Genomic DNA, 72089 nt, shown 5'->3' with positions numbered 1-72089 from the left:
GTAACATTCACGTGAAGGCTGTGACAATACCAATAGTTTGTTCTTCTCCGAAAAAAGCATGACAATATCGTAACATTTTTCCCTTTGAGAAAATCAACAAACATGCTAAAACTGGTATCGGATCCGCCCCTCCTGTTTTTTTTTTGTTTTACAAATAGAAAAGTACTTTGTTTCACCCACTCACTCCAACTAGGTTTGGCCTTACCGTACCGACCAAGGATAAACTAATCATTTCCAATAGCCATCATTAAAACCAAATCAACAATTAACTTGAAATATTTTGATAGACATTACGCGAAGAAATGAGCGAACAGTACTCAAACAACTATAATTTTATTTCTATATAAACATATGTAACACCTTAATTTGTCTTAATTTTTTGCTTTAAACAATTTTAAAGTACTTACTTTGATAACAACAAGGAACATGCATGCAAAATGGGGAATATCAAATCACAAGCAAAGTAGTTATTTGACTCTTTTGTAAAAATGTAAGCTCTAATTTGACATAATTATGAGAATGTATATATTACGTACAAAACTCTCAGGAAACCGTAATTATTTAGTTTTTTTTATATATATTTTGTGACAGCACAATTAGCTTCCCTCTTTGCACTATTTTTTCTCCAAATTTTTTTTGCAGAAGTTGACACTTGTTACATATGAATCTGACCACTCCCTGAGCTTCATGACATTTCCTCTGAACTTGATCCGTCGCATGAGGCTGCCCTGTGGGTCAAAAATAATAAATACCTTTTTGTGTAAAACCATCCAATAAGTCTAGTGTCGTTAGCAAAGAAAACGTATCTGACATCATTTACCATCATAGAGCCAATAAAACTGACCATAGGTCTTTAATCAAACAGATGCTGCAGATACATTAAAAATTCATAAGAATTCAGTGACCATGACTTATGGCTGGAAAGAATTTGCAAACTAGATGACAAAGACGAATTTACTGTCATAATATTATATCTTGTCTTATTTTTAGTGGGCAGCCATCAAGACCTAGGGTCAAGGAAGGGACAGTGAGGGCCTGTGACGGTGTTTCAACCATTAAATTGAAGAAGTTTAAATCAGCTCTTCACAAGGAGGTACAAAAGGTCTTTAAGTCTAATGACAGCTCTTCAGTGCAGAAGGTCGAAACTGTTGTCCAACATGCTAGTAAAACATGGTTAACTATCTGCTGACCAAGTATATAGTGTTACCCAGCTGAAATGGGAGACCCTTGAAAGGCTATTGGGCTGTGGTCAGTTTCTGGTCAGTATCATGAACACCCCTTGACCTACAAAAGATCCGATACTGGTCCTATGATAACCATCTATAGGTTTGTATTTGTAAATTTGGAAAATATGATTGACCCATGATGGATCATTGAACTCAATAATCTACTGCCACTCTATTATTTTCCTTAATTTTAAATTTAGTAAGGACATTTTTTTCAAAATATCAGCATACAAATAGTTCTCTCAAACCGAAATACACTCGAACACTCTGGTCAGCGGACATTTTAACATTCAGGTCTGCTTAAATATTTCTGAAATGCGATATGTTTAGCCTAAGTTCAAGGGGCTGTTTCCTGTTTGAGGAACCGATTAATGAATACAGCTACATCTCAATTTTATAACTGACAAATTACCATAGAAATATATTGAACAATCAAACTTTCCAAAACCTGATATTTTAATAAAATGTGTCATTTCATTTTTAATAATGACTAAATTAATACCTGTCTTTTAATATAACCTCCCTATTCTATGCAAAAGGACCAGGGTGTTGTCGGTTTTTTATTTTCCAGCCTGACAGGCATCAAATGGCAACGTCTGCAGTGAACACATGACCTCTCACCTGTCTTCATCTCCATGGCAACGCAACGACATTCCTTCTGATCTTCATGATATTTTTTGGAAATTGATTCAAGGGTCCCTGTAAGAAATTTGAACATCTTATTAAATATTTTAGTTGGAACTGAGTGTCGACATCTGTATGCCATGCCAGATTGAGTGTTGAAAAATCAGGAAAGTTCTTTCCTTACATTAAATTATATATTAGAACATGCAGAAACTGCAGGATCTGGTGAATACATATATATTTTAATGACTTGCCTTCACCAGCAAAAAAGTAATTCAAAAGTAAACCATAAAAGAATAGTTGAATGGAATACTGTAGCGATGTTCTAGCTTAATAAAATTGTAGAAATCGATAGAAAGATAAAATGTAGGTAAATTAAACGAATGTTTATTATTTTTTGGTCGTTGTTTTTTGGGTCGGCAGGGGTATTTTTTAATTTAAATGTAGGTATTACCCCCTTGAAACGGTCAGCGAATCGAGGAGAGTTCACCGTCAGTATTTGTTCCAATGCCGAAATAATTTGACATGTATTTTAACAAATTATTAACGCACAGCATTTTTTTGGTATCTTTATGCACGTGTGTGCAACGATGTTAACCAACGTATTTCTTGTAAATTGCATTCAGCTTCGTTCCAGATTGCAGACATTGATTGCAGCAATTTCTCCATTTAATTACATGTTAGATCCAATTGACAAAATTGAATCTCAATAATTTGATCGATGCAAATGACTTCCTGTGACGTGACAATTTCATCACCACGTGATCAACCCTCCACCTTGTGCAGCTCCTAATGACATTGTCATTTTTTGACAGGCCGGTCATTATAATGAAACAGTCATCAAATTTGAGACGGAAAAAATGATCAAATTTCGACTCAACATCCCCTTGATAACAATGGGTTGGTATAATGTCAGTTTCTATGTTTGTAGATTTGATACTATTTCGTTACAATACTTTCACTAATGGTGGGGCTATATGGTACAAATCAATCTATTACATGAAAACTAGGTATAGAATTTTTTGGTATTTAAGTATAACTAAATTCAATTTGTTTATGAAAAACAACATCTAATAACTTTAAATCCTTTAAATATAAAACAACTGCAAAAAATATATAATTTAAATATTGTTATATGAATCGCATATAAAGTAAAATATTTTTTATCATGCATGAATTGAAAACTACATCCAACACCAGGTTTTAATGGAGAAAAATAGCCCAAGTTCTGAATGATTTTATTTCCGTTTCCATGGTACCTTTTCAGAATTACACAGAAAGTAGGATAGATAAAAGAAAAAAAGAAGAACAATTATTCTAACGAATACAATACCCCTACTATATGGTACACTGATTAAAGTAAAAAAACTTCAAAAAACAGAAAGATAAAGATAAGACCAATATCCTGATGGCAAACTAGATTTAAAGTCTCTGATGTTTGTGGAAGAATCGCTTGACAAAGCATACATGTAAACATAACGTAAGATCCCTCCAGACAAATTGTCTATTAGCGGAAAGCATACTTCCTCATTTTGGGGTTGTTTTGTAAACAAACGTCTTTTAAAATCCAATCCCTTTAGACGATCACACAAGTGATGCCTACTGTTCCAGCAAATGTTACATGGTTCCTCTGATACTTGTAAAAAGTTCTTAGAAAATTGCCAGGAATGTAAAACCGCGGAATGTGAAACTTAGTTCAGTTAGTTCAACGTTCAATTATTTCATTAAGGAGCCAAACACATACTACAGCCAAACACATACTAAAGTACTTAATTAAACCCATTGTCCTTTTTGAAAGCTTCATGTTTTTTTTGTTTCTTGTTTAAATTTCTATTTCAACATAGACTGCTTCCCAAATATCTTACAATATTGAACTCACTGTGCGCATCAAAGATCTTCTTGATGCCCTCGAATGGCTCTAACTTATGCATCGCAATGTCTTCTTTAATTTCAGACAGCAATTATTGAATTTCATGGGAGATCTGTGTCCAAATGATAGAAAAAAATATTCGTAATTTTAGGATTTTTTTTAATTTTCAAAACATTTAAAGGAGCACCGTATAGGCTTATGCCAGAATATAGTTTGTTTTAATTTAAATGCATTCATTATCGTATTGAACTCACTTGTCCAAAATGATCAAAATTAAAATGCATATGATTTAGGTATGGTTAAAGATATGGGTGATGGCGCTTTTTACTATAAACATTGTGGACACCTAGCTTTAATTAATTAAGAACAACAACATTTATAAAAGGGAAATATTATTTTTATCTGTACATAAATCATATGCATTTTTTGTTTGTTTTGATATATAAGTTCAATGAGTCAAAACGTGACAATGCATTAAAATTAGAAGAAAAAAACAACTTGTTGCATCAACCTATAATGCGCACACACTAAACCAGAAATCCTTTTTTTATTTCGCATACCTTCATGTGTATGTCTAATTATATATGATGAGTATATTACCCTATAATGGGGCTTTCATATGATAGGACATTTAATCATACATATGGGTCCAAAACTGCATGGCAAAATCTCGACGGTAATCCATCCATGAAATTACAATGTCTCGAAACTGAGACACCACGTGATCAGCGTTATTTCGCTCTTTGTGAAGTCAATATCATAATTATGTATCAAAAACACAGTCAAAAACATGAATAAGAAAAAAAAGTCCTTCATTTTGGGTATTTTGGGGTAATTACAGCTCTTTCAGGTATGTGAGACTAATGACAGTATAATCGAGACCGTTATTTCCCTGGTCTCCTATTTGACGCCGTGTATTTTTTTGTTCTTTCACAAGGTAATAGTTTGATGACATAGTTAATAGAAAATTAAGCGACTTGGATAATCGGAGCAATTTATTACCTTTGAAGGAAATTTGAAGTGTTAAAAGAAAAATGGTTTCAGTATTCGTCGATATTTCAAGTTGTCAAAGTCACAAAGTAATAATACATTTCTTATTGTGATGGAAAAACTTGACTTTAAACCTTAACATGATGTTGTATCGTGTAAAATGAAAAACAACAACAACAACAACAGCAGCAGCAACATCAACATATTTATGTTTTTAGGTTTGCCTTTAAGAGTTTACGGGTCAATATGCTCAAAGAAAAAAACGCTCAAGTTACAGGTTTACAAAACAAACTCATGGCAATGTGTATTAATAAACCAAATAAAGAACCTTTTCGAAAAAATGTGAAAATAGCTTAGTGGCACAAAAATAATCAAAACGTCATATTTTTGCTCCACATAATTTGATGTTCGGGTTTGGAAGTTCAGTGCAAGATTTTCATTGATTGACTATTGCAAGTCATTTTCAAACTTCAATCTCAGATCAGCAATACGCGTTTATCCTAAGTCAGAATCAGTAAATCTTATCTTGAAAAGCCCAAATGAGGATAGTGATATGACACTTGGTGGCCGATTTTAAACACCCATGACATCTATGTGTGTCGGTGGAAAATTTGATCTACTTAGGATATGTTTTCATCGGCTTACCAAGATAGCTATCAACTGCTTTTGGTTTTTCAAAAATATTGCTTTGCCTTTTCTTTATTTACAAAATAGTCACCAAACACAAAGAAAATCATCCTTCAAAGGCTTCATGGGATCTTTTCAGCAATTTTCATTGTTTACCCAAGTTGAATAACGCTATTTTTACAAAACAAAATACCGTCTGCGCGCACCGTCTTATATCAGTGATAGCGCTAGATTTTAAGTACACCTGAGATTATATGGGTCTAAACATTCTGAATAGTTTCAATATCCCTAGTAACACTTTAAAGGGATTTTTAAATTTCAAAAGCCTTTATTACCACCTTAATTTGTCTTAATTTTTTGCTTTAAACAATTTTAAAGTACTTACTTTGATAACAACAAGGAACATGCATGCAAAATGGGGAATATCAAATCACAAGCAAAGTAGTTATTTGACTCTTTTGTAAAAATGTAAGCTCTAATTTGACATAATTATGAGAATGTATATATTACGTACAAAACTCTCAGGAAACCGTAATTATTTAGTTTTTTTTATATATATTTTGTGACAGCACAATTAGCTTCCCTCTTTGCACTATTTTTTCTCCAAATTTTTTTTGCAGAAGTTGACACTTGTTACATATGAATCTGACCACTCCCTGAGCTTCATGACATTTCCTCTGAACTTGATCCGTCGCATGAGGCTGCCCTGTGGGTCAAAAATAATAAATACCTTTTTGTGTAAAACCATCCAATAAGTCTAGTGTCGTTAGCAAAGAAAACGTATCTGACATCATTTACCATCATAGAGCCAATAAAACTGACCATAGGTCTTTAATCAAACAGATGCTGCAGATACATTAAAAATTCATAAGAATTCAGTGACCATGACTTATGGCTGGAAAGAATTTGCAAACTAGATGACAAAGACGAATTTACTGTCATAATATTATATCTTGTCTTATTTTTAGTGGGCAGCCATCAAGACCTAGGGTCAAGGAAGGGACAGTGAGGGCCTGTGACGGTGTTTCAACCATTAAATTGAAGAAGTTTAAATCAGCTCTTCACAAGGAGGTACAAAAGGTCTTTAAGTCTAATGACAGCTCTTCAGTGCAGAAGGTCGAAACTGTTGTCCAACATGCTAGTAAAACATGGTTAACTATCTGCTGACCAAGTATATAGTGTTACCCAGCTGAAATGGGAGACCCTTGAAAGGCTATTGGGCTGTGGTCAGTTTCTGGTCAGTATCATGAACACCCCTTGACCTACAAAAGATCCGATACTGGTCCTATGATAACCATCTATAGGTTTGTATTTGTAAATTTGGAAAATATGATTGACCCATGATGGATCATTGAACTCAATAATCCTTTTTGAAAGCTTCATGTTTTTTTTGTTTCTTGTTTAAATTTCTATTTCAACATAGACTGCTTCCCAAATATCTTACAATATTGAACTCACTGTGCGCATCAAAGATCTTCTTGATGCCCTCGAATGGCTCTAACTTATGCATCGCAATGTCTTCTTTAATTTCAGACAGCAATTATTGAATTTCATGGGAGATCTGTGTCCAAATGATAGAAAAAAATATTCGTAATTTTAGGATTTTTTTTTTAATTTTCAAAACATTTAAAGGAGCACCGTATAGGCTTATGCCAGAATATAGTTTGTTTTAATTTAAATGCATTCATTATCGTATTGAACTCACTTGTCCAAAATGATCAAAATTAAAATGCATATGATTTAGGTATGGTTAAAGATATGGGTGATGGCGCTTTTTACTATAAACATTGTGGACACCTAGCTTTAATTAATTAAGAACAACAACATTTATAAAAGGGAAATATTATTTTTATCTGTACATAAATCATATGCATTTTTTGTTTGTTTTGATAATATAAGTTCAATGAGTCAAAACGTGACAATGCATTAAAATTAGAAGAAAAAAACAACTTGTTGCATCAACCTATAATGCGCACACACTAAACCAGAAATCCTTTTTTATTTCGCATACCTTCATGTGTATGTCTAATTATATATGATGAGTATATTACCCTATAATGGGGCTTTCATATGATAGGACATTTAATCATACATATGGGTCCAAAAACTGCATGGCAAAATCTCGACGGTAATCCATCCATGAAATTACAATGTCTCGAAACTGAGACACCACGTGATCAGCGTTATTTCGCTCTTTGTGAAGTCAATATCATAATTATGTATCAAAAACACAGTCAAAAACATGAATAAGAAAAAAAAGTCCTTCATTTTGGGTATTTTGGGGTAATTACAGCTCTTTCAGGTATGTGAGACTAATGACAGTATAATCGAGACCGTTATTTCCCTGGTCTCCTATTTGACGCCGTGTATTTTTTTGTTCTTTCACAAGGTAATAGTTTGATGACATAGTTAATAGAAAATTAAGCGACTTGGATAATCGGAGCAATTTATTACCTTTGAAGGAAATTTGAAGTGTTAAAAGAAAAATGGTTTCAGTATTCGTCGATATTTCAAGTTGTCAAAGTCACAAAGTAATAATACATTTCTTATTGTGATGGAAAAACTTGACTTTAAACCTTAACATGATGTTGTATCGTGTAAAATGAAAAACAACAACAACAACAACAGCAGCAGCAACATCAACATATTTATGTTTTTAGGTTTGCCTTTAAGAGTTTACGGGTCAATATGCTCAAAGAAAAAAACGCTCAAGTTACAGGTTTACAAAACAAACTCATGGCAATGTGTATTAATAAACTAAATAAAGAACCTTTTCGAAAAAATGTGAAAATAGCTTAGTGGCACAAAAATAATCAAAACGTCATATTTTTGCTCCACATAATTTGATGTTCGGGTTTGGAAGTTCAGTGCAAGATTTTCATTGATTGACTATTGCAAGTCATTTTCAAACTTCAATCTCAGATCAGCAATACGCGTTTATCCTAAGTCAGAATCAGTAAATCTTATCTTGAAAAGCCCAAATGAGGATAGTGATATGACACTTGGTGGCCGATTTTAAACACCCATGACATCTATTGTGTGTCGGTGGAAAATTTGATCTACTTAGGATATGTTTTCATCGGCTTACCAAGATAGCTATCAACTGCTTTTGGTTTTTCAAAAATATTGCTTTGCCTTTTCTTTATTTACAAAATAGTCACCAAACACAAAGAAAATCATCCTTCAAAGGCTTCATGGGATCTTTTCAGCAATTTTCATTGTTTACCCAAGTTGAATAACGCTATTTTTACAAAACAAAATACCGTCTGCGCGCACCGTCTTATATCAGTGATAGCGCTAGATTTTAAGTACACCTGAGATTATATGGGTCTAAACATTCTGAATAGTTTCAATATCCCTAGTAACACTTTAAAGGGATTTTTAAATTTCAAAAGCCTTTATTACCAAGAGTCGTTAACATCATTTTTAACGGGAATAAAGAAGTGAGACGTAGGATCAGGTTACCCTTAAATTGAATGTAATATGTAAATGCATAATTTGCGCTCGTCCTTCCTTTTGTGGGTAATCATGAAGATTATAGCGTACACTTACCCATGTTGAAAGTTACTATTAGTGAACTGGATTTCGTTTCATTTACTCTATTTCCATGATAATTTATTTTCAAACAGAATTTTCGTCAAGTCTGTTATTGCGAACCTTTCTGCATACAAGTGAGAAACAAACACCAGGCACCACTGTCACAAATTCTTCAAGAAGTCAAATCCCAATCTCAACTCATTTTGCAACATTGCATCAAAAGTTATTCAAACACTTGTGTTTTTACCCTTTTTAAAGCGATTTTTTATTAGAATGAGTTGTTTCATTTTTAAAGTTGAAGTAATTCTAGAGTTAAAATCTTACTTCAGTTTTTAATAAAAAAACAATGAGTTTTTCTTAATTACATTGTATGTGGTATAATGTTGAGAGAATGCGCTTTAACAAAGATTTTCAAAAACTGTTGGTGTCATGTGATGAAACAAATTGAGATTCAGATTGCGATTTGTTATATCGGGGGGCCCGTTCGTCTGTTTTGACTTACCTTTAATTGCTGGCTTGCGCTTTATTTCAAACTCATATTCTCTTTTTTTTGTCATACAAAATATATAGTGCACATTATCCCATATAAAACAAGTAAGCTATCTCAAGGGTCATTATTTCGACGACTAGCGGACTCCTTTACGCCAAAAATTAATAATGCTTCACGCAAGACCAATTATATTTGAGTGAAAGCTCCTTCTTTGTAACTAGAGGCCCCATCCTTACATAAACTCTTTTTTGCTACCTGACCAACATCAGGGCTTATTTTCTAGTCCGTTGCCCAAACACCAACACCTACTAAAAGCTTTTCCATAATGGTTCATGAGATTATGTAGAAAAAAGGCTTGTTTTGTGAATCACCATTTAAAACTATTGAAAACACAAAAATTGGCGGCAACTAGGCAAACTCTTAAGAGCTTTACCCATTCACCCCATTCTTCCTACATCAAACTGCAATTATTGTTATTCTCTTCCATGTTATTCAATTTAGCATATTATCTCATATTATTTCAGCTTGTTTGAATTTCAGATTATGTTCAGTCCGGCTCAAATCCCAAACTTTTTAAGGTATTGTGAACTTAAAGGAACTAGAAACTGCAAGAAAAAATAAGGAAATTGTTAAACATTTGCATAAAATTGATATGGTTGTGTACAATGCATTTAATCTTTTTCCCAGGTGTATCACATCGCATGTACGACACATGCATCTTTCGCAGTTTTTTTCGAACTAACTCGGGTTGTATACCAAGTAAAATCCCTCTAAGTTTAAAAAGCTGAAAATGACAGCGAGTTGATAAAAAACGCTTATTGACAGTTAAGTGTAGGAATGATCACATGACTTGCGAGGTGTTCGGACAAAAAACATTCCACTTTTTTAACTGATAAACTATTATGCGCTATTTTTAAACAGTGAACCTTATAGCTGAGATTGGGACCTGATTGTTGCGTTTATTCTTTTAGTTATGTAAAATGATGAATTGTTGACCTCATGCAAACTCCCATTGACAATTCAATGCTTGTTTTTAGGACATACTGTATTTGCCGATTTTTGTATCAGGTGTCTTGTCCCTAACGTTTTTTTCTTAAAAAGCCTGTTTTACTCGGAAGATTTTCTCGCAATTCTTTATCACGTCATTGCATTTGTTCTTCTATACATGTAAACATCATTTGAAGAACTTGAAGGTCTATGTGTTTTGATTAATGTCTTAAATCATTGTGACACAATTTATAAAATTTCTTATCATAACCATCACCGTCTAAATTTCTATCCGTAACCAGGTTACAGTGAATAGTCAACCAAATTATAATCCAAAATAACAAGGAAAGCAGCTGGAGGGTTCGAGCTCTCTACTTAAAAGGTTATCTAAACATTTCATGTGACCATAAATCTGAATAAAAACAAACTCTTGTACTATAAAAACAAAAATATTTCAAAAGATTTACAACATTATACATTATTGCTATGACAAACATTCACTGAACACTTGAGTTAAAACAATGTAGCGTGAAGTGGTGTAGTGGTAAAGACAGGTTGTGGGTTCGATCAACATGAGGGCAACTTTATCTTGGCCTCTCAAAATTGACACCAGGACTGGTTTTAATCCAGGAAACTTACTAGAAAGCGATTCTATATATATATGTTATCAACATTTGCAACAATCGGGCAATATAGAGCAAATATAAGTGTGAAGTAAGGCAATGTAGGAGTGAAAGCACAATACAAAATACATAATGCTTCTTTACTTGTCAGAAAAAAAACTTTATTTCAATTTAATACTTCAAATGTCATCTCTGTCATTTGTGCAGGCTGTTCCATAGTCAGCGTCTAGTTATGTCAATTTCAAATTACATTTACAATAAGGAAAATGTTCCCATCCGAAGATAGACATATAAATCACCACCTATTTATCTGTAAACCAGAAAATACAACGGTTCGTGAGGACAATCATGTAACGACCCATTTATGGCGTTAATGTTTATACGATTTCAATCTTCAGTCAAATTCACCGTCAAGAAAATGTGTACTTAGAAACATTGCCTTCCTATGCAGAAGCACAGCGTTCAAGGGAAGAAAACATAGATGGTTAGTAACAAAGTCTCATGAGATATCAAGGGAGATAAACATAGATGCTTAGTAACGGAGTCTCATGAGATATCAAGGGAGATAAACATAGATGCTTAGTAACGGAGTCTCATGAGATATCAAGGGAGATAAACATAGATGCTTAGTAACGGAGTCTCATGAGATATCAAGGGAGATAAACATAGATGGTTAGTAACGGAATCTCATGAGATATCAAGAGAGGAAAACATAGATGGTTAGTAACAGAGTCTCATGAGATATCAAGGGAGGAAAAAATAGATGGTAAGTAACAGAATCTCATGATACAGCAAGGAAGGAAAACATAGATGGTTAGTAACGGAGTCTCATGATATAGCAAGGAAGGAAAACATAGATGGTTAGTAACAGAGTCTCATTAGATATCAAGGAAGGAAAAATAGATGGTTAGTAACAGAGTCTCATGAGATATCACGGGAGGAAAACATAGATGCTTAGTAAAAGAGTCTCATTAGATATCAAAGAAGGAAAACATAGATGCTTAGTAATGGAGTCTCATTAGATATCAAAGAAGGAAAACATAGATGGTTAGTAACAGAATCTCATGATATATCAAGGAAGGAAAACATAGATGGTTAGTAACAGAATCTCATGATATAGCAAGGAAGGAAAACATAGATGCTTAGTAACGGAGTCTCATTAGATATCAAGGAAGGAAAACATAGATGGTTAGAAACAGAGTCTCATGAGATATCAAGGAAGGAAAACATAGATGGTTAGAAACAGAGTCTCATGAGATATCAAGGAAGGAAAACATAGATGGTTAGTAACAGAGTCTCATGAGATATCAAAGAAGGAAAACATAGATGGTTAGTAACAGAGTCTCATGAGATATCAAGGGAGGAAAACATAGATGGTTAGTAACAGAGTCTCATGAGATATCAAGGGAGGAACACATAGATGGTTAGTAACAGAGTCTCATGAGATATCAAGGGAGGAAAACATAGATGGTTAGTAACAGAGTCTCATGAGATATCAAGGGAGGAAAACATAGATGGTTAGTAACAGAGTCTCATGAGATATCAAGGAAGGAAAACATAGATGGTTAGTAACAGAGTCTCATGAGATATCAAGGAAGGAAAACATAGATGGTTAGTAACAGAGTCTCATGAGATATCAAGGGAGGAAAAAATAGATGGTTAGTAACAGAGTCTCATGAGATATCAAGGGAGGAAAACATAGATGGTTAGTAACAGAGTCTCATGAGATATCAAGGGGGGAAAACATAGATGGTTAGTAACAGAGTCTCATGAGATATCAAGGGAGGAAAAAATAGATGGTTAGTAACAGAGTCTCATGAGATATCAAGGGAGGAAAAAATAGATGGTTAGTAACAGAGTCTCATGAGATATCAAGGGAGGAAAAAATAGATGGTTAGTAACGGAGTCTCATGAGATATCAAGGGAGGAAAACATAGATGGTTAGTAACGGAGTCTCATGAGATATCAAGGGAGGAAAACATAGATGGTTAGTAACGGAGTCTCATGAGATATCAAGGAAGGAAAACATAGATGGTTAGTAACGGAGTTTCATGAGATATCAAGGAAGGAAAAAATAGATGGTTAGTAACGGAGTCTCGTGAGATATCAAGGAAGGAAAAAATAGATGGTTAGTAACAGAGTCTCATGAGATATCAAGGGAGGAAAACATAGATGGTTAGTAACAGAGTCTCATGAGATATCAAGGAAGGAAAACATAGATGGTTAGTAACAGAGTCTCATTAGATATCAAGGAAGCAAAACATAGATATTTAGTAACGGAGTCGTATGAGATATCAAGGGAGATAAACATAGATGGTTAGTAACGGAGTCTCATGAGATATCAAGGAAGGAAAACATAGATGGTTAGTAACAGAGTCTCATTAGATATCAAGGAAGCAAAACATAGATATTTAGTAACGGAATCTCATGAGATATCAAGAGAGGAAAACATAGATGGTTAGTAACGGAGTCTCATGAGATATCAAGGAAGGAAAAAATAGATGGTTAGTAACAGAATCTCATGAGATATCAAGGGAGGAAAACATAGATGGTTAGTAACAGAGTCTCATTAGATATCAAAGAAGGAAAACATAGATGCTTAGTAATGGAGTCTCATGAGATATCAAGGGAGGAAAACATAGATGGTTAGTAACGGAGTCTCATGAGATATCAAGGGAGGAAAACATAGATGCTTAGTAAAAGAGTCTCATGAGTTAGTAACAATTTAAAGAGTCTCAAGAGAGATCAAGGAAAGAAAACAGATGGTAAGTAAGAGAGTAGTTAAATGAAAGAAAAACAGATGGCACCTTGGAGAGTAGTTCAATGAAAGAATAACAGATGGTTAGTTAGAGAGTAGTTAAATGAAAGAAAACAGATGATAGGTGAGAGAGTAGTTCAATGAAAGAAAATAAATGGTAAGTTAGAGAGTAGTTCAATGAAAGAAAATAAATGGTAAGTTAGAGAGTAGTTCAATGAAAGAAAACATAGATTTTAAGTAAGAGAGTAGTTCAATGAAAGAAAACAGATGGTAAGTTAGAGAGTAGTTCAAAGAAAGAAACTATAGATGGTCAGTAACCGAGCTCACAAATGGCTAGCGACAGAGATTTCAAGGTAAGAAACTCTAGATGGTCAGTAACTGAGCTCACAACTGGCTAGCAACGGAGAGTTCAAGGTAAGGAACTATAGATGGTCAGTAACTGACCTCACAAATGGCTAGCAACGGAGAGTTCAAGGTAAGAAACTATAGATGGTCAGTAACTGACCTCACAAATGGCTAGCAACGGAGAGTTCAAGGTAAGAAACTATAGATGGTCAGTATCTGAGCTCACACATGGCTAGCAACGGACAGTCATAGTAAAAGAAAGAAAAAATCATCTTCTCACTGAAAAAAATGTCTGCTTCAACAAGAATGAAATTTACAATGTCATTTAGAAACCTGTATAAAACCACTTGTTTCTGATATAAGCGACACAAAGCAATTCACGATTCATCGTATGACTAAATAAGCCACTTAAAAAAGATGAACGATAGTAATGAATTCATTCATAAAACGTTAACAAGTCATGCATAAACAATTTTAGAAGAATAAAATGTCCTGCGGTTAGAACTACTGAACTAAGAAAAATCATTGCGTTTACTATTTTCAAATACTTGTGGTTTTATATTTCTTTCAGTAGATGACATGAAAAATAGGGACACATACTGTTGGACATGCGGATAGATGCCCATTCCGTTTTGTCCACTATGCTACAAATCACCCATTTTAAATTCTTGTGGTCAGTTAAAGGTCAGTTTGACGGTGTTGCCAATGTCCAGATAATACAGGGGGCAGGCATTAACGCGATACTAAGTCATGATTGGATAATTTAAATGTTACCCACCGAGCAGTAAATGAAAACAGCATGTACGTGGGTGGAAGTGGACGACGGTTACTGGCCACATGAATGGGGCATACAACTGATAGAAACTTGAGTCTGAAACCCTCGTTTTTAGTTGCGGATTTCAGGGCGGCATTGCATCGAACGCAGACTAGCAACATAGTGAAACATTCTTAATGTTTTCGCGTAGGGTTCGGGAAGAAAAGGAGTGTTCAGTATTTGAGGGTGAGAGGGTTTACTCTCAAACATTGCTAAACTGATATTTTAAAGTTTTAGCATATTACTGAGTATATGGTATCAGGTTATATGTGTGAGTCTTGCTTTTAAGTACGCGGTATTTAACGGGGGTTTAAAGGAATACATGAGAATGTCACATCGTAAGCAGAAACTAAAACAATGGCACTATTCGGTACACAAACTCGGTATGCAGGGTGGTTTTGGGTTACACCCTCGGTACGCAAGGTGTTTTGGGCTACACCCTCGGTACGCAGGGTGGTATTGGTTTACACCCTCGGTACGTATGGCGGTTTTGGGTTACACCCTCGGTACGCAGGGTGGTTTGGGGTGACATCCTCGGTACGCATGGTGGTATTGGGTTACACCCTCGGTGCGCAGGATGGTATTGGGTTACACCCTCGGTGCGCAGGATGGAATTGGGTTACACCCTCGGTACGCAGAGTGGTATTTGGTTACACCCTCGGTGCGCAGGATGGAATTGGGTTACACCCTCGGTACGCAGCAGGATGGAATTGGGCTACGCCCTCGGTGTGCAGGATGGAATTGGGTTACACCCTCGGTATGCAGAATGGAATTGGGTTACACCCTCGGTACGCAGGGTGGTTTTCAATAGTAGCAATATAAAAAAAACATCATTTGAGAGATCCTCGAATACTTACTACGTAGCAATAAAAACAGAATTATTTCTTTTTTGGTACTGACAGTGCAAGTACATATAGAGTAATTGCTGAATACAATAGGAGTCAAGACGATTGATAGCCATCATATTTATGCCTTCATTTGGACAATACATAACCACAGTTAAAATTTTATTTATTTGGTCAAACTGGACATATTAGATATAAAATATAATAACATTTTGTCTCCAACAAGAGGGGACAAAACATCAGGGTAATATATTTCCACCATATATCAGCCGTTTACTGTAGGTACCCGGGTCTGTCATGCATAAATCAGTACAATCTTAGCAGACAGCACATTAAGAATTGGGGGTATTTAATGATACCATCTAGGGGAACATGGTTGGTGTCAGATAGGGCAGCACATTAAATCAAACATTGAAAACATGTCCAGCATAAAAGCAAAAGGAGACTTTATAATAACATACAGCCCCTCACATGGATCCCAACGATTATCTGGGTTTTGTGTTTGGAACTGATCAAATGTCGGGTTCTATAAACTTAGATTTCTTCCACGTTTCGCGACGGTACAAGTTTTACAGTCATACTATACGTATTAAAATATATTTTGCAAGACGACAACATGTTACCGATAGTTTTCTTGTGGTAACAGTAACACACAAGGCCGAATAAGTGGGTTGGTAGGAATATTACAACAATGGTAAAATGATAAGAGCCGTACCAAGTTAGCGTATCATTTAGACAAATATTTTTTGAGTGAGAATATTTCTATGGGACTGGCAGCGAATATTGCAACTAGAGTCCATGATAATGACAAAACAATTGCCACTTTTTTATAGCAAGACTGTCATGAAGAAACGAAGCATTCACCTTGAATATATCCGTTAAAGTTGGTACAGGTGTATTGTCAACGGAGAAGCCAGATGGTTTTATAACATAATACTATGAAATAAAAATTCAATTTATTTGCATTTAAAAATCTCGAGTAACCACATAATATTTGCATAATAACATACCACTTAAAACTTCAAGCGACGCACATGATTTTTTATGCATTAACTGTACAAAGAAAGGAGCTCCTTTTTCTGTTAAGTTTCGATTTTATACCTTACAAATGTCTAGGCCTAAGTAAAAAATACATTTGGTTCGGGTAATCCCGACCCGGCTACTTACGAAATAGGCGCCGACCCTACAGTTTTTATGGTCAGTTGGTAAAAAGAACTAAATTTATAACAAAAACAATTGTTATAAGTGTGTGTTTTAATATGTAGTCTAACGCCGTTAAAATATTGAACAGAAGATTGCCATAACACCATTCTCCAATGATGACAATAACATTCTCAAATAAAGCTCAACAAAAACAAACAAACAAAAAAGCCTTCATTCCCTACCTGTTTTTGAAAAGTATGTAACCCTAACCAAAACATTTTTTGGTCCTATCTAAAAATAACCGGGTATCTGTGACAGCAATGATTTGGTAATAAATGCGAGCAGTGATCCCTCTGACGTGAAGGTTATCAGTTGCATTGCCCTCCAAAGATTATGAAGGGTTACATGGTAGCCCTTTAAAATTTAAATCCAGGACATACTGATAAGGGGCCCGTGATGTGAATGCAATAAATCTTGTATTGTTTGCAGCATTTTGGGTGACACCTTATCACATGGGTTTGTTTCAATCAATAAAACCATCTTGCGTTCCTTCTACATTGTTCTACATGTCAATCTGGCAAGCGTTTGGTCTAGATAACTTAGTTTTCGTACATGATTAACTTTTATTATGGCATGTTCAAAAATGTAAACATAATCATCAATTTTAATATAACTGAATTTTAAATATAAATAGCTGATTAACATTTATGGCATTTTCAGAAATGTAGACATAATCATCAATTTTGATATAACTGAATTTTAAATATAAATAGCTGATTAACTTTTGTGGCAGTTTAAAAAATGTAGACATAATCATCAATTTTGATATAACTGAATTTTAAATATAAATAGCTAAAACTGAGATTCACATTTACCTTGTTTGTTGAGCTCTTTGCAGCATAGTGTTTGTTTGAAATTTAATATACGAAAAACCATACATCCTTTCTGTTAATTAATGATGAAGTGAAAGGATGTCAACCATTGTGTTATTTTACTTATCATTTAGCTCGTTTATCAGATGGGAACAGAATATGGAAATCTGTCAGTTTTTTTATAGAAATAGGTTGATATTTTAATATCTAAAGATGCAACACTATACCCCAGTATTCAAAATGAAAGATTGAATAACATTAAAAGTGATAAATATAACTTCTGTCAAAGATTTTTACAAAAGATTATTTCTATAGCAACGACATTGCTTATTCCAAATTTAAATTAACTGACAACCAGATAGACTTAGTTCAGTCAAGGACAACATCGGAATTAAGAAGTTCATGTAATAACATTGATAACATTGCCTTATTTTATGGCGGTGCACAAATCTTAATTTTGTTGAATAAAATACAGACAAGCTGCTGTACAAAAAAAACCTGAATCAAAGATGTTATTAAAGCATAATACACGAACATCGATGTCTTTAGAAACTCCATAGTAAAAAAAAACCTTTTCCATTACAAAAATGCTCGAATTACATCAATTAATATATTCTATAAACACTACACAATACATAAAGACTGTCCAAAAAAAGAATAAGCAAAAAAGAAGGAAATACATTTATGATCGTGGGAACTCAATTACGTTTTTAAAAATATAAAACAAATATAATTATATAATGATTACTTTTTTCGAAGTGCATCATTTATTCTTATTTCAAACTGAGTAAAAAGTACGACCACAGAAGCGGAAACTTTGCCTGATAAATCGATTATCCAACTTAATTACCGAAGTTGAAAGTAATAAGTTCCAAGTGAAAAGAACCGTAACGTATTTTGTTGACTGTTTTCGCAATTTTCTGGAAAGTTTACCCAACTAAGCAAACATCTGACGTCTATATTATTGAAGTCATAGCAGCATATATAACTTAATTAAGAAGAGCATTAATAGACAGCTGACGGATAATCTGTTTAGCAGTCTAAGGAATATAGTAAATTTTCCATATAAAAATGTGTTTTACAGATCACACAAGGTGGCCATGGTTCTATAAAATGAAATTAAGTTATGTAGTTGTTTTATATACCTTTTCCAGAACATTGAGAACGGTCAAGATTTAGTCTACATAGTGATAGAAGTGTTTTCCATCGACAAAAGTTTGCGTTTGATCTCCTTCGGAGCTCTGTTCAAAATAAGGTCAACAAAACTTTCCATTATATCCGAGTAATTTGACCTCGTTTAGAACCCCATCATTAATACTTTAAAATTTTATGTCGATATGGTAGATAAATCATGCATACTCAAAAGATGCACCGTTAAAGACTTAAGTTATTCTTTGGGTGGGGGGGGGGGAAGCACCCAAACTCTAGTTCACATGTTTAGAGCCTACTTTTATGATTCATATGGTGGGACACGATGTGTACCCCTTAAGTGCACCCCTCTTACATCAACTCCTGGAAGCGCCCCTTATACATGTTATACGTTTACAGCCAAATAGGCGTCTGTATTAAACACAACTAACATTGTTACATTCAAAAAACAATATGTGCAAAGATTAAAAACAAACCATTTTTTACAGTCTTATATATACCAAGTACTAGTATAATTATAGTACTATGGACCTATAAACCATGGCTTTTAGGTTCTCGGTGGTATGTACATATCAAAATCCAACATGCACAATCTCAAAAGGATACATTTCATAACTTTTCATGAAAAAACAGCCTGTCGAAAAGGACCGTCCCCAAGGGTGCGTAACGCACACGATCAATGGATAAAACCCAAACACTTGAGAATCGTTCTTGCTGTCTCCTGTGAAGTGGGGGATTTGTCACAAAATAAAACACTCTCTGTGACAAACAGCTCCTCAAATAGCCTCAATTTCGCCGGAATTCACTTTCTTTAAAATTACAGCGTGTTGAAATTATAAATCTTGACGTCTGCATGACAACGTAGGCAGGCCATAGTGGCTGGAGTTTGTTTCAGAACAGATAACAGAAAAGTATAAACAATTAATACTTAAACGTCGTCAAACCTTCATAACTTCGTGCAGAAAGTACTACCGTTTGTCGTGAGCCTGCCAAATAGATCCATCTTGTGCTGTTGGACCATGCTTCTGATGTTGTTTGTTTTATCCCTTTCTGTGGTCATACTCACTTCTAGAATCATGGTCATAGTGCCATAACACAATCTCTAGAGGTATAATAAAGAACAGTATGTACCACTCCACTATTAGATGGTGCTATTGTTCCGTAGAAGAGTTGATGTGTTTGTGTTCCTTCTTTGTGGTCACATGGTCTTAGTCATTGTATGGGATGGGCAAGGTAAAAAAACAACAACACTACACGAGTTTGTCTCTGTACCGACTTTATTTGATTTACAAATTGTTTCAATGCACTTGCAAATATCGTTCAATATATATCGTTCAATGTCTGGCAGGTGGTCGAGAACGAAACCTTACCAACTGGTAGCACCTCTTGCCAAAAATGTTTATCTCTGATGCAAGTGTCTGACGTAATGATATAAAGGTGCAATATATCTTATTTGTGACATTTTTTCCTGGATTCCTCGTAAATATCGCCCCCCTGACATTGATTCACACCTTTCCACCCCTCGATAACCCTCATTACCATCAGAAAGGTACGTATCACTTATAGGTAACACTATTTCTGATAGTTTTGATTTGACAGCACAATTGTTTAGCACATCAAGCCGCAATCCTCTGACAATACGAATCAAGCACACCCTTCTAGTCGTATTGCGCAATACATGTTTAGACCCACTACTTGATTCACCACCCTGGGACAGTGCCAGATATCGAAAGGTTTGAACTTGATCAGTGGGGGAATGCCAGATGCCTGCAAAAACGGATGTTTAGGCTGTTGTTGCTGGACATTTTACAAGTAGATTTTTTTTATTAACATTGGTCGGAAACACATTGCCAGTGACGAAAAGCGTACAACGAAAAACAAACCTCCATCGGCAACCCAGACCAAAGTAATTTCAAACTAATATTTTACACCCCAACTAATGTGTACCTGGACAACCTTAGAGCGGAAATCATCAAAACATTGTCTGATCAATTAACTTGGATTAACACCAATTACCTCAACACGTTTATAATTAATCATCTAATTCCGTTTTCCTGGATATTTCCTTGGATACAGGAAATTATTGAATATGTGAAGTACTTCCTGAAGAGTCTTTGAGCTTGTCGAGTTTAATTAGTGTGGTCATTTGATTTCAATTGGATAACAAGTGAAACTTTACAGATCTCTAACCAATCTTACTTTTTGTAATTTTATGCATGAACATATAAAGAAACTGCTTTTGTCAATATTTTTTTTCCAAATATTGTACCTATTTAAAACTATATGCATTTATTTCCAGGTCACCAGCTCCTTGTCATGTTTTGATGTGTATTTTTGTTATTCATGTCTGAAAATAGCTCATTCAGCTTATGTTTCTTGTTAGAATACCCGACTTCAGTATAAAGATTCTATTATCTTATATCTTGAAACTCAATACCCGTATTTTCATTCTGTTATCATGAATCTTTAGCATACGCAACATAAAAGGCAAAACAGGCAATTAACTGTTCATTAACACATCTTGACTGGTAAAAGCTGGTGCATGTCTCAAGTCCATTTTAGTTGACATTACGTAGTATATATATATATATATATATATATATATATATATATATATATATATATATATATATATATATATATATATATATATATATATACATGTGTGTGTGCACTGTGCTGTTTATGGAGTTTTGTGCTGTTGTTCCATGTTTCTTGTTTGTGATTTTTTTTTGTGTGTGTTCTATGTCTTTGGCGTTTTTCCTGTGCCATTAAACGGGGTTTATGCTTACATTTTTGGCTACTGATCTTAACTGTTTCTATAGTTTTTATCACACAAGTATTAGTGCAAAGAACTTTCAGTGAGAAATATAGGTTTATCAAATGAGGCTCCATGGAAAACACAGACTTGAGATAACTGATGCGGGTTCAGGTCTGGTCTATTTTAGTTGACAAAAGTGTGAAGAATTCAAAAAAAAAATCATGGCTAAATCAAACGATGCATCATGAAAAATGCAGACTTTAGAGACTGACATGTCTCACCCTTTGATGGTTTCTTAATACTGTTTACAATCTATCTGTTAGCATTCGCAAATTATATTTACGGTTGGTAAAGTAAAATTAATTTCCAGGCCTTGTGTTTAATTTCCAGACAAACATATTCTATAACATTAGTCACCCAGTCTTAATCCTCGTTTGAATTGAGAATTAAGGATGAACCTGGTAGACAAGAAGCCTCTCTCATTCATGGCGCGAATGATGGATTATCGTGTTCAAAACTGGAGATCGCAAAATTCTAAATAATACATGAGCGCGTCAAATTGTCACTTTTAGTTGAACGTGTGCCGTCAGAAAACATGGTACAATCTTTCTATTGTTTGCTAGTAGCATACATAGCATACTACAGACCGAGGATGTGGGCTGTCTACAGGTACGCCGGTGTAAGGAAGTATTTTGGCCGCCATAGAATTTACGAACCCTGGTCATTATTCTTTACAACAAGAGCTGACGTATTTAATATGCGCTTTGTCTTAGAAAGGAATGAAATAGTGCTGTACTATGTCCCTGGAATACAATAATTCTGTTCTATGTCCCTGTCAAAAGCAATAAAAAACCCAAGAATAAACAAAGTAAACAAGGAACGCCGCAATGCAACGAAACCAGGTTTTCAATGATTGACAGAAGAACTTTCATTGTGAGATTCAGTTTCAACTGTTTATTTTCTCTATTTTTAGTTACAGTGACCTCGACCGTAGGAACCCCGGACGCAATCCAAAGAAGTCTCAATAAACTCTTCCTATATACCAAGTATGGTTCCAATATGTCAACCCCAATTAAACTATTTCAGTACTAACCATTTTAGTAAGTGACCTTGACCATGACTCTCGGGGTTCCAACTCGGGGCCATTAACTCTTTGTACAAATTAAGTTCGATCATTATATGTAGAACCTTACTAAAATTATTCGACACAACAGATGAGTGCGACGCCGCCCGCCCACTCGCTCGCTCGCCGGAACAACGACGTACGTCAGTCATTCTAATAACCAGGTTTCTCTTTCTTCGTGAACATATAAAAGAAATAAAAAAGGTCAATCAAGGGCCATAATTGGATTTAAGGGTAATATGGATTAATTTATCCTTAGCTTGTGATAGATACTGTGTAAAGTATGAAAGCCATTGAATGTACAGTATTTGAGATCTAAGTTGAAACACAAAGTTACCCAAACATTTAACGAAACTGTTAAAGTCGATCAAGGGCCATATTTTGTGTTTAGGATAATATGGAGTTACGTAACCCAACTTAGTGATGGCCGTTATATTAATCATGTGAAGTATGAAGTCAATTTAATGAAGGGTAAAGAAGTAATTCGTAAAAATCAGATCAAAGAGAAAGCAGTGTTTGAAATAAGTATTTATTCAGCAATGTTTTTCTTTCTTTTCCATTAAAGGAAAGTGGTAAAGTCTGAAAAGAAAGAATTTCTTGAATAACACTTCAATATGATCGATCAATACAGTAAAAGCATAACATTTTAATAGATGACATCACATTTAAATATACACACAACAACAGTCAATTGGGCGTCTTTGGGCGCTTGTTTTCAGGATAGAATCGAGTCGATTCGGAACGTGTAACTCGCGTATAACGCCCTAACACCGGGAACCGGTAGTAGAGTTGTTCGCTGTAAATCATGCACGCATCGTTCTTAACTTTACTTTCCGCCATTTTGTTCTCGTGTAGTTCTCGGTCCTCCCGGTTTGTAGGTAGTGCGGAATTTGGACCCGAGAACAATGTTCTTGGGCCTTGTTCGTGTCGTTAGGGCGATTGTATCTAGGATCGGACACAGAAGAACAAGAAGAACGAAGCGCCCAAAGACGCCCAATATTGTGTTAGACCATCTCGTGTTAAAGTCATATACTAGTATCATGCCAAGAAATACCAGCCAATTTTTCCACTTTTCATTTCTACACGAGAGTCAATTTCAGCTACACATTAACCCCTAATTGACCGAGAATCTGACCATGTGTTTAATCATGTTATCATATCTAGGGAGTTGCTGTAGTTCGGGTCAAGATTTGGAAGAATGTATTTAATTTTGCCCAGAAAAACGTAAAGAAGTATCAAGTGCTAGACATAATTACTGAGTACTTAATTTAGTAAAACTTATTATTTACTTACTCTTAAACAAAAATATGTTGTTTTTTAATGAGTAACAATATTTGTTTAGACATATGACAGATGTTAATGAAAATGGTATGCTTAACCAACCGTTTTATTTGGAATGAAAATGTAACCTATATTACAGCATATATGAATCTGGCCGTCTCATATGTCAAATTATATTTAAGGGTATGCTTTACTAAGCGTATGGATATTGATTTTAAAATGTCAGATTTATTGGGTTCGCATTTTTTAACAAAAACACACACTCTTATTATTCATTTTTAAAGCTTTTTTTTTCTTTTTTCACTGTAAAAATTATTGAGTTCGTAAGTATACGTATACACCATGGAAAATACAAACGAAACTTGAAAAAATACATCACATTGGCGAAACTGAATCTCCTAATGCTAAATTTACTTCAATTTTGTTCATATCATCATGAACACATTCTGAGGCGTTTAAAATGCATTTTCGTATAACTGATTTGTTTTTGCAATGTTTCAATCTAGAAAATTGCTTAGTTGTGTGTTCATCTGGCATTGGCTTTATACCGTGACCGGTGAAAGAACATATTTTGACCCATATAAAATCACGACAATGGTCGCTGTCCTTGCGTGACTCCTTTTCTGTAAAATATTGACACACCCCCACACCCCAAAAAATAACATGACTCTCAACGGTCGTTACTGTAAATAGGTATTTAACCCCACCGAACAGAACCGTCTATGTTGGTCATTTAATTCGTGTGCTCTTAAGTCTTCGTAATACAGGTGGTAATGCTGCAGCTATTGCTGTTGATACTACCACTACTGCTTCTGCTATTGCCACTGTCAACACCACCGCAACAACACCACCGTCACCACCACAACAACCACCCCCACCACCGATGATGATGATGATGATGATAATGATGATATCCCTAAAACTACTGCCGCTCCTGCTGAATTGTTGTTGTTGCCACTTCTACATCAACAGCTACTACTATTCCTTCTACTAACTATCATATTACCACTACTGAGGCTACAAATCTCGCGTTAATCAACTATATGTTGCTGTGAATGAAAGAACTAAGCTTTTTGTATCAATGCGAAGACCCTTCATTTATCTATTTATAATGAGCGCAAAGTGCAATGAATCCTTGAAGGGACTGTACACCGGATTCGCACAAAAAAAAGTTTTTTCTGTAACGAATCTCAGGACAATTATCTAATGGAATGTGTTACGCTTTGATATCATAATTGTAAAAGAAGTACCAAAATGTAAAAAAAAATTGTGTCGGAGACCGGGTTCGAACCCGTGTCACCAAAATTGCAGTCCAGCGTCGTATCCAATGAGCTACGACGGCTTACTCTATCAATTACATAATTAAGCTATACACGTACTTCGGTAATATCACGTGATAACAGCGACTAGCCAATCACGCATAAGGAATTAATTCTACCTGGTAGACATACCCAGTAATCTTTTTAATGGAAAAATACGAAATAACTGCTAAACTTAAATAAATTGTAAACTATGTGGTACTTCAGTTAGTAAGTAATAATAATAATAACAATAATAATAATAATAACAACTTTATTTAACGAAGTTTCAATGCATTGTACACATCGATGCCAAGTTTATGTAAGTTTTCGACAATTTTCTTTTCCCCCCGCTATTTTATCATACGGAGTACAGCCCCTTTAAGCAGATTTTCGACATCCACAGATAAACGACTCCCCGGTATCATTTTATTAAATATACACGAGTCATAACATTTTGAGCCGGTAGTCGATAAGTTTGACTGGGGTTCATGATTCTATTTGGGTCAAAATACATCCTCACGCTGGCCAAATCCTTTATAGAACAATACCGTAATCAAGTTGTTAAATTAAACGACTTGATTACTGATCTATAAGAGGCTATTAGGATTTGGCCTGCGTGAGGAAAATACTTAGCTGTTGGAGAACTAAGAAATATAGTTATAGTACATTTGATTTGTTTTCAATCTTTAAACATAATTCAAGAGTGTGGTTTAGATAGTTAAATATTGTTATCAAGGAGATTGTTCATAAACAATATCAAAGATGTAATGCTTAGCTTAGTTAATTAATAATTATACTTTTTATGGTTAAGAAAATCATGTCAATACTTAATAATAAACTATGATTGAAATTTTTGTTTTATTTTTGACAAGTGTCGTAATAAACAAAATGAGATGAAGCGTTAAACCTAAGAAACATGAACATTAGAAATATTTTTCCGAAAAATGACCAAAATCATTGCTCCCCTGAATTTCATGCTGGTCGTAATGGCCATTAAATGAAATGAATTAGCTGTACAGCAGATAACTGATAAAAATTACATGGAGAACCAAGTCAGCCCTTTAACCCTTTGCACAAAACCACTGAATGGAACATAATGCATATGCTACTAAACTCCAGGTATATGCTGGCATACAGGGGTTTCCTTCTTAATCGAAAATTGGATAGGATTTCTTGGCATGTCAACATTTAGAAAATTCATAAAAGATAAAAGGAATGAGTAAAACAGTTTAGAAGCTGGTAGCCGTACTATTGGTTATTCAGACGGACGAAGTATAACTTCGTTCTTCCAGACGCAAGTCAATGTTCTCTTGCAATACATGTATGCAGATTGTACATGATTTACCTTGTTTATTTCCCGCAAAAGGCCTGAACACCAAAGACATATAGAAAACATTGTTTCAAAGCAGAGAAGTGTGAACAATGCCCTCACATCTGGGTTGTGTCTTGTTCTAGTATTTCTTACAGAAAAAGTGCTTATATCCTGTGCTCCATCAACAGCATGACAAGAGTTACATATAAACTGTCATCTCCAGAATCCTGAAAATAAATAGAAGCTCTTCAGGTGTAGATGGTTATGTCACATGTCAGAGTTAGGTAGGATCTACCATTTTTATAGGGCAAATTTGACAGGTGTGCATGTCAACAAATGGAGAAACAACAGCACCAGGTTCACTGAAAATGTATCAAATACCATTTATTTGCACCATTTTTTTTCCAAACTGATAAAATGCATTTACTTTTAAACATACCTTAATTAACAAACACCAGATATTCAATTAAAAACAGTTTTTTTATTCTATTCAAAGATCATGTTTTTTTGTTTTGTTTTTTAAAAAGCGCTGGTCTCCCCCATTTTGTGGTCGTAGGTCATGACTAACCTGCAGAGCAAGTATGAAGTTCTTGGGTCCAAGTGTTCTTTAGTTCTTCAGTTGAAAGAAGTGTGAGGTACTGACTTGTGACAAATTGTTTTTCACCAGAAGGTCACTGTGACCCTGACCTACTGACCTCAAAGGGGTCATCTACTAATCAAGACCAACTAAAAAAGCAGGTATGCAGTTCTGAGCCCAAACATTCTATAATAATTCAGCAGCAGCTGTTATTTTACCTCAATGTTACATTGATCTTTGACCTTCTGGTCTTTGAATCAGTAGAGGTCACCAACTGGCATACGAAGTATGAAGTTCCCGGGCGCAAGCGTTCTTTATTTTTTATGCTGAAACCTTTTTTTAACCTAGAGGTCACTGCGACCTATACCTTGACCTTTGACCTACTGATCACCAAATCAATAGGCATCATCAACTTGTCATGACCAATAAATTATTGGCATATCAAGTATGAAGCTCATATATGTGCAAGCATTCTTATTAAGTTATTTAGCAGAAAATGTTTTTGACCTCAAGGTCACCGTGATTTTTACCTGCTGATGTCAATAGGGGTCATACTAGTAATAACCAATAGACATATCACGTATGAAGTTCCTGGGTGCAAGCGTTCTTTAGTTCTTCAGCGAGAAACCATTTTTTTCACCTCAAAGTCACCTTGACCTTTTGACCTCCTTATCTCACAAGCATTAGGGGTCATCAACTACTCATGACTGACTGGCATGCCAAATATGAATTAATATCTTGGGTTTAAGTGTTCTAAAGTTATGAAGCAGAAACTGTTTTTTTCACCTAAAGGTCACTGCGACTTTGACCAATGACCTACTGACCTCAAAATCAATGTGGTCATCTACTAGACATGATCAACTGGCACACCAAGTATAAAGTTCCTGGATGGAAGCGTTCTTTACCATTTAGCGGAAACCATTTTCAGGGCTTTAGGTCACCGCCAACATATCTTTTCCACCTGAAGGTCACTCCAACCTTGACCTTCATCTACTGATCTCAAAATCATTCAGGGTTATCTACTGGTCATAACCAACTTGTATACTAAGTTTGAAGTTTCTGGGTCTTAATTAGCGTTCTCTAGTTCTTGAGCAGAAACAATGTGTGACGTACAAACTGAATGACTGACAGACAGGGCAAAAACAATATGTCTGCTAAAAAGGGAAGAGACATTGTTAAAATACACTGACATACAGAATGATTGACTTTATAATTATATATACAAAGAAAGGGACATATTTATGTAAGGTATAATATACAACAATATTACCCTGAAAACTATACAAAAAAATTACCCTGATATGAATATTACCCCGGGAATTATACAGCAAAATTACCCGGGAAAAATATGATCTTAAATAAGAATAATATATTCTTGTTCGAATTAAAAAACATAAGGATGGCTTTGAGTTGACTTTGGCTGAAATACAAATAAATGAAAAGATACATCAACTAAATCGTGATAATAACTGAACACTTTCATCTTTATTAATAAAGTTGTAGCCTACTCAAATAGTCATATCAGACACGACTATTTACAACAATTGACAATGAAATTAAATACACACCCAGAAATGGAATTTCCCTGAGGACAAATAATTGAAGCTTCATTGAATATTCTAAGATTTCCTGTACTAATTAAAAGTTTTACCAGTAACTTAATAAATAACCATTAAAATGAGCACAAAGTAGTGTTCAGAGAAAATTAAAAAAAAGTTCCAAGTCAGCAAACACTTAATAAAAACAAGATGAAGGGATGAGCCAGATTAATTAAAGTTTTAATCAAAGTTGATTCTAAACAAATTTAAACCAAACTGTCCAACACGAAATGTAAATTGAAAAAAAAATCAGTCTTCAACATACTGCAGCTGAATTTACAGGGACAATCTCAATCTTTCCAATTAAATACTGCAGTGGAAATTACAGGAACAACCCCAGTCTTTATCATTAAATTATCCAGTGGAAATTACAGGGACAACCCCAGTCTTTATCATTAAATTATCCAGTGGAAATTACAGGAACAACCCCAGTCTTTATCATTAAATTATCCACTGGAAAGTACAGGGACAACCCCAGTCTTTATCATTAAATTATCCAGTGGAAAGTACAGGGACAACCCCAGTCTTTATCATTAAATTATCCAGTGGAAAGTACAGGAACAAACCCAGTCTTTATCATTAAATTATCCAGTGGAAATTACAGGGACAACCCCAGTCTTAATCATTAAATTATCCAGTGGAAATTACAGGGACAACCCCAGTCTTTCCCATTCAACAATGCAGTGGGAATTTTAGGGACAATCCCAGTCTTTACCATTCAATACTGCAGTGGAAACTACAAGGATAGTTCCAGTCTTTCCCATTCAATAATGTAGTGGAAACTTCAGGGACAATCCCAGGAGCCCAAAAGTTCCTGTGGTCCTGTCAAAAGCTCAAGGATCAAAGACCAAAATTACTTTTAAGAACACAGTTTCAGCGTCCAGGTATCAGGACATTCATTATTCTGCATAAACAAACAAGAGGCCCAAGAGGGCCTATGCTCTACTAGCATGGCTCTTGTGGTCATTTTCAATCCAGAGCATGTACGTTTGAGTAATAGGAACCGAGCTCTTATGGATATCTAGATACTGTACAAGTTTCATGAGATACAATCAAAACTGAAGACTGTATCGTGTTCACAAGCTAGTGTTTACACAATAGCATTTTTTTTATACTATCAAGGGCCATAATCTAGGCATGCATGGGCAGATCTAGCTGGTTTTCAAAAGGAACCGAGCTCTAATGGATATCTAGATACTGTACAAGTTTCATCGTGATACAATCAAAACTGAAGACTGTATCGTGTCCACAAGCAATTGTTTACAGACACACGGACGCACAGACGCACATACTACGTACACATTACCATCGCATAAGCTCTTCTGGCCTTTGGTCAGTAGAGCTAAAAATGTTAAAATGCCCTTGCACACAGACCATTTGTGCAGGATGTTGCCCTTGCACACAGACCATTTGTGCAAGATCCTGCCCTTGCACACAGACCATTTGTGCAGGATGCTGCCCTTGCACACAGTCCATTTGTGCAGGATGCTGCCCTTGCACACGGACCATTTGTGCAGGATGTTGCCCTTGCACACAGACCATTTGTGCAGGATGCTGCCCTTATACACAATTCATTTGTGCAGGATGCTGCCCTTACACACAGACCATTTGTGCAAAAAGATGCCCTTAAACATTTGTGCAATATTTTTGATGGCGTTGTTTTTCTCACCTTTTTGTGATTGTGGACAGGGGCCTTGGAATTGTGAATATGAATAACTGGTATGGCGACACTGAAATGTGAAAGAAAGCCATCATTTTAAAATATACATTTATGAATGAAATATTGCTATAAATTGGGATTATATAACACTGCTTACTACCACTTCAATGCTAAAATAATTTATTTTCATTAACATTATACTGAAAAACAGAATAATTTTGAGAAATTGAGAATTTTTCTACCACTCCGGTAAAAAAGAAGATCTAATTGTTTTAAAATGTTGTATGTAGGCCCAACATCTGCCCATTTTAAGGCAGAGAAAATCCTTGTTTTTTGCATTGAATACTATTAACCAGTTTTAAGAGCCCCTCCTGAACATGAGAATTGCTTTTCCCATTAATATAATTATACCAAAAAAGATAACTGCATAGACTTAATAACAAATTTTGACTAATGTTATTTCTTCCTAGCTCAGTCAAACATAGTGTTATTAGTATTTTCCAGCCCCTATAGTAGTTTCAACTATGCCAATAGGTTTACAACCTTCAATAACAATAATGATTTACAACATAAAGTAAAGGGTCAAGGGTTCTGATTTGATCTTAAAGCCATATTTGCATTTCATGCCAGTACAAATTGAAAACGGACACTCCAGTCTTTTAGACAATTTTCAAATTTGATTTTATGACAGGGCTGAGGGGTCTCTGTTAGCTTTTGTAACTTTCAGAAAAGTTTAAATATTGACTGACCAATTGCCAGCTATATGTTAAGAAGGGGTCAGGTATAAATCGCCCATAAAGGATTAGGGGTTGTTTAATCAAGGGTAGCTGTAAATGCAAATTCAGACAAATAGGATGATATAGTGAAAATGAAGGGGTATTATCAAAGGGAACAAATCTTAACCATCATTTGACATTGGCAGTGATTCCTTTTTGCTGGGCATCCGGAGTGGTGGATAGGTCATACAGGATTTTTTTTTTAATACTTAAATGATGGAAGGGATTAAAAACTAACCTTAAACCTAAACCTCACCCTTTACGTTTTTAATCCAAAATCCCTTTAATACTTTATTTTGTTTTCCATATATATTACACTTTTTCGAGGGGACCAATCATTCCTAATCCTAAATATATGCGCTTTTTTGGACAAGGGACATGTACTATTTTTTTAGTACAAAATGTATGCACAACACTAGCTCGGGACTCTCAGATGATTGCTCTGGACCTATGAAAGTGAAATATTTGGAGTTCCAAGGAATGCACTCAAGCAGCTTTGAAAATTAATCACTGCATAGGCACTGGCCAATATTATTCTGAAACGTCTTGGGCGATATCCCTTCTACAGTTTACTTCAGTCAATATTATCATAAATTAAATATTGATGACATTTTATACTTATTCATTCACATATAATCTTCTTAAGGGTACATTGTACCGCTTATTAGTGTAAGTAAAACCATTCAGAGGGAAACATACGCTCTTTTGTTTTAATCTGTTTCAGGATATCATGTATACTAGCATAACATACAATGTAGCAATCTGCAGCCAATTGCATAAAACCTTAAAAAGGTGATGATGTGTAAGCTTATTCATACTCACACCCGAATTCAAGGCCCATTCTGCAAGTGCTCTGATAAGATTGCCAGTAACAATTCGGCGAGTGCTCCGATAAGACTGTCAGTCATTTTATGTTTTTGGAGCATTGAGTGCAAAGACAGAATGTAACCCTGGTTAGAGCTACCCTGGTTCTTTAACATACATCAGTGTATAGCTGTGTCACACGGGACCCCTATTTAATGTCTCTCCTGGAAGAGGATTAGTATTTCTTTAGTGGTGCGGCGGGGAATCAAACCTTTGACCCCTGTATTATCAGTAAAGTGTGTTACCACTATACCACGGATCCGCCTTAAAAAGTTAACCCATAAAAGGTTATTTGTTGGGCAGTTCACATAGTAAAACACTTTGATTTGTTAACTGAAAAAAAAATGGGATAAATAATGACCAATCAATAAATAATTTGGGTAACTTTATCCTAACCAAAGAATTAACAATTTTATACAATTGGCTGCTGATGTTGGATACCTAATAAATATTATATGTTAAATGAAAAATGTTTAAACTTGAATTATCATACTTGTTCAACATCAAAATAATGCATCCAATTCCTAACACCTTGGCCATTTCCCATTAAAAAACAACTTTGGATGTATATGGATGGTTTACAATGTCAGAAATCTTAAGATTTAACTAAGTTGCAAGAAGATAGTGTAGTTATTTCAATTTAGCAGTTAAACTTAATGACAATACTCTTGGGAGCCTTAATTATGTATACAATTATACACTTCACTGGCAATCAATTTAAACTTAGTTATACAAAATACACTTTAAAACACTGCAATTAATTAACTATTACTTTATATCTTACCAATTACTTCAACTGATGTACCAGCATCCAAGGTTGGTTTTCAACAAAAAAATGGCCGAGGTGTTGTGAACGATTGCATGCAAATCTTTACCGTAATGCAAAAGTTCAGTGATGTTGAAGATATGCATGGTGGGGTTTTTCTACAATTGATGTATATATTTATTAACTAAAGAAAGATGTATAAAAATATGTTTTTCACCATCTCTGGTGGAAACAGTCACCCATGTTTCCACAATGCTAGATTTATCTATGGGTCTATAGAAACAAATCATATCTTTGAGACCTTTCTATTTACTGCAGTAAATAATGTAATTGGTATCATGTTTTATTCAGTTATGAACGTGAGCCAACATGCTCAATTAATTTAAGTTCTGAGTTCTGCACTTTGTATGTACATGAGATTCTGCAAGTCGTCTCGATGAGGTGAACATTTGAAACGAGTTACATGAAAATCCTTGAAAGGGTTTAGAAGATACAGAGTAGACACAAAATCTTTTGTTCTAACACTGAACTTGACCTTGAGCCATCGTGCATGGAATGTGGGATCTTTCATTGTCTTGTTCTTGTGAACATTTGACTCAAGTTTCATGAAAATCCTTTAAGGGTTTTAGAAGATAAAGAGTGGACACAAAAATCTATGGCTCGAACATTTGACCTAGACATGGAGCCATCGTGCATGTAATGTTGGTTCTTTATGTTGTCTCGATGTGGTTAACATTTGACCCAAGTTTCATGAAAATCCTAGGTAGGGTTTAGGAGATACAGAGCGGGCAAGGAAGTGTAATAGACAGATGGACCATTTCTAGTCTAGCAGATCATTTCAAGCCAAATTAAAACTTGCCAATTTAAAATGTTTTAACATGAATTACCTGAAATAAAATAATATAGCTTTGAGGCTCTTCCATCTGATGAAAGAATGAAGTCTAAACATTTAACACCATTACCTCGAAAAGAAACAGAAAATACAAACAAACTAGAATAAAAACAGAAGTAAACTAAACAATTTAACATTGAAAAATATTGAATTAATGCTGGAAGTCTTCACAGTGAACTAAAGCTATGTCTGCAAATCGCCAACAATGTTAAGCCCGCCAATGTTGAAAGCAAAATCATGAGACTACCTTAAAATACAAATTTGTGAAACAGTTCCAAGAAAGTTTTGTTGAATTAAATATCAAAAAGTTTTCATTAATATAATAATCATATGAAAATATCGGCATTGTTTAATGACTGGGATACTGTCTTCTCATGTAGAACATTAGCGCAAAGTTATTTAACATTATCCCCCAATGCATGGCCATGTTAAAGCCAAGACAAGCCATATAAAATATAAATACAAGGAATTTTGACAAATGACAGTCGACCTACAGACTAAGTCAAACGTCTTCCACACATGCTAGAACTTACGTTCTTCTTCTATTAAATGGTTAACATTTGTGAAAAATTATTTCCTAATCCGCAAAAGCATGGCCACATTAAAACCCAGACACTGAAGTATGTATGTATTTCTTTAGACCTTGCGATCAAGGATAACCCGTGAAAGTGCAAGCACTTATTTCCAACGGGGTCCTTTGTTTTTGCTGAAGGGACAGCACGCTGAAGAGACAGTGGTGGGATACAAGGAAGTCCGGGTGCGAGACCCTAGCTCTTTTTCGAAGAGACCCCTTGGTTCTTTTACGTGCTCGGTGTAAAGCACCGATACACGGGGTACAACTTTCCTGGGTTAAACCAGTACTGAGTACACCACTTTTCCAAGCACTACCCTTTAAATGCCAAGCGCCAGGCAAGGGAGCTACTTGTACCAACTTTTAACGTCTTTTGGTATGACGCGGCCAGGGATCGAACCCACGACCTCCCGCTCCGTAGGCGGATGCTTATCCACTAGGCCACGGAGACGGTTAATAAGAACTAAAGCTAAATTACAAGAAATTTTTCATAAATGACCATTGACTTAAGCCTAAGTTATTGGTTTTGCACACATGCCAGAACTCTTTTTATGGATAACATTTGTGCCAGGTTATTTTAAATTTCCCAAAATGCTTGGACAAGTTACAGCCCCAACAACATTGGCCTGCTGAAACAGCAAGCATAAACCACCATTGCGACAACTATGTAGAGCGCCCTGCAAGCAAGCTAAACAATACCCTTTTGAAAGACAACACTAGAACATAGAACAATGGATCTTTATATAAATTAAAATACAATTGAGACAACTTTAACCAAGAGCTATAGTAGGTTTAGTTATGAAGTCTATTATACATGTTAAACCTGTCCTAGGTCGGATCCTAAGTTTCATGTACACTGATTTGTCCGAGCATAAAGCATCTTAATTAGCATACTGGTATATTAATACTTTCAATTCATTAAAAACTTAAATTTTACAAAACAATTTCTACCAAGTTAAATAACAATAATTTTTAGAGTTGTCAGTCAAGTTGGAAATCTAAACAATGGCAATGATTACCATCTATTATGAAAGATTGAAGACCAAACAATTAGCAATCAATACAAAATTATTTCCATTCATGTTTAGACCCTTTCTATTCTGCATCTTTAATAGTTTCATTATTTTATTGCTATATATATATATTTCTTTATTGTTTAGACAAATATGTATGAGGGAGGCAGGAGTACAAATGTAATTATGCTGAGAAGTTGGCAATAAGATTTTGTTTAAAAAGAGGAAAATGGCGCCAAAAAACGTCTAAAATCATGAAAAGAAAGCTAAAGAAATTCAAAACACATTGAAAATCATTATACAAAAATTCACTCTCAAAATTGCCATTCAATGTTGAACTATTCAATCATCATAACATCACTAGCTGTCAGGCATGCTGATGTCAATAAAAGAAAGACAACTGTATACATCTACTCACAGATTCTCCACACAATACATCATGGATCAGCAGTCTGCAGAAATATTTCCATATCAGGAGATGGGAGAGAAATTGGTTTTATGTCAGCCAGCTTCAACGCCATAGCTGCGCCTCTTTTCATTGGATTCTTAGAACAAGCCTGAAATGAAAATGTTTTTTGGGGCAGGATAAGTTCCAATTTCTTTCAACATCAGATCTGATGATATTTTAAGGGACTCGCTCATGTTTTGGGACCAAAAATGAATAAACCGGTAAATGCGTCTGAAAACTTATTTTATAATTATTTTACTCTTTGAAATCGTAATTGCAGAAAAAAAATTCATTTATAGTATAAACAATTTTGTTTTGATTTTTTTGTGGGGTGCAAACCCACACCAGTATAGTAAAAAATATATTAGAAAACCAACGCCTTAACTACTAGGCCCCCCAGAATTGTATCAGATTGATATTTTGACCTTTTGACAATACAAATTGATAACATCATGTGAAAGTGTCAATCGACCAATCATGCATCAAAAAACCTGTTGTTTACGTTAATGAAAATATTGGTCCTTAAAAACAATAATTAAGTAAATATCAATATTTGCTGAAAGGTTCCAGCTTTTGATATTTTAGTTTTAATACTCCTGATGACTAGCCACTCTTTTATTTCGTAATTAAAATAAAGAAAGTACATTTAAAAAAACATGAGGGAGTCCCTTAAACATAATACTGAACACCAAAACAAGGGTTTTGGACTTTAGTGACACACAGTTTTTTTATGTGTAACGTTCGAGACCAAACAAACACCAACAGATCCCTTCGGAGAAAAGCATGCTCAACCCTAAAGGGTTTCACTGGTCTTTATATACACTAAATTGTACATACATTTCATACATACTATGAACGTACTTCTGTCCATAACGAAATGTTATACATTGACCGCACATATGCCACCTACAGAGGACCATTACACTATGAAAGCACATCCGCCAAAAACAGCGGATCGTTACATTACTTTCCCCTCAGAGAAAGCTCGTCCCAAGTCTTGGACTGGGAAACACATGGGTAAGGCAACTCCGGTCCGGCAGTTGTCATTATCCCCCCGCGGCCACCATTTGTAACTTGCGAGACCAAACAAACACAACAGATCCCTTCAGAGAAAAGCATGCTCGACTCTGAAAGGGTCCACTGATCCACATATACACTAAATTCTCTATTCACACAGAGCCCGGGCTTTGCTAATTTGCATATTACCAACCAAGTTAACATACATACTATGAACGTTCTTCCGTCTATAACGGAATGCTACACTATGAACGCACATCTGCCGCCTACAGCAGAGCATTACATATGCACGGAACCTGAGAGTAGGATTTTGTTATTGGTCCCAGATGGAACATTCTCTACCACAGGGATTTTGACCACTCACTCAAATGTATCTAAATCTTGAGGACTGAATGCTCCTGCTATTTTGATAGCAAATGAGCAAGACAATTAATTTCAGTTACCAGTACTGGTTTTCGACTTAATAATCCAAATACATGTGCATAAGAAGTTAAAAGCATTTTAAAGTGTTCACTACTTCAGTTATGTAATATCTTAAATATTAAAGTTTAAACAAATGTAATATTGATTGTCACCATGATGACTTGCCAAGTATTCTAGACTGTAAGTATGTGCACTTGCAGAGCCTCATATTATACTATTGAAATGTTTCCTGGCCCCAATAAAGCAGAGTTGTGATCATTTACAGATAATTCATACAAGTGTAAGACATCTACTGTACTTTGCATGTTGCAAACTTAGATCTACTTGGACGTCACTCAGAAAAATCACTTTCTTATGAAACATGTGGTGCAACCTTGATAACAGCTTCTAGGTTTGTGTACGCTTTCCTATCATCTGTCTGCATCCAGCATTGTTTACACCTTAACATGTAATAAATAACTTTACATGTATCAATATAGCTCTCTTTTTGACAAAACATCAATTATAAGACTGTAGTTAGCCAGGCGCGTGGCTGACTGTACCCAAAAAGTTAATATGCAGTTGCGTTATGAAATTTTGACAGGTCCAAGTATTTGTCATTCCAAAACCTCTAAATTTTAAATAAAAAACTGAAGGGGGTTAGAGTGAGATGAGGTTAATATACACCCAAGCAGGCACTTAGCTGCATAATGCGAGTACATGACTGAATCCACATCATTTCGACCAAAATATCAGCCTAAGTTGCAGTACGCATACTTGACTACATGCATTTTCAGTACTTTAGTACCTCAGAACGGACTGTTTTCCAGTACTAAAGTAGCTCAGAACGCCCAGAATGGGAAAGATTGCACCATTTTTTTCAAACTTTTCCGAGGGGCATGCCCCCGTACCCCCCTACATAATTATGAATCCACATGAATAGGGCTTGCTACGCCCCTGCCCCGAAGGCATCGATCTGCGTAATCCCAAATTGACCCTAGCTACGCGCCTGTTAACCCTAAAAATATTCTACTGTTATCATGTTCAAGTATAGTTTTAGTTCAATCATTTACAATATTAAAATAGTTAACATTTTTTATTAACTGGCCTTACTTTTGAGTCAAATCACGTACACGTGCAAACATCAAATGTGGGACGTAAACTTCCTTGGCTGATCTCAATGAAAGCAATTTATTAATTGATCGGCAACAAAAAATGCATACAAGTGTTAGGCATGTGGTCTGATTTTCCAACTTAATCAGTCCCCAAACAATAAATTCACAAACGTGTGAGATATGCGATGCTGCTTTCCCGCCATCTGTCACTGTGCAGAATCTTCTGCGCATGCGCGTTGAAAGCAATAACAGCTCTTCAGTGGATATTGATCTTTGAAGATCGTTTTGAAAGGACTTATCGTAAAGAGTCCAAAGAGAACGATATAAACATGCCAAGTTTATAATATTACAGTATTATTTACAAACAGAGGCCAGGGTTTGAACAATTTAAATTTAAAAACCTATGAAGTATTCTCAATTTTAAACCGGAAGAAGAATTGGAAACAAGGAAAGTCAAACTGAAAGTTGTAGAAAAACCATCTTTGTTTGTCAGTATTACGTTTGTGATATTTAAAGGTAGATTCTCTGCAGTTAAGGTTTGTTCATTGGCATTTATGTATGTCCCTTTCTACAGAAATTAATTTATAGTGCAGAATTACGAAAAAACTTCTGTATATTTGTAAAATGTTTACAGGTTTAGAAATTTGAGGTGGGTGGAGAATGTAAACAAAGCCCAAATTCGGTGTTATTTTGGCCCTTTACTCCCGAAAAAAAATGCAGCTAATCATGAAATGTTTATGATTGAAGTATTATAAATTATTAAAGTGAAAAATATTAATGATAATCTGTATAAACAGGCTAAGAAAATAGGAATGTGGTAAACATACACCAGACCAAATAAACAAATCCAGTTCAAACCAGTTCATAAATTAACTGTGTTTGAATAGTTATTTCTACTGTATTTTTATGCCTCCGAAGGTGGGCATATTAAAATCGCACCGTCCGTCTGTCCATCCGTCCGGCTCTGTAACTTAACCTTGTATGGACAGATTTTAAAATAACTTGCCACATGTGTTCCACATACCAAGACGACGTGTCGCGTGCAAGACTCGTGTCCCTACCTCAAAGGTCAAGGTCACACTTAGTGTTTATTCACAATGGAGTGCTGCATATAAGGACATAGAGTATAGGTTGTCGTGTCCGGGCTGTAACTTTCTCTTGTATGGACAGATTTTAAAATAACTTGCCACATGTGTACCACATACCAAGACGATGTGTCGCGTGCAAGACTCGTGTCCCTACCTCAAAGGTCAGGGTCACACTTAGTGGTTATTCACAATGGAGTGCTGCATATAAGGACATAGAGTATAGGTTGTCGTGTCCGGGCTGTAACTTTCTCATGTATGGACAGATTTTAAAATAACTTGCCACATGTGTTCCACATACCAAGACGACGTGTCGTGTGCAAGACCCTGGTCCCTGCCTCAAAGGTCAAGGTCACACATAGTGTTTATTCACAATGGAGTGCTGCATATAATGACATAGAGTATAGGTTGTCGTGTCCGGGCTGTAACTTTCCCTTGTATGGACAGATTTTAAAATAACTTGCCACATGTGTTCCACATACCAAGACGACGTGTCGCGTGCAAGACTCGTGTCCCTACCTCAAAGGTCAAGGTCACACTTAGTGTTTATTCACAATGGAGTGCTGCATATAAGGACATAGAGTATAGGTTGTCGTGTCCGGGCTGTAACTTTCTCTTGTATGGACAGATTTTAAAATAACTTGCCACATGTGTACCACATACCAAGACGATGTGTCGCGTGCAAGACTCGTGTCCCTACCTCAAAGGTCAGGGTCACACTTAGTGGTTATTCACAATGGAGTGCTGCATATAAGGACATAGAGTATAGGTTGTCGTGTCCGGGCTGTAACTTTCTCATGTATGGACAGATTTTAAAATAACTTGCCACATGTGTTCCACATACCAAGACGACGTGTCGTGTGCAAGACCCTGGTCCCTGCCTCAAAGGTCAAGGTCACACATAGTGTTTATTCACAATGGAGTGCTGCATATAATGACATAGAGTATAGGTTGTCGTGTCCGGGCTGTAACTTTCCCTTGTATGGACAGATTTTAAAATAACTTGCCACACGTGTTCCACATACCAAGACAACGTTTCGCGTGCAAGACTCGTGTCCCTACCTCAAAGGTCAAGGTCACACTTAGTGTTTATTCACAATGGAGTGCTGCATATAAGGACATAGAGTATAGGTTGTCGTGTCCGGGCTGTTACTTTCCCTTGTATGGACAGATTTTAAAATCACTTTCTACATGTGTTCCACATACGAAGATGACGTATCGTGCGCAAGACCCATGTCCCTACCTCTAAGGTGAAAGATACACTAAGTGTTTATTCACAAGGGAATTCTGAATATAAGGACATAACAGTGTAGGTTGTCAAGTATGGGTGGTATTTTTTATGTTCAGAGGCAATTTAAAATAACTTGCCATATGTATTTGACACGTAAAGGCAAGATCAACTTTTCATGTACTGACCTTGTTCGTAGGTCAATGTCACATTCGGGGGCATTCGTCACATACTGTGACAGCTCTTGTTTTATTAAGATATTCATTTTCAAATGTTAAACTTATCAAATATACAAAATTAATTGTGTATCTGTTGATAGTTACTATAATTAAATCCCGGACTGCACTACAATGTAATTGCTATGTGCATCTGTCTGGGATTGAACCCTCGACCCATTGCTCTGCTGGTGGACACTCTACCATGTCACTATAAAAGCTAGCTCTCACCATCCTCGTTAGTATAGTGGTTAGTATCTCTGTCTGTAAAGTGGGAGACTGGGGTTTGGATTTCCCTTTGCCAGCCAAATATATATTAACAGGTGGTTCCTTTTTCTTTTAATAGTTTTATTAGTCTTTACAAAGATGCCTGCAAATACATTATATTCAAGAATTTGTATTTTTGTGAGAATATACATCATTATTAAATTAGTACAATAATGCTCCGGAATGTATTTTTACTCCCTTTATCTGTGATATATATAATATACCACAAATAAACAGGATAAATCAATACATGTCATGTCCAAATAATTGTACGATGATGGATTTATTTTACAATTTTTGATATGGCAAATCCTTCACGTACAAATTGTTTTGTACCAAAAGTGGGAAGTTATTCTGATTGGGATTCCGGGTTAAAGCATATAGCGTCTATTCAATATCACAAAAACAAGAAATATTACCAGATATGTTATTTTATATTGTTTTGTATACAAAAAAAACCTATCCCACAAATTATAATGAGTTTGATGTGTTTGTCTTCATTCCATACTGTCAAAACATAACAATATGATATATATGAAGGGCACCTGCAAGGCTGCAGTTCACTGTTTTACACCAATCAGAACACTTCGGCCATGGCCGAGATGTTATGATTGTATTTACGAGGTCTATCTCGAAGCTTGCCGGAGATGGCCCAGTTATTATGCTTAGCATAATTGTTGTCTGTGTCAGTCAAGTTTTGTTTGATTGGAAAGGTAAATCCTGTGCTGTAATGCATGTAATGCTTATTTTGTGAAAAATATCTTTGCACTTACATGGTATAATATGAATATAAACCTTTATTATCTATTTTAAACATAAAATACTTCTCCAAATACAATTTCAATTTTTAACAAAACCCCCCTGTTTTTGCACAAACCCGTTTAGAGGTTAGGGATTAGAAGAATCCCGTATAACATGTCTATTATTTTAGACTGATGTCATGATGTGCTAACATAATTATAACATAAGATTATCTGCTGCAGTAAATAATAAAAATCTTCAAGATTGACTGAATAAGTAAGCAATCAGGTCTTCTAAAACAGTTATGTGTTTTGTACATTTAGCAGGAACATGTATGTATACACAAAATTGCATCTCTTCGAAGCTTTGTGGGTAATCAGTGATACCAAATTTCCTCGATTCAGCTTTTTTCCCCTTTTCTGTCACAAAACTTTAAAAATTAAACTTAAAAATTTAAATTGTGGCCTTTTGTCTGATCTAGACAAAAACAAATTGTATATATATAGTGTGATGGGGGGTACTCCTAGTTCATACTAGTTTTTTCTTTCTTTACAAATTTCTGTTGGTATAGTATGTGATGAACTGTCTTAAGATGTCAAAAGCTTAAAGTTATTTTTTTTTTTCAGGAAGCATTCTCAGTCCTAGTAGAGCAAGAGAAAATTGATCAGCAATGGATGTCAAAATGAGACCAAAGCTAGATTTTGCTGATTTAAGACTAAGTAGGGGTATGTCGACCAGCTACAGAATGTTCAAGAGGGAACCGGATAAGAGGTAACTTACCTTTATTATTGAATAAACCAATCCGATAAGATGAAGAATCAAATCATGAAGAATCAAATCATGAACGAAAATTTAGTGATGGTTCATTATTAGTTTTCTGCAAGCCTGTACACGTACCAGTATCCAAATATATATGGGTAACTATAGTCATGCAAAGTATTTTGGGTCCATTTATTAATGTTTGAATTCATGTAAGAAGTTTGTTAAACTTATTTAATTGACAACAATTATTTAATAAGTAGGGCCACAGAAATAAAAGGGTAGTTCGGGCAGTATTTTGAGAGAGAAAAAATGGTCTGAATATGATAAAACCTAGATGGCTTTATTAAAACAAAACCTTCAGGCATTATTACCAATTCAGTTCAAACATTATATATTTTATAACGATTGTGAAGAAAGTTCTGATAACTTATACAAAGTCACTCTCATTGGTATGATGTTGTGTGAGAGTGTGGTCTTGTGTTGTGGGGGAAATCAGAGTACCCAGAGAAAACCCACTCATCTGACTTGATGACCACTTACTGAACTCACATGCAACCAGGCTGGGAATCGGACTGCTAAACAGACAACAAATATGAATCTAGAAACTTTCGCTGTACACAACCCAAAAGGAGAAAAAATATGGAAATGAAACAGACATTTTTTTGTTTTGTCACATTACAAACCCAATCATGCTCCCTGGTGGAATATTGTGGAGGAAACCATATAAACCTAGAGAAACTCATTATCTGTCTGGATGATCTCCAGTCATCTTGCATACGCTGAAGCTGAGGCTGAGGATCAAACTATAAAAGGCTTAAAGGAAAAGCAAGTTTGCTGATGACTGCTCAACTGGGCCTGACAACATTTTGTTAGAAATTATCACAATGAGTGTTGAGAATATTGCACAGAGCCCTCACATTATTGTTAATGACCAGCAGTTGCGAATGTTTTTGGTTCTAACAATAGAAGTAATAACTTCAAAAGAATCAGTCTTTAAGCTAAAAGTTATAAATATATTTTAGTAACAACCCTGATTGAAAAGCAACATGAAATATCATTCAACATAAATTTTACAATCATGTAACCTTGAGTTTTTGTCCAATTTCATTTTCAAGGTCAGTTCTCAAGGTCGTGTCAAGGTAGTCCAAGAATTTGACCAAATTTTTAAGTATAACATTGATATACCAAGACCAGGAATTCCAAATTGTAGGAATTCAAGAAAGATCGTGTGATATTATATTCCCCATATTAGTGTCATTGTAAATAATTAAAGAACTAATTTTCACCCATGTTTCCAAGTGCAATGTTGTAAATCAGGTTCTCTCTAGTGGAAACAGTATTGATTGGGAAAGCAGGAAAGTACATGATGTTTAAATGAAATTACATGCCATTCTGTTTTGAAAGGAGTGGACTTTTTTGTTCAGTTAAAATTTCCTTGAAAATAGAGGCATTATTAATTGCTTTGTTAAACTGTAACTGAGTTATATATGCCACACTTTTATACTGATTGTATTTAAATAAACACATTTCCTAGAAACTCTAAATACATTATCATAAGTTTCAAATCTTAAAAGATCATGTTATTGCATTTCATTTTCCAATGGTTGCTGCTTTCCTGAAGCTATAAGCCCTATTAGCGCTTTTATTATTATAACTGCTTTTCCCAACCAGCTGTTCCCACCTAGGCTAAAAAGACAAAAAAAGTTTCCTATCAAGTTTAATTTCAACATGACTTTTTATGGCCTAAATGCATATATGAGAATGTGGCCTTTCTCTTAATTTTGTAATAATGGTTTATTGATTGGACGTCACTGCCTGGTGACTTCATGGTCCTGCAGGAGCAATCAGCCCTTTAATATCCATATAGGCAATAATGAATAATGAGCAGAGATTTTTCTCTATTTTCGATTTGAGATATAACCCATGTGTTGCTGCTGTAGTCAATGAAGTTGACAATGACTCTCAATAAGTACATTGGTACTTGACCTTAATCATGAAGAATTTCACTTATTTGACATGGTGTCTTAATATTTAACTTGGCTTTCTGAAAACATGTTATATTCTACATCAGTCCTACGCTTATTGACTCTGCCCTTCTTAATCATGAAGGTTTTACATCATTGTATGTTAAAGTAATAGTTAGATGACATGAATTAAAATCTTACCTTATTCTTATTTCACCATTTCAATATTTTTCACTGTTTTGAAATTTCAGCCTGCTCTCACTTCCAAATAAAAAGTCAGCATACACAGGCCTGGGTCTCAATTTTAACAACATCATTTCTGAAATGATGTTATGTCTACATACAGCCCTCTTTTTTGAAAATCTGCAATTTAATGTCATTTAATATCCTTTTTAGGCATAATATTATAATTAAAAGAAGAATTGTTGGTTTCAGTGTAAGATTGCAATATATTTCAACTCATGAACACTAAATGTAAATACTTCACTTTTGGCCTACAGTAATGCCACTCGTGATATATATATTTATATATTGACCAAGGTTAGGTAGAACGAAACCAGTCTAAGGCAAACTTGTATGGACAAAGGGAAAACCAAGATTTGTATTTTACAATTTTCTGAGATGGGCGCCGCCATCTTGCATCTCTTTAAATAACAAAGGAATCGCGAGAGCGCTGCTGTGTGGGAGAATGTGTTATACAATGTCCACTTTGCACCCGAAATAACACCTGTCTAAAGGTCGCCGCCCTGTTATCGTTAGTCCATATAACAAATAAAAAACAGGGGTAATAAAGTCACAAAGGAATAACCTTGAATTCCTGAAATCACTGTACAAATAATAAAAAATCCATTTAAGTTTGGCGAGACAATCGCCCACGCCGAAAAATATCCGAGAATGGCCAAGAACAATGTCATCAAATGATTGGTTAAAAATAATAAATAATGCTAAGAAAATACCCTAATGGTTAAAAATGTTAAAAATGTTTTTCCATACAATTTCATATATATATACGGTCGAAACTGGTTGGCTCGAACTCGCTTGGCTCGAATTTCTTGTTGGCTCGAATTGGATGTAAAGGTCCCATATGTTTAACCTCAATGTAGGCATATCCGCTTAGCTGGAATTTTTCGAGACTCGAGGTATTCTGGCTGGTCCCTGGGAGTTCGAGTCAACGAGGTTCAACTGTATATAGGTTTTGGTGCTTACTCAGTGAAATATATAACAATCTTACACAAACAGAACGAACAAATATTGCCTATGCTTTAATGATAAATTTAACTTATGTTTTGGTGAAAAAAAATCAAATGTTATCTTAGTGGAAGTTGGAAATACGTCTTGGTGAAAGTTGGAATTCTCCAAGGGCTTAGAGACATGTCAACTGATGCTGAAATTTTGTTGCACTGTAATTCTTTTTTCAAGAAAATCACAAGGGTAGTATCAATCTTCTGGTAAAAATGTCATAGAGGCATTTTAATTGTTACTTTATTCTGTTATTTCCTCCGAATTATGTGAAAGATGGTGGCAAATTTGTTTTCTATTGTGGTATTAAATAGGTCAGTGTTACAATTAAGGTTTTAATAAAGTCAAGACAAGATTAATAATATACTTCTAAAAATCTCATTGCACCCACAAAACATTGAAAATAAATTGAAATGCACATGCTTGTAAACTAATACAGACAAACTGATGGTATATTTTCCAGACATGGTAATCATGTACCGTTAGAGCCGGATATTGATCTTCGTTATATAAGGCTCTGACTGTAATCTTGCTGAGAAGGGATCACCAGACTCACTCAATAAACCTATTTTGGAAGTTTTCTTTAAACTTTGGACTTTTTTTTTAAAATCCAGAAGGAAAGAAGGGAGGGTGCAATCCCCCTCAGCAGCCCCCCCCCCCCACACGCCCCCTTTGGTATGCAGTATTCAGGGTGTTTAAAGGCACTGGAGTAATTGAAACTCTAGGGGCTGTATGCAGAAAATAAAACTCAAGCATTATTTGTTACACAGACTCTCAAACGTGATTAATGTTTTGTGTATGCAGGTTTTGGGTGGCAAATGATGCAATGTTTAGTCTTAAGGGGTGGGGTGGGGGGTGCACGCTCATGTCCCTCAGCTGATGCAAATACAATTTTTGGCTATGTTTGCCATAACATATTGCTAAATTATTAAAAGGAATAAATTAAGAATATTGTCTGAATCACCAAGTGTTGGACTCAAGCCTGGTACCCCTAAGACGTCTGGGACAGCAGATGTTTCTATATCTTGATGACTGTCAGCTAAATACATTTTTGTTTCATTGCAAAACAATTGTATTAAGCCAAAAGCTCTTATGAATTAATATGAAACACTTTAAGACAATATAACACTTTTTAATTAATCAAAACTCTGGTATTTAATGTACAACTGTTTTCAATAATGTGTCCTTTTACCCATGTAGTACAGATATAAAATTGTCGCCAATTTGAAGAGGCGAAAAGTATTGATCGGAATTACACCGTCAGAATTTTACAGTAGAAAAGGAAGGAAGGAAATCTTATATGATGTTCAAGTGCCTTTAGTTTTCTGAATGAAAAGCTCAAATGTTAATACATTAAGCTGATAGATATATTTTTATAACTTGACTTAAATCTGTGTGGTATGCCGACCATATTTGATTATGCCGACCATATTTGAAATGTGTATGATGCACAATGTTGAAGAACATTATTTGATTCCAAACCATTCTATATTCATTGTTGCGAAAAAGCACTCTAACGGTAATATTGGACCATTGGCAGTTATGGCTCTATACGTTTAGTCTGTGATATATTGTGAACTGTCGTGCATCAGCTTGGGAAGAAATATATAGGATTTATTTGTTATTGGCGTGAGATGTAATAAAGAAAATATTGCCATATTTGTGCAAGGGAATTCAATTAACGCACGTCTCAGATTCCATTATTGTCTTTCAAAGGGAAGGTGTCTTATTATGGAAGTATTTATTAGCCATGACAGTAACATCTTACCATCATTTTATGTGACCTTGACATTGGACACCTTAAAGATTATCTTCTAGCATAATTATATACAATTGTAATGTTTAACATTATTTATCCTTGTCTGGAAAAATATTGGATTTCAAGTGACATTTTGGGACAATGAGAATTGCAGACTGACTTAAACAATACTCCGGGAATATGGACTGGCAATGTTGAAGGAGAAATTGGTGGTTATTGCAGTGTGGTATTTGTATAAAAAAAATCACAATCTAAATATTCATGTGTAGGTGTCATCATAAAGTGTGTTATATAACCGAGAAAATTAACAGAACTATTTTAAGAATTACAAGCCACAGACAGTAAATGAGGAGAACCAAAACACGTTGGCGAAGTTTGAGTTGAGGCCCATAAAAAACGGTGGAAATACGTGTGACCTAATTTCATGATTTCGGAAGCTACAAAGACATATTTTTTGAAAAACAAAACATGTCATTTGGGCGTAGGTTTAGTTGCAGTTCCACTAAAAATGAAATTTCTCCAATTTCCAGAGTGTTCGTCAACCGCAGCCTCATGCTGGAGAAGGTCAAGTTCTTTGGATTCGACATGGACTACACCCTAGCAGGTCAGTTTGATTTTTTTCTTATAGTTTATTTTTTCCTTGTTCATTCGGCATGGCCTTGGTGTTGTTTTCAACTGATTAGCAAAAACCATCACACTGACACATGTTACAAATCAAAAAGCAAAAAAATGTTTAGCCTCTTGCTTAACTTTAAAAAAATAATAGCAGTTGGCATGTGAGCAGTTGTTGAGAATGTTTGAGTTAGTCACGAGGCCTGCATGTGACAGTTCAGGTCACATACCACTATTAAATTGAGAAAGACTAAATTCAACCTAAGGAGAGTTGCCATCTATAGCTCATATTAAAAATCAAGTAGCTTCAATTAGCACAACTATATTACAACCCTAATGTTCACTATATCATACTAATTACTTTCTCTTATGTAATGAACATCACTTGTAATCGGTATTTCCTTCAGGACCATCATTGGTGTTGATGCTGACATCCCTTCAAAAAACGAGCTAGCATTCTAACATGCTATATTGCTTAATCCCAGCACATATCATGTTATAAAACCTGTCACCTGCGGCCTGTGTGCCTGTGTTCCAGCGGATTTATGACATGATGCGTGCAGGTATTAGCCTAATTAGGAATGTTGCAGCAGTTATTAATGGTATTGAGATACATATAAGTAATCGCAAGCCAATTAGTGAGAAGTTGATGAGAGAAGTTGTCATTTTACCTATATTAAAATGATTGATTTGTGCGATTAAATTCAATATTAAAATCATAACTATATGTGTTTGTTCCAAGCATTTTGATTTAAAATTTGGATAAATTAATTCTACTGTTCTTAAAGACGAGTTCATAAAATCTTTGTGCAAATCTTTGCAGCTTCATATTTTGCATCAATTTACCTATAAAAACTTAATGAGTTTTTGATGGACTTGGCTGAAGCATATTCAATTATCTAGCAAGTTTTTTTCCCTCGTTTTATTCCTTGTAAATGCAAATTAAAATTCCAAACAATTCAATAAAAATAAACAGCCCATCAGAATCCTCAATAAAAGTAATTGAAACATGATAAATTGCTCAGGGTCATGGTTAAGTTAATACATCTTCATTCGCATATTTCTATTCATCAACAATACCAGTTCCCCACCCCTTCGATTTAAACTACATCCTAAATTAAAACACCCGCGAACGGACACAAATAAGGGAATGGACGGAAGCCAACGAGGGGTGATGGATTAGGGGGTCAGCGATCCGAGATCTAAGGGAAGCCCCTAGGGTTTTGTACATGTATAGAGACGTATGGGACACCTCCGGCTTGTGAAATGACCAATGTCACCTTGATGTCTGTCCATAGGCCATTACCGTGTTACGCTCAATTTCATACGATGTTTTTCTTGCTCATTTCTAATTATTTTGATACATTTGTGTGAGTGAATTAAAGCCTTTTTCCTGCTCATACCATGATATGTGGGAATCGCCCCTTACAGGCAGACGTCATTATAAATGGTGGGAAATTCTTGTGTCCATGTCCTGAAGCTGAGTTATTGTGCTAAGGTGGACGGTTTACTGTAAATTATGATTGCTTGATGAGTTTATTGCTCCTCTTTCAGCTGTATCCTCACTTCACATCCTTTGTCGTCATTCTTTAGTTCATTTAAAGGTTTCTTTGCTTACACTCAACTTAGATTTAGTGCCTGTCTTTTTTTGAAGAAACAGTTAAGGTTTTTTTGTAGCCTTGATGTGATATCATCATGCAAAAACTTTTGTTGGCCAGGATTGAAAATTGTTAAGATATTAACTTTGAACTGGTATACAAAACTGTAAAGATGTAAACTTTGAACTTGGTATTTAAAACTGCAGTGCTCCAGCTACTGGTCTTAATAGTAGGGGGAGTGCTCTGCTGCCTAATATGTAATATGCACCCTGTGTACTTTTGTTTCCCAGAGCTGCCTTTGATGATTATGAGTTTTTTTATATTTATTTTGGACATATTGTCAAGTCAATTTTCGGAAATATTTAAGTATGAGAACAATAAATATACATAATAAGTAAAGATAACAGCTTTGGTATTTATAACAAACTTTTATAATTGAAAGTAGTTACAACACATACACAATAAGAATCAAACATTGACCCATGCAAGTGCCCCATTAAGGCTCATTCAGTGCGCATCAAAAGTGACTTTTGGCCTAGCACCCTGAAATTTTCAAACCCTGGCTGCAGCACTGAAAACTGTTGAGGTTTTAGCTTTGAACTTGGTATATATGTTCATGATAGCGCTGCACATTCTATTAGCATGTAACCTTAGCTTAATACTTGGTGAGTTATGTCCCTTGATAAAGTGAGAAAATGGAAAGGCATGGTGGTTCTCTCGTTATTCATCATACTTGAGTCAATGACAAGAGATGCAGAATTGATGTTTGTGTGCAGATTGGATTTGTCTGGAAACCTGATCGATTTCCAATTGCATACCCTATATAACCTAGCTGCCCAAAATCAATATTGTTTTAAAATGTTCATTTATATCCAGTGATCTCTGTCGGCCGACAGTTACCATATTGGCATCACTGTTCTCAAGCATTTTATTCGAGGACACATACATCTACCAATTTAGAACTGTACTATAGATGTCTAGCTTCTCTTTTGCAAATTAGAAATCAATGTAACTGACACAGAGACTTGAAAATTTGATGCAGATCCCAACAGCTGCCCCTGGCTTACTTTAAATAGTTGCCTGTGGCCTCAGCTGGGTAAAATCAGTCTTGACCATTAAAATATAAACAATACAACTTTTTATGTGCTGCTTTTCACGTCATGGGACATAAAACAACTATTAATCACAAATTATCCACGATATCTCCACATCTCAACACGTCATCAAAGCTAAAAATCCACAAGGGTTACAATTTTAATTGAGGAATAATGCTGTTTGGATCTGCATCATGCGATGGAACAACGTACATTGTACTAGCACTGTACATATTTTCAATTCTGTTAGGATTTTAACTTGATTAGTAATATACCAAAAACCTACTGACTACTTATTTTTTTGTTAAATGGAAAGGATTAATAAAGTCATTATTGTCGGCGATGCTGCATCTTGCTCGTATGAGAATTGTAATGTGTCTAGCACCGCAGATCTTTAAATTGAAATACCACTCACTGAAACATACCAACAGCATTGTTTGGTACAAAACATTTTATTTATCATCTTTATGAAAATTATCAGACACAAATCAATAAAAGTGATATGTATGGAAATCCAGCTCCTCCCGGCCCCAGTTCAAAACATCTTAAGTCCCAAGATCGGATTATAACAGGATCAAGCTGAGCAATCTATTTTGGGGTTGGTATAAATTGTATAATATTCTCTTGTTAAAGAGTTTTTGTGGCTTTTAAAGGAAATAATATTTGAGATATAAAATAAGATAAACTACTTGTTTTTTCATAAAATCATACTTTTTAATATGTAACAGTAAGTAATATTGCTAAACTTAAAGTGAGATACGCTTGAGGAATTGTGACCTGGTCTTTGTCAGAGGTGGTCAAAGTAATCCATTGAGTTATACAACCAGTTATGTGCTATTAGGGTATTTATTGGTGAAATATAATGCCTTTATTGGTCAATTGAATGGTGAAGTGACAACCAGCTTCATGGACTGGGATTTTCTATCCACCTGGTCACTCCAAGTAGTTTGTCAGAGGTGGTCAAAGTAGTCCATTGAGTTATATAACCATCAGGGATGTGCTATTATTGACTGATGAAATAATCTCTATATTGATCAATTGAACTGTTAAATGACACTTTGAAGGAGCGTTACACTTCCTATAGGCCATATAGGCCAATTGGCCTTCACTTTTTTTCTGAAAAGTCATAAAAGCAAAAATCACTTATACTGGTATATTTAAGATTGTTATTTAAAATGTAAGGAAATTGGTGTATTTGAACCTATATTTCAGGTAGGAAATATACACAAAGATGCACCTCCAAAAATCCACCTAAAAATATCAGCCTACTCATCATTGTAAGCTGGTCTACGCCCCTGCCTTAGATCTCATTTCTAAAGTGTTTTATTCCAACTCTATATATGTCAGCATGATTTAAGGACATTTATGCACCGACATGACACCAGATTGAGTAACGCTACCCTTTCTTGCTATCAATGGATTAACATTGTTAACAGATGACATCACAGCGTTTAATGAAATTGTCACTACGTGATAAAAAACCTGTGCTATTTCCTATTAACATTACCATAAAGACCCGAAGGGCAGATTATATCATATCTATTCATTATTTTTTAGATAATTTTAAAACCGTTTCAGTGTCTGCATGAATATGTTAAGACTGTTAGACTGATTTCGCACACATATTAAGGCTATTTACATTGCTTTAAGTTACGCGCTAATGAACGATGACAGCCATTTAAACTATTTACTTAAGTTCAATTTAAAAGCTTCCCAAGCCATAAAGTCTGATTAAAAAAATTCACATTTTTTTTTCATCTGATAATCTAATAAAAATCTTAAAAACAGGATGTGAGGAAAGGCTTATTCAAATTTGCCCTGTTATTTTATTTGTTGACAGTTATGGCTTACGAACAAGATTTTTCTAGCTTTTGCGGGTATTGGGTAATATTGAAATTTGCATCTTTACACAAAAGATTTAAACGCCATGATACATTATTTGAAAGATGAAATAAATTGTGGCTATCGCTATAGAAGATTTTAGTCTTAAATCCTACATAATTTCGTTGCCAAGGAAAGATTATGGGATTTGAAAGGATTCTTTTTTTTTGTACTCGACAACCATACGCAAACTGCCACCAAACTTCATATCTATGACATAACTAAGGATTTTCCATGACAGACCATGGTAACAATATCTGTTTGGAATTTGTGCAAAACATTTTTGCGTTCCATTGCATTAAAAATTGAATTGATAAAGAAAGACTTAAAAAAAAGAGTGTTTTTATTCATGGCCGCCTCAAAACAGACAATATGACTGTGTTTCCGTAATAGATTCATGTCCCAAAATTGGAGAAAAAATATGTCAAAAATTAAAACAGACAATGACTGAGTATAATGCTAAAAAAACACAACGCAACAATAATACTTTGTCTGGCAATGTTTATACTGTCAAATATGCTTTTAATTCTGATATTGATTAAAGAAGAAATAAAAACAAATGTCAAAAATAAGTCAAGGCGATTTATTTTTAGTTTTAATGCGTTTTGGCCTTGTAAAGAATGACTCCCCCCCCCCATTATAATAAAGAAACCATTACAAATATGCAGAATTGTAAGCTGTATTACAAAATATTGGAAGAAAAAAAAAATACTAGCAATATTTTGACACTATTTTTAACTGGGAATTTGTTGCCACATTGTCATTAAAGCTGCACTCTCACAGATTGATCCTTTTGACCCCTTTTTGTCTTGGAATGATCCAATTTTTGAGTAAATGTCTGTAAACCTGAGTGACATAAGACTGGTGACAGAAGAGTAGATCACCGTTTTCCTATTTACTTTTGAAAAATTATGTTTTATGGCTAAAATCAATACTTTCTCTTTAAAAAAAATGAATTTTTCGGCAGTTTTCCATACAATTGAGATCTGTTCTTCAGTGAGGCCTTCAGATGCCAAAATCAGCTGATTCTGTGACAAAAACATTGAAAATGGCAAAACTGTCAGTCTGTGAGAGTGCAGTTTTAATTGAAAACCCCCATTTATAAAGGCTATTTTTTTTATCTGTACACAAATAGTATATGCTATTTTTGTTTTGCTCATTAGGTAAGTTGGCCAAACTCGTATACATGCTCTAAATGGTAAAGTCAAATAAGTTAAACATAATAATTCATTAAAATTAAAACTTCTTTTTAGACTTGGTACGTTCAGGATTTCCATTTTTCTCTGAGCTTGATTTCAGAAGTGTTAAATGACTTGGATAATAATGTCCTTTACTCCCTGCTTGAATTCCATCCTGATGGATTCCTCAGGCCTCAGGGGGCTCGACATTCTCATGTTGAACTATTTTTTTCTCCTTTATAATGAGGATAGAATAGTCTGAATGTTGGATGGGCTAGAATATTGCATTGTTAGCAAATTCTATTATGGGAAAGCTACATTCAAATACAAAACATTTTATTGCTGACATTTTACAGAACTTGTTTGAGCTCTTAGTGATCAAAGCCTAAGAATTTATTTGTTATTTTTATGAAAAATGTCTATTTATAAGCCATAGATGACACAAATTCATCACAAGATACTTGTTCATAGCGAGTAGGTCAAAGGAAAAATATGGAAAGTTAAAGATATTGATGGCACCGAATGAAAAACCAGTAGATGCCAAAATGGTTACCTTTAAAGAAGGGACAGAAAATACAATGTTAAAATGCCGAACCTGCACTTTTTTTGCATAATGTTGAGGGTTCGTACAAAACTGATATTGCTCAAGCAATTTTACACAGAATTGAAACTGTCTTGCACTAAGTCTGAAAATACAGGGATTTCATTCATCCAATGCTTTTACAGCCTTGTATCATTTTGATTTTTTTGCTTTCTGATAGGCTACAGAGAAGTGGTTGTTTTCTCAAAAGAAGCACGGAAATGAGCATATTCAAGACAATTAAAAAAGATTTTGTGACAAAATGTATATTCTGGTTTTTCATTTAGTGCCTCGATATTATGTCAAAAGCATGCTATGTAGACGTATTCGCTATTTATATTAAGATTACATATCAGATTTAGGAGGCAGTATTTTTTGTACTTCTTCAGTAGATTTTAAAGAACATTGCCAGTCTTGAATTCCTGCTACAACTCTCTCCTCAAAGAAATAACATCTTGTTCTGTATATATTAGTACCTGAGGAAGATTTGAAGAGCCCACAATTAAAAAAATGTTATTAGTGATTGATGTTAACAAATTTAGAACAAAAAACATACATCAGTTTGAGGAAGCTATAACAGACAGGAAATGTAGGAAATGTTTTCAAAACAAAAAAGGTCTTTGAAGTCCTTTTGGCTGCAGGAAATGGAATTGGCAGTGGTTGATCTCTTAAATCCCAGTGTTGTGTCCACTCAATTTCACCAACTCACATCAAAGTGAATTATGATAAATTGGTCAGTTTTATCATTTAAACTTGTTCACACCCATAAAGCTTTTGAAAATAGTATTTGCACATCAATTCAAATGAGTTGTAACAGCCTGGGTCTAAGTAGGGGCACTTCCTCCCTTGTTTTCCGGTGGTCAAGCAAAATGGACCTGTGGCCATAACTTTCATGATAATTTTAATACCTTGTAGGGGTCAGTTTTGAAAAAGGAGTGGCCCTTGACCTTAGATTGTAGTTTGAAAGTGGTCGGGCAATTTTCACTCCAGTTGAGCCAGTAAATTGTTTCCTGTTTTGACAGTAATGTTCAAGGTTTGTTTTAAGTTGACCAAGGTTTGTTATAGTTGGCTCTCATGCAGAAACATGGGAACCTCTAAAGTGGATGGACCCATGATGGCCTTTTGGGTGTAAGAAAATATTGAAATGCTGGGGGAGCATTTGAAGAATAAAGAGAAAACCATTTAGTTCAACCAGAACTTGAGCCATCTGTACTTTTGAGGTAGTCAAAAAATCATAAGAAAATTGTGTTATTTTTCAGTTTCTCAGTTAATACATGTAACAACAGATAATTCTAATGATTTCCTCTCAAAATCCCCAATTTGCATGCATGCAGATCCGATTGTACAATACTGGAAACACCGAAAAAAAAATCTATTCCCTAGAAAATTGACAGAAGAAAGATTGATTGCTGTGGTGTCTTATTTTCTTCACAGCCATTATTTCACACATTTTCCTGATTTTCCCTTCATTATGTGTCACATTGTCAGAGAAAATAAGATCTATGGCAGTTTCATATTTGTTTTTATGATATTCTGTTGCTCATTAGCAGGTTATGGTAACCTAACCATTATAAATTGTATATTCTTTATACACATCAATCCGTTTTTCTAATAAATTCACATAATTATATATAGAATATTTCTGTTTTTATTCAATAGCTTGGAGACCGGGGCTAATTCTTTTTGATGATGTTTCACTTGTCACATGTCTGTGCCAACTTTCATAAAGAAACACTGAGGAGCTGTAAGTGATCTAATCCTGAGAATCAACTTGTCATTTTTTGAAGGATTGAGGCCTATTAAGCCACAGATGACACAATTTCATTACCAAATTTAAGGCAATTACCAGCCTAACACAGCTACTAAAAGAGCAATTCACCAACCATTATCACCAACCAACACAGCAAGGTAATAGGCCAACTGGGATGGCAAAAAGGGCTAATACAGAGCTAATGGTTGACCATAAATTACAATCATTTTTCACACAGACAAATTGCTGTATAAAATACATCCTGCCAAGCCTGAGAGTATTGTTTATATCCTTAGCCTTTCTCTTGTGGGAGACCGGAAATGGACATCAGTTTTATACACATTTCATTTCTCATGACATTGAGGGGACATTGGATGTCCACAACTGTCACCTGGTCATTAGCTGGTGGCACATTTCAACCCAGCCTGCATTAGGTAATAGAGATATTTTGTGAGGTTTGTTGCAATAATGACCCACCATGCAATGAGAGTTGAAGGCACATGAGTTAGTTTTGCCTTTCTTCTCAGTATTAAGGCTTGCTTCAATAATGTTTTATCTTAAAGTATAAATTCAGAAGGTTAAAACAGTCTTTCATGGAGAAACAGTCTTTCATGGAGTAAACACATTATGTTTTGTGTTTTATTGTGGTCAGTGTTTAGTGGCCCAATTTCCTTAAAAACAGACAAGGGGCTGAATCTGACCCCTGCCAGACTCCATGCTTCCTGTGGCTGAAGGAAAAGGGGTCAAAAGGGGATTGAGAGAGGATACTGTTACTTGGGTTACTTGGATTTTTTTACTTTCAGCTGTCTAAAAAATTAGCTTGTCAGATTTATGTATCATATTAAATGGCTGAAAAAAAAACAGTCAAAATTATGAAGTGTTTCAGAAAAATGTCAACACCTGTCAATGTTTCTTTAACTACATGCATGGCATATTTTAGACATGTTCAAACATGTTTAAGTATATTGATGAACTGAGCGTTCGACTTTGGCTTTATTTGCAGTACAAACTTCGTTACTGATTTGATTAATTTCCTATGTTACTTATATATTGTGATTTACAAGCGATTTATTATTTCAATTTCATCCCAAGATTGAATATAAACTTTATCTTTATATCTTCTATCTTTATATCTTATCTTTTATATAGATACTGATATTATGTTTTCTTTGTATAACAGACATGATGCATGGTAGTGTGAATTCAATATATACCACACCAGCTAGGCTTCTGTACATGCAATTTTCTATGGAGAAATTTTTGTCAATTATCTGGTTGATAGTCTTTTTGGTGTATATTCAAACACTCACATAAGGCTGCTATCCAATAAACTGCCTTCCAGACAGTTTTTCTAAGATAATCATTTTTCTGCAAACATATATGTTCAGTGGAAAAGCAGACTGTCTATTCGAAAAAAATATCCTTTAAGGAGTAAGCAAAAGTTATTTTAAGTTGATTTCCCTTGATTCAATATTATTCTCATTTCAGTGTACAAATCTCCCGACTATGAGGCCCTGGGTTTTAAACTTATCAAGGAACAGTTGGTGCAGATTGGCTACCCTGAGGCCCTTCTGGAGTTTGAATATGATCCTACATTTCCAATCAGGTGAGACCCTGCAAGGTTTATCCTTCTTCCATGTATGCTTTATGGTGAGGCCCTGCAATGGTTGTCCTTCACCCCAAGGTGAGACCATGAAAGGCTTGTCCTTCATCCAATGTAAGGCCCTGTAAGGGTTATCCTTCATCCATGTCTGCTTTATGGTGAAGCCCTGCAATGGTTGTCCTTCACCCCAAGGTGAGGCCATGAAAGGCTTGTCTTTATCCAATGTGAGGCCCTGTAAGGGTTATCCTTCATCCATGTCTGCGATTAGGTGAGGCTCTGCAGGTTTTCGCTATTAGGTGAGGCCCTGCAGGGTTTGCTCTTCACCATGTGTCCGCTATTAGGTGAGGCCCTGCTAGGTTTTTCTTCACCCAATTCCGCTATTAGGTGAGGCCCTGCAGGGATTGCTCATCACCCATGTCCTCTATTAGGTGAGGCCCCGCAGGGATTGCTCATCACCCATGTCCTCTATTAGGTGAGGCCCCGCAGGGATTGCTCATCACCCATGTCCTCCATTAGGTGAGGCCCCGCAGGGATTGCTCATCACCCATGTCCTCTATTAGGTGAGGCCCCGCAGGGATTGTTCATCACCCATGTCCTCTATAAGGTGAGGCTCTGCAGGGATTGTTCATCACCCATGTCCTCTATTAGGTGAGGCCCTGCAGGATTGGTTCTTCACCCATGTCCTCTATAAGGATTAACTGAGACTCTGCAGGGCTTGTTCATCACCCATGTCCGCTATTAGGTGAGGCCCTGCAGGGTTTGCTCTTCACCATGTGTCCGCTATTAGGTGAGGCGCTGCAGGTTTTCGCTATTAGGTGAGGCCCTGCAGGGTTTGCTCTTCACCATGTGTCCGCTATTAGGTGAGGCTCTGCAGGTTTTAGCTATTAGGTGAGGCCCTGCAGGGTTTGCTCTTCACCATGTGTCCGCTATTAGGTGAGGCCCTGCTGGGTTTGTTCTTCACCCATGTCCTTTGTTAGGTGAGGCCCTGCAGGGCTTGTTCATCACTCATGACCACTATTAGGTCGGGCCCTGCTGGGTTTGTTCTTCACCAATGTCTGTATTAGGTGAGGCTCTGCATTGTTTGTTCTTCACCCAAGTCTTCTTTAAGGTGAGGCCCTGCAGGGTTTGTTCTTCACCCATGTCAGCTATTAGGTGAGGCCCTGCTGGGTTTATTCATCACCCATGTCCGCTATTAGGTGAGGCCCTGCAGGATTTGTTCTTCACCCATGTCCTCTATAAGGTGAGACTCTGCAGGGCTTGTTCATCACCCATGTCCGCTATTAGGTGAGGCCCTGCAGGGTTTGCTCTTCACCATGTGTCCGCTATTAGGTGAGGCGCTGCAGGTTTTCGCTATTAGGTGAGGCCCTGCAGGGTTTGCTCTTCACCATGTGTTCGCTATTAGGTGAGGCTCTGCAGGTTTTCGCTATTAGGTGAGGCCCTGCAGGGTTTGCTCTTCACCATGTGTCCGCTATTAGGTGAGGCCCTGCTGGGTTTGTTCTTCACCCATGTCCTTTATTAGGTGAGGCCCTGCAGGGCTTGTTCATCACCCATGACCACTATTAGGTCGGGCCCTGCTGGGTTTGTTCTTCACCAATGTCTGTATTAGGTGAGGCTCTGCATTGTTTGTTCTTCACCCAAGTCTTCTTTAAGGTGAGGCCCTGCAGGGTTTGTTCTTCACCCATGTCAGCTATTAGGTGAGGCCCTGCAATGTTTACCCTTCATCCATGTTCGCTATTAGGTGAGACCCTGCAGGGTTTGCCTATCCTCCAAGGTGACGCATTTGAAGGCTTGCCCTTCATCCAAATGTGGGGCTCTGCAAAGCTTGTCCGTCATCCAATGTGAGGCCCTGCTAGGCTTGTCCTTCATCCAATGTGTGCTGTTAGGTGAGGCCCTGGAAGGCTTGTCCTCCATCCAATGTGAGGCCCTGGAAGGCTTGTCCTCCATCCAATGTCAGGCCCTGCAAGGCCTGTCTTCTACCTGAAGGTGAGGCCCTGGAAGGCTTGTCCTTCATCAAATGTGACGCCCTGGAACGCTTGTCCTTTATTCATGTCTTTTGTTAGGTGAGGCTCTGCAAGTCTTTCCTTTCACCCTGAGGTGAGGCCCTTCATATCATCATTGAGGGGGAAGAGTTTTATCATTGAAAAGTATACAAAACTTGATGCCTTGCAATAACTTCTGATGAGGACAGGAGAGAAACCCTTCATTTTGGCATCACGTAAATTATATCTAAAAAAACTCTACAAGTTTTACACATTATACCACCAACCTGAAAACCAAACTTGCAGTAACCAGCAATTAAGAAACTTCCTTTTTCATCTTCAAACTTTGATAAAACATCTAGCCTTCTCACATTCATTTGTTGGCTATTTTTAGCTCTACTGGCCAAAGGCCAGAAGAGCTTATGCGATGGTAATGTGTAGGTAGTATGTTCCTCCGTGTGTTCGTGCGTCCGTGCGTCTGTAAACCAGCCAGTTCCGCCCATGCATGCCTAGATTATGGCCCTTGATAGTATAAAAAAAAGCTATTGTGTAAACACTAGCTTGTGAACACGATACAGTCTTCAGTTTTGATTGTATCTCGATGAAACTTGTACAGTATCTAGATATCCATTAGAGCTCGGTTCTTTTCGAAAACCAGCCAGATCCGCCCTTGCATGCCTAGATTATGGCCCTTGATAGTATAAAAAAAGCTATTGTGTAAACATTAGCTTGTGAACACGATACAGTCTTCAGTTTTGATTGTATCTCGATGAAACTTGTACAGTATCTAGATATCCATTAGAGCTCGATCCCTTTCGAAAACCAGCCAATCCGACCATGCATGCCTAGATTATGGCCCTTGATAATATATAAAAATGCTATTGTGTAAACACTAGCTTGTGGACATGATACAGTCTTCAGTTTTGATTGTATCTCGATGAAACTTGTACAGTATCTAGATATCCATTAAAGCTCGGTTCCTTTTGAAAACCAGCCAGATCCGACCATGCATGCCTAGATTATGGCCCTTGATAGTATATAAAAATGCTATTGTGTAAACACTAGCTTGTGAACACAATACAGTCTTCAGTTTTGATTGTATCTCGATGAAACTTGTACAGTATCTAGATATCTATTAGAGCTCGGTTCCTTTCGAAAACCAGCCAGATCCGCCCATGCATGCCTAGATTATGGCCCTTGATAGTATAAAAAATGCTATTGTGTAAACACTAGCTTGTGAACACGATACAGTCTTCAGTTTTGATTGTATCTCGATGAAACTTGTACAGTATCTAGATATCCATTAGAGCTCGATCCCTTTCGAAAACCAGCCAGATCCGACCATGCATGCCTAGATTATGGCCCTTGATAATATATAAAAATGCTATTGTGTAAACACTAGCTTGTGGACATGATACAGTCTTCAGTTTTGATTGTATCTCGATGAAACTTGTACAGTATCTAGATATCCATTAAAGCTCGGTTCCTTTTGAAAACCAGCCAGATCCGACCATGCATGCCTAGATTATGGCCCTTGATAGTATATAAAAATGCTATTGTGTAAACACTAGCTTGTGAACACAATACAGTCTTCAGTTTTGATTGTATCTCGATGAAACTTGTACAGTATCTAGATATCTATTAGAGCTCGGTTCCTTTCGAAAACCAGCCAGATCCGCCCATGCATGCCTAGATTATGGCCCTTGATAGTATAAAAAATGCTATTGTGTAAACACTAGCTTGTGAACACGATACAGTCTTTAGTTTTGATTGTATCTCGATGAAACTTGTACAGTATCTAGATATCCATTAGAACTTGGTTCCTTTTGAAAACCAGCCAGATTTGCCCATGCATGCCTGGATTATGGGTCTTGAAAGTATAAAAAATGCTATTTTAAGCTAAGTCTATTTTAAGCCAAGACTACATGAGCGAAGTCTATTTTTAGCCAAGTGTACATGTAAATTTGCAATTGCTTGTGAAGGTTTGTTCAAATTATGCCCCTGGGATCATGACTGCTCCCCCCCCCCTCGGATATTGACCCACAAGTGGTTGTTCAAATTATGCCCCTTGGGTCAAAACTGGCACTGCCTTGGGTGTCACAATTTTCCTAGAGACTTATTTAAGAAATATTTTCAAAATCTTCTTGTTTCAAACCACAAGGCCCATACCTTTGATATTTGTTGTGAAGCATCATATGATGCAATTGAAAACATTTGAAATAATGCCCCTTGGGCAAAAGCTGGCCCCAACCCTTTTGACTTACTTATTAATTTTTAAAGCTACAGTAATGAAATTTTGACCATGTGAACGGTTTTGCAAACAAGCATTAATGTTGTTCTCGGATGTCCTTGACTTTGACCTTTGACCGACTTTTTATTTTTAAGGCTACAGAAATGAAATTCGATGAGTACAGTTTTGAAAGCAAATGTTTCTTACCCTCAGATTACCTTTACTTGGCAATATTAAAATAGTTCATGCAACTAATCTGCTTACAACACTTCCTGTCCTCAGAACGTGCAGCGTTTTCAGCTAACCCAAACACTAAAAGTGAACTATATATTTGTTGCCTATTACTCAAACGTACATGCTCTGGATTGAAAATGACCACAAGAGCCATGCCAGTAGAGCATAGGCCCAAAAAAAGGCCCTTTTGGGCCTCTTGTTTAATGATTATTGCGCTAACCAGAATGCATATTTTTGTGTTATGTATTCACGTTTTCTTTTACCTATAAACCATCTTGACCCTTTTACCGTACAAGAATATAAATGAACATTCTTTTTGCAAACCTTCTGTTTATTTGATTTGAATTATTTTGTATGACCTTCAAAAATTATAAATTTTATTTTAAAGTCAACATACTTGTTAAAGTTATCATCTGATGGTGTGCAAATATTTGCTTGAACGTCACCAGACGCGGCTATGATGAAGCATCTTTGCTGTACTGTTTGACAGACCTGCTGTATTTAGTACCTGCTTGTTAGCGAAACAGTTTGATATTTGCACATGGGACACAACCATAAATTAACTGGGCCTATATTGACTGTGTCCTTAAATTAAGATGCTCCATTTTCATTGTTGAGCAAACAAGACAGATAAAAAATGTAATTTGTATCGCTGAAAACAAGCGGTTCATATGGTAACAGAAATTATTTAAGTCACAAAGGATGATATGAAACTATTGTCAGAAAACTTCAATAAGGCGATTTTCAAAGAAGTTTTTGAGATTTTAATTCTTTTTATCAGAGGGATTGCCATGAAATTTAACAGGATGTGTCAACATTTACATGTTTGAAAAAGTAATGAAATGTTCGCTCTTCTCACTTTAATGGTTTTCAATGTTTGTTTACAGTTTTTCTGATTTAAAACAGGTTTTTTGAAGGATTTTCATTTTGGGGTGGAATTGCTAATATTTGCTAATGAAATTTACGGCTCGGCTCGTTGTTGAGTCCTGCGTCTGCTAAGGGGAGATTTTTTTACAAAGTCACCTTCAAATTAAGAGAAAGAATGTGGATTTCCTGTCATATTTATTTGACAAGTGAATACTAATTGTATAAAAAAATATCATATAAATGTAAGCTATTACTCATAATTTATTTTGACAGATGTCTGCCTACTCCCCCAAGTGACACCAACATAAAATTGTGCCATCAGTTCTAATCAGCTAGATATTTTACATATAAATTTAAGGCCTGCCAAATAACATCTGGGGTTGGGAGAGGTTTGTTTTCAAATTTATATATCTGAATCAAACAATTGTTGAAAAACATATTTAGTGAAAACTTAGATATTTTTTGTTGAATTCAGTTTTAAAGCTGCTCTCTAACAGATAGAACGTTTTGACAACTTTTTTTATTTTCTGTCTTGGAACGAGCCAATTTATGCCAAATGCATGGAAACCAGTCACATAAGACTGCTGACAAAAATTAGATTGCAGATTTTTATATTTAAGTTAACAAAATGATGTTTTATGCATTTTTCTTAAACTGTTAGTAATGCTTTTAGCCATAAAGCATTAATTTTTGAACAGAAATAAGAAAATCTGCATCTGATCTTTTGTCAGCAGTCTTTTATCATTGGTTTGCAGTTATTTACACAAAAATTTGCTCGTTCCTAGACAAAAAGTTGTAAAAACGGTAAATCTGTGAGAGTGCAGCTTTTAGAAAATTAGAAAAACACGCCATTCAAAGAAGTCCATATAAACAGCTGCTTCAGAGTCTTTGACAATTTTTGTTTTGGCGACCAGAGGTTATGTTAAGGGAACATAATGAATGTCCGAATATTAAAAAAGTTCCATTAACGTGCATTATTGTGGCTACCATATTCAAGTTGATCTGTATGATAGGAGAGGAATATAATTGAGCCATAACTTTTTAAGATATGATCATTTAGCTTCGCAGCTATTACTTACAAGTGGTTTATGCTTCCCAGGCGTAATGCGGCTTTCACTTCCTAACTATCATACTTTTCATCTTTGCTCACCGAGCAGCCGAGCAGAAGCTTCGCCCAGGAAATCATGACAATTCTTATGACAGTTCCATAAAAAAGAATGATCATTAAAAAGAATGGTTGAGGTATTTGGTTTTCAACAAGATATTTATCATAGGATCAGCATGCTAGTATTTTGTTGTGTCATTAATGGCATCATTTTGTTGCTAAAGTAGGCTATGAACCAGTTCTGTTTTTCACAGCAGGGGGGAGTGTTATCCTGAAAGATCTTGTTTTTAAAGGTCACATGCCACTGTTTGGCAGAATAAGGGTCAAATGCCACCATGAGGTTTGCAGAGAATAATTATATAAAATGTTTTGCTTTTAGTGAGCAAGACATAAGTAAAAAAAATTGGAGAAAATTAAGTGTGCCTGGTTTGGGGCTTTAACACCTTTTAAGTGGACACTAGCGTGGCGATCTTTAGACTTAATTATACTGGTGGATAGTTATTGATACACTTAAACAACAGTCACTCAGACCATTTTGGCAGATCAAGGCACTCTTACACAATTTAGTAAATAAATCTGGGAGGGTAAATGTGCCTGGTACAGGGCTTGAACCATGACCCCCAAAGCACTAGTACAGAGCTCTACCAACAGGGCGTCTTAGTTCTTACCTTCACACACTACCCTCCTTCCTTTCCCCCAATTAGCCATCAGGAATTCTTGTGAGTAAAATGCTGCTTACACATGAAAAGTAAACCTGAAAGGCTCAAACCCACAACCTCTGGAACGAGCATGGAGCTCTATTGACTAATCGTGAGCTAACAGCGCATCTGATTCTTACTAGAGCACATTACAAAAAAGAGCACCATAGCATCTTTACTTAAAAGGTTGCTTTCAATAATGCTCTACATTCTGTAAATAAAAGAAATGTGTATATAGCTAGCTTGTGAGATATAGACCTTCCCCCCTCCGGGAATCCAATAAAACTGCAGAGAAAATTAATTTAAGGAATAAATCGGTAATAATTCTCACAAAGACTATAAAATAACCACGGGAGTTATTGCATAACAGCTGCTTATGTTTCCAGAAAACTTCATGGAAGATACTTAAATGTTCAATAAATCCTGAGGTATTCACAAAAGTTTCTTCAATTTGTCAGACACACAGCAGCCAATATCTGATTTTGTGCAGCCATTTTACAACTTCACATGGTGCTATTACATGAGTGTTGCTGCTTGCCTGTGTGTGTTCAAACTTAAGGAACAATGAGTATCCTTCATTGTCTGTTTGCTAATCATGGAGTTTATAACTAATGTTGCAGTTTCGATTAGCAGTAAATTGAGCAATTAATAACACTTATAACAACTATTCATATCACTCGCAACAGTTGCTTGACGGGAAGTAAGAATCATGATTTGCTTTAATGAATATAATAATTCTTAATCAGGATGTTAATCCCGTTGCATTATAGGCATAAACCAGCACATGCTACCAGTTGTTACCTTACGTTAATGGATGTATATTTATATGTATGAATGCATCCTGTGGACTCCAATATTTCAGATCCATGGGTCCTGAGCATAATATTGAGTGTCCTGATGCACATGTTCAATAATAATGGGTCCAATGGTCGAAATTAACACACAAGCCCGCAAGCCCTGCAATCGTAAAGTGTCTTCCTGGTTTGCTCAAATTCTGAAATTCATATAGCAGGGCTTGTTATAACAAGAGGCCCAAAAGGGCCTATGCTCTACTGGCATGGCTTTTGTGGTCATATCAATCCAGAGCATGTATGTATGGGTAAAGGCAACAGACATATGGTTTATGTTTTGTGTTTGGCTTACCTGAAAACGTAGCACGTTCAACATCTGAGCCCAGAAAGTATTGTAAGCAGATTAGTTCCATGAACTATTTTAATATGTGCCAAGTAAAAGTCATCTGACAAAAAAAAAAATGCTTTCAAAACTGTACTCATAGTAAAATTTCTGTAGTTTTAAAAGTTAAAAAAAGTTGGTCAAAAGGTCAAAGTCAAGGGCATCCTAGGACAACATTGATCAATTTGAACAAACATTCACAAGCAATTGTGCTGAGATGGATCCAACGAACACACAAAAAGATTTTTAAACCTTTCCAGATTTATGTTTACCAAACCTGTGAACCCTGGGTGTGGCCAGTAATGACACCAGGTGCATAACTTAAACATTCACAACCAATTTTGTTAAGATAAATGCGCAAACTACAGAACTTAAAGCTAAAAAATGGCCTTTGGGCTTTCAACAAGAACAAGGCAGAGTAATTCACAAAATCAGCTGCAGAAGCAAAAAGCAAATTGTCTCTCAAAATCCTAGACTTGCAAATTGTCTCCCTTAACTCTAAGACTTGAATTTACATGTACATGTAAACTTGGCTAAAAATAGAATTCGCTCATGCAGACCTGGCTAAAAATAGAGAGCATTTCTTTAAAACTTTCATGGCCCATAATCTAGGCATTCATGGGCGGATCGGGCTGGTTTTCGAAAGGAACCGAGCTCTAATGGATATCTAGATACTGTACAAGTTTCATTGAGATACAATAAAAACTGAAGACTGTATCGTGTTCACAACCAATTGTTTACAACCAATTGTTTACACAATAGCATTTTTTTATACTATCAAGGGCCATAATCTAGGCATGCATGGGCGGATCTGGCTGGTTTTCGAAAGGAACCCAGCTCTAATGGATATCTAAATACTATACAAGTTTCATTGAGATACAATCAAAACAGAAGACTGTATCGTGTTCACAAGCAATTGTTTACAGACGCACGAACGCACGACCGCACGGACGCACGGATGCACATACTACGTACACATTACCATCGCATAAGCTCTTCTGGCCTTTGGCCAGTAGAGCTAAAATTGATGTCAAGCAATAGTATAAGAATTCGGACTTGTTCATCCAAAAGTCTAATTTCGATGATTGCTGGGTCCTCAATCTTTTTAATGAGTATAGGACTTATCAAAATATGCAAAATATATCTGCTGCTTCTTGTCAAAAGATAATGTTGTCTCTATCCTTTGAACTGGAAAGTACTTGTTCTAGCAGTTTCACAGCTTATACTTGGAAGTTAAATGTAGATTTTGACTTCAATCCCCAGACTAGCTGCAAATTGAAGCACTGATCCATGAATATGAAAAATCAGCATTGTTATACAAAAAACACAGAGAAAAGCCTTTTATTTCCTCCTCTGAAGAAAAGTAAAAAAAAGGTTTGGGTTTATAGTGTAGTCGAACCGCATTGGCTTGAGCTCTCAGGAACTGGTAATAATACCTCGAACCTCAAAGAATTGGAGCCATTTAGCGGCAATGCTAAAAAATACCTTCAATATAAAAGTAATCAGTCCTTTACATCCAGTTCAAGCCGATAAGGAATTCATACCAAGCAAGTTGGGGCAAACAGGGTTCGGATGAAGTTTATTTTAGCTGGATTATGATACATGAGCTTTTCTGGAAATGAGTCTGTTTTAGGGTAGAAAGTAGAACTGCAGTTGTCCATTTTAAGAAGTACCCTTGGTGGCCCTGATCCAATCAACAATCTCTTGGTTGAGAGATGGATTACCATTTCACTGATTTCACTACACCACCACATTCAAACAGTATAGCTTTGATAATATCACTGATGACATTATCCATGCCATAAATCATTTAAAAATTATGTGATGTTTCAGTGCAGTCTCAGTGCTAGTTTTTTTTGCTCCATTCAAAACATTAACATTAATAATGATGCTTTATATGTTTGCAGAGGGCTGTGGTTTGACCAGCTGTACGGAAATCTGCTCAAGGTCGATCCATTTGGCAACATCCTGGTGTGCGTCCATGGCTTCGAGTTCCTCAAGGGTACGTGACATTGATGTTTTATAATTACTGATTTACATAAAAGTTTGTAATAAGTTATGTCGGGTTACAGTCATAGGTATGCTGTTATTTAAGCAACATCTGTGGCTTTGATTGTTGGCAATACAGAGTAAGACATAAAACAAAATGCACAATGTTAACTTTCAAAAGAAACCATGCTGGCATGCTTTGATGAGGCGACTTGAATCCTGGTGGTATTGGTGAAATACAAGTTTGTCTTATCCTGTTATTGGAAAATGGAATTTGTTCTACATTTTTGTTCAAAATTCGCAAAGGTCCAAGAAAATAAAACTGATTAAAATGCTTAGTTTCTATCCAGAAACAACTGTTTTGTTCAACTTTTTCTTGAGTGAACTTAAAATTGTTCAGTGCAGGTGAAATAATATATCATGGTCTGAAAGAAGACAAACGTGATTAATTCTCATTCAAATATGCATTCTTTGCAGTAAATAGAAAGGGTGCGCAGCCGTTTATCATGTTTAATATTCATGTCTATTCTGATGATTTTTTGGCTGATTTCTATCGATACCTTTCTGATAATGCCAGAAAGACAACAAGAATTTGGAATAATTTTCAAATTGTTCTTGTGAAAATGCCAGTTTTAAAACAATGACATGGAATTTGAAATTCTTGAAATATCAAATTATCCAGATATGCAGATCATTCTAAAACCATGCCTATCATAATACGAAAATGTATTACCGTAGCGCCTGATGCGAAATGAAACTTTTTACCTACATACCTTGAGGAAAGATCATTCAGTTAAGCGCTAAGTCTATCATTAATCATCAAAGAATATATTAAGCCAAGTGCTTGCAGTGCATAAGAAAACAGGAATACAATTAAGATGCCAGGCAGTTAGGACCTGCAGCTATTGTTAAAGAGACAGAGACATTTGTCAGATGTTGCCTTAGATTTTCATCCAGACTTTTAACCAGGTTTTCAACGAAAATCAGGTATTAGAATGGGGATGTTGTTGGGCAGACAGGCGTCAAACATGGTTTCCACCCAATATCTTAGGCAAGCGTTCATGGATAGTAATGACATTTGGTGTGTAGGTAGGTTATGTGAAGAGCTAGCTTTGATTGATTTTGAGGGATTTTGAGGTCAAGGTCAAAGTCACTGTTACTTAAAATTGAAAAATGGTTTCTGCCCAACAATTTTAGTTATAATGGATGGATAGTGATGAAAGTTGGTGTGTACTCTGCTTGTATAAAGAGCTACCTTGGGATTGCTTTAGAGGGGGGGGGGGGGGGGGTCAAGGTCAAGATCACTGTAACCAAAAATAGAAAATGTTTTTACCCAATTACTTTAGGCTGCTGCATTTTCTTATACTAGAAATCAATTGGCTATATTTTCTGATTGCCCATATTAAAAACCTGGTTTCTTCGTCGCAATTTGGCGTTTTCCAGTTTATATGTTGTGATGTTGGTGAAATTCACTTTTTGTTGTTTGATCTAAAACCTTATGGTGGTGGTGGAGGGAGGTAAATGGTGCCTTTTCCCCAATTATAATCCATGTTTTTGCTAAGCCAAACTATTATCAAAATGAAACCATTTGGCAAGGGTTATTAGGCACTGGGACAGGGGATAAGAATCAGAAGTGCTATATTTCCATGGGCTAAGGTCTGCATATCATCTCTGCCAGAAGTTGGCACAATGTCTAAAGAGCAGAGATTTATTGTTGGAGGATACTTCCAAGTCCGCCCTGACATCTGGCAGAGAGGGTAGTGTGGTTTCCTTATAATGTTTTGATATTAATTAGTATCATAAAGGATTGATGTGCATATAAGTTTTTTATGTGTATGTCTGTTTTTCAAAGAAAAAGTGCTGATATTAACTCTTGTCGTGTCAGTGTCATTTTTGTCTGTGTTGCATGTTGTCTGTGCAGCAGCGTTAAAAATCTGTAACATCTTGCAATAAATAAAACTATGTTCAATAACTGAATGAAAGCAAATGTTAACATTTTTATTATGGCATGTGTATATTGGATATTGTATAGTAAGGCCAATAGCTCTTGCTTAAAGAATTGTAAGTAAGCTTTGCACCTTGACCGTATGATAAAGATGGGCAAACATTGGAATCTTCTTTCTGTTCATGGTTGCATGGTCAGAAATGCTCTGGTCAAGGTTGTATGGTCAGAACTAATTTCTATCAACACAAAGATGCATGATCTCATTTTAAACATAAAATTAAACTTATGTGTTTAACATCAAAGGCTTTATTCCATTCTAGGAAAACACCAGATGTTTCTGAGTATGGTAACCAGATGATAATGGGATTCTTATAATAGAAACTTTATAATAATTGATGTGGATTTAATAATAATTGGGTGGGAAGCTTCAAATTATATTCGATATTTTTATATTTTTTTGTTGATTTTTTTTTTTTATGGTTTGAATGGAAGTGTTAATTAGAATTTTTTATACGTTATATGTTCATTTTGGAATGAAATGTAAAAAATTACAATTTATGTGTGTTTTTTTTATATGAGATTAATTTCTTTTTGCCAGAAATAAATGCAATACATTTTGTTCCAATTATTTTTTTTCAATTTTAACTTTATGACATATTGATCATAATTTTACCATACCCTTGAACCTGAAAAAAAAGAAAAAAAAGAATTTAAGTTTATATCTATGGAACTTCTTTAAATACTCATCAGTCAGTCATAAAACCCCCATATTTTTTACATTTTTCTTGAGTTCCACACCTAACAAAAATTCATAAACAATTGCTCACAAATATCTCAACTTCCTGGATAGGCAAAAAATGAGTCAAACAAATCTTCAACATTGCAAAAACTAGAACAAGTTTGTGCTTTTCCCATCAATCTGTCAAGTTGGGTAGCAGGGAAACACTTATTCCATGCAATAACCATAATGACGACTGTATTAATAATGATGGTGGATAGTGATACAGTGTTTGTTTCTGCTGGGTTTAGCAATTACCTTGTGCAACCACTTGAGACTGGTACTACCACTTTTGTCACATGCCTCTTTAGATTATACCTATTTATTTAAGCTTTATTGGAAAGACAGAAACAGTAGCAGTAGGGCTGTAGATCTGGATTAAAATAATATTACTCAGCACAACATTTGGCTTCTTCACAACGATGTCCTAAGGCCAAAATAAATTAATTGCTAAATTTTCATCCATTTTCTTTTAAATTGGGGTGAGGGGTAATTTTTTTTTTTTTTTTTCTCATCACGACCGTTGCCCTGTTGAATCGTTACATTTCTCTTTTATACATGTAAATATAACCGTTGGTATTAAAACCTCTTTCCCGGACAGTACCAGACCATAATGCAAATACAGATACAAGTTAAACATTTTTATTGGAGTGAATTAAATTTAAGGGGCTGCAGAAAATAGAGAGAGGCAGGCAGGGATGAAAATCTAGCAATAATCTATACAGTATTATATCATGTATAGGATCTAGCATAGATAGGACGCAGGCAAAAAAATAGTTGAAAAAACGGATAAAAATATAAGATAGGACGCAGCGGAAAAATGTCAAAATCGGAGCCGAAAAATAGAGGTTGGTAAAGTATTTATAACATATATTGAAGTAAAAAACAACAACAACATGTATATAAGGCATATTTTGATAACTGTCGTGTGTATTTCGATAATTTCGTCGTATTTCGGTAATTTAGTGTACACAACATGATATAAGTCTTGACATTTTGAGAACATTCACGCATATTATAAGACTTATACAAATGCTGTAATAGTCCCGACATGCCTTCTGACTGACAGTCAACCGTTGCAATAGTTCCGACATGCCTTCTGGATGATAGTCAACCATTGCAACCGTTGCAAAATGTGTATTGTCAAAACTGATGATT

General features: G+C 35.6%; 1 protein-coding gene and 1 long non-coding RNA gene across 2 annotated transcripts in view; both read left to right on the top strand.

The window, feature by feature from the left end:
• Positions 1-2210, top strand: part of LOC128210303 (uncharacterized) — a 6463-nt gene extending 4253 nt beyond the window's left edge. Inside the window, exons 2-3 of the long non-coding RNA XR_008257140.1 lie at positions 991-1093; positions 1798-2210. This is a non-coding gene — a long non-coding RNA (uncharacterized LOC128210303). The remainder of the gene's footprint in view (positions 1-990; positions 1094-1797) is intronic.
• Positions 2211-38650: 36440 nt separating this feature from the next.
• Positions 38651-68229, top strand: LOC128210761 (cytosolic purine 5'-nucleotidase-like). The gene is made up of 5 exons (XM_052915114.1): positions 38651-38893; positions 42540-42684; positions 48168-48241; positions 57819-57936; positions 68127-68229. The coding sequence occupies exons 2-5, from the start codon at positions 42584-42586 to the stop codon at positions 68227-68229; spliced, it is 396 nt and encodes a 131-aa protein (XP_052771074.1). The 5' UTR covers positions 38651-38893; positions 42540-42583.
• The last annotated feature ends 3860 nt before the right edge of the window (positions 68230-72089 follow it).

Source organism: Mya arenaria, chromosome 12 (genome assembly GCF_026914265.1).
Source record: "Mya arenaria isolate MELC-2E11 chromosome 12, ASM2691426v1".
NCBI classification, from domain to species: domain Eukaryota; kingdom Metazoa; phylum Mollusca; class Bivalvia; order Myida; family Myidae; genus Mya; species Mya arenaria.
This window is presented reverse-complemented; position numbering and strand designations above follow the sequence as displayed.

Bases quoted from the DNA above. Each gene is read 5' to 3' on its own strand.
- LOC128210761 (XM_052915114.1), top strand. From the start codon at position 42,584: ATGGATGTCAAAATGAGACCAAAGCTAGATTTTGCTGATTTAAGACTA. The intron at 48,242-57,818 runs GTCAGTTTGATT...TTCTCATTTCAG, and splicing joins CATGGACTACACCCTAGCAG to TGTACAAATCTCCCGACTAT. The intron at 57,937-68,126 runs GTGAGACCCTGC...ATATGTTTGCAG, and splicing joins GATCCTACATTTCCAATCAG to AGGGCTGTGGTTTGACCAGC.